The sequence below is a fragment of the Pelophylax lessonae genome, assembly GCF_965119305.1.
Source record: "Pelophylax lessonae genome assembly, chromosome: 1".
NCBI classification, from domain to species: Eukaryota; Metazoa; Chordata; class Amphibia; order Anura; family Ranidae; genus Pelophylax; species Pelophylax lessonae.
The window spans coordinates 573,941,210-574,013,298 of NC_138768.1; the positions used below are offsets into that span (position 1 = coordinate 573,941,210).

Sequence of the window (72,089 nt, forward strand, 5' to 3'; positions counted from 1 at the left end):
TACATTGTTTACATTCCTCTTGCTGATTCATTGGATGATCGGGTAATTCCAGGCTAAGGCAGAGGATTTCCTGTTCCAACTTACCTCATCAAAGATGGTGGAACGGACACTTCCGGTTATTGATTTAGCGCTCTTTTCTGCTTTAAATAGGTGGCGTCAGCACGCCGCCCGTACCTTTTGATAACGTCATCTCTGACGAAACGCGTCAGATCATGGCGTGCTGACGCGTCCAGGAAGTACGGGCGAGCGGAGCCATCCGGCCGACGGCTGCCACATTTCCTTTGGGATTTTACACTAAGGCGTCCCCTTCTTTATTTTATGGCTGATATCTTCCTACAACACCCTGTGTCAGTAGAGGCTGTATGAGGAGATCTGGCTATCGAGTATATACATCTGTATAACATCATCCCTGCTGTTCCTTTACCTTCATTTGGTAAGGGTATTTAGTGTTGCTTCTGATACACTTTGTTTGCATGGTCGGGACCCCCTGTGGTTATATGAGCTTTTTACACATCTTTCTGGTAAGCTGCTTTTCTATCGGGTGAGGTGCTTGAATCTTTCACTCAACTGCTAATTTTTTCCTAATTTCTGGTAAGAGATACCCCGGAGGTTTGCTTTGGTGGTTGAATTCTCATCTTATTCACCCATTTATTTTACCCCCATTTGAGCACGTTTTCACTTTGAGTTTGGGTGATTCTAAATTAGTTTGAGATTTTTTGCATTTGTTGTCTGGTTTTACTCTATGGCGATATATATTTTTTTACTTCCTATACAACCATCACATTGAGAGCATCGGTGTTGAGGCTGCTGAGTCCATCGTGTCCACGTCCTTGGGAACTTCAGGATTCATTGATATCTTTTGGCACGAATTTAGCTGGTTCTGGTAAGCGTCCAATCTACACGGTCACCTCCATTCACGTTGTTTATTTCTGGATCGATTTATGGACTTTTGATTGGACTATTTCAGTTTTATTTTATTTATTTATTTTTCACTGTTTTTGGCATATTTTATATATATGACCGATCACGTTTTAGCGCAACTTATATATATTATTGTTTTTTGGGGTGTCGTCACACTTGAAGTTGCTGCTTCTCACTTTGATTAGCGCAGTTGTTTTTCCTTTTTTATACTCTGTTTTTGACTTTCAATTGCTGCTTATCTAAAGTAACTAGGGGCATTTGAGTGACCATTTCATGTTTATATGTAAATCCCTCTGCAATAATAGGTAGGAAAAATGTCAATATTTGCAGCAGAGCTGAAACACCAAATAAAGATAAAAAATAAGGTAGACCTGGAGCTTGGAAACGATTGCTGACTTTTCAGTTGCTAGAGTTTAACAGTTGTATCCAGCAGAGATAATGGACCCTGCCGATGGATCTTTTGCACAGTTGTCTGGGGTGTAATAAATGATTGCATTCATGTGTGTGGGTATACGCAGGGCCGGCCCTACCATGGGTCACACTGGGTCCATTGGACCCAGGCAGCACTTGGAGAGGAAGCAAATTGACTCCCAAGTTTTTTTTTTTTACAGCAGTTTTGTATGTCATCAATTTGCGGCGTGTTACGGGTGGCATTTCCCCATCTCATACTTCCGCCCGTAGTGCAAACTGATGAGTATGAGGAGGCAGAGTGTCTCCTCCAGGGGACTTCCCTCACGTGATGGTGATGTCTGCAATGACCTCAGACATCAGCCCACTCCCTCTCAAGCATGGCAGGCTGTATCTTCTAGGACAGTGGGCACTGCAGACACAGGAGTGACAGGAGGACTGAGGACAGATAGTGGGTGTTTGGTGGACCGGTCTGGTGGTGAGTTATGGAAGAAAAGAGTATACATATTTTCTAAAGGTTATATTATAAAATAATGGATGTGGGGGCCTTTTGTTGGGCCTTATTTTTTTTTTTTTTGGGGGGGGGCAGCATTTCATTTTTGGACCCAGGCAGCACAATGTCTTGGGCCAGCCCTGGGTATATAGTCTTAGATACTTTACTATACAGTGATTTCTTCAATGCAAAATGTAAATAGAATAGGAGGGAAAGGCACGTTATTAGTCCAGGAAATGTCTTAAGTAGTACAGTATATAACTGGCATACAGTTTCTGAAGGGCAATATACTCCACATCTCTTCTGTTTTTTTTTTTCCAGCTAACCAGGTCATGTCTGCACTAAGTAACCTGTAATTTATAAAAAGCTGTGAACACCAGTAAAAATGGCAGTTACTTGTTTACTTTACTAGCATGATAACAGTCAAATAGTAACAATCTTGGGAAATAACCTTTAACCATATTCACTAGAACTATCTTTATCAGCAGCCAACATGTTTGGCAGTGTAATGTAAAGGTGAAAGTACACCAAGAAAAATAAAAAGCAATTTAGACATTATTAAAGAAGTATCAACAGGAGCGCTTTACATATATATTATGCATTCACATCAGCCTCTGCTCTCAAGGAGCTTACAATCTAAGGTTACATTCATACATACATATACTAAGGCCCTTTTAAACAGGAGCCAATTAAATTACCAGCATGTTTTTGGAGTGTGGAAGGAGAAACCTGCGCAGGCACAGAGAAAACAGGGACAGGGATCTGAAATTACACACTGCAGAGCTCAGAGGAGGGAAGGGACAACCCCCCCCCCCCCTCCTTCACACAACACACAGGAACAGAGCTGAGGCTGTCAATCACAGGCTGTGTGCTGGGAGTCCATTCTTTTGGTGTCAGGAAAACTTGTCAGGCGTTACTTGATGATGCTGATAGAGCTTTTAATTGAGACAAGTACACACTATAGAGGGATATGCTTTGTTCATATTTCACGTCTGAAGGATTAAAACCTCTTTAATCATTAAAAAACGAATTAGGTCTTTCAAGAGCAACTTTTTCCACTCTTCATAAAAACAGTAGTTAATGACATTTCAGTCTGAGCTTGAGGATTTTCTCAGCATCTTATAAGGAAAATGAATCAGAGAAACAGCTGTTGCTGTCTATAGAATGTTAGAGGCTCTAATCCAGGGATCTCCAAACTATGACCCTCCAGCTGTTGCAGAACTACACGTCCCATGAGGCATTGTAAAACTCACTTGACATTCACAGACAAGACTAGGCATGATGGAAATTGTGGTTCCTAAACAACTGGAGGGCCGTGGTTTGGAGACCCCTTCTCTAATGTAAACCTAGCATTCTACAATAGAATTTACAAAGGAACCCTGGGATTAACGACGAGCTCTAGAAGGTTTTACCTCCTTCCTGACCAGGCCATTTTTTGCGATACGGCACTGTCCTTTTTTTCCCCAAAAATAGAGCTTTCTTTTGGTGGTCTTTGATCATCTCTACAGTTTTTATTGTTTGCGCTATAAACAAAAAAAGACCGACATTTTTGAAAAAAAAAAAAATATATATTTTTTTCTTTCTGCTATAAAACATATCCAATAAGAAATTAAAAAAAAAATAAAGTTCTATATCAATTTAGGCCAAAATGTATTCTGCTACATATTTTGGTCTAAAAAAAAAAAAAAAAAAAAAAAAAAAAAGAAAAAAAAAAAATCCCAATAAGCATATATTGACTGGTTTGTGCAAAAGTTAGAGCGTCTACAAACTATGGGATATTTTTATTTATTTATTTTTTATTTTTACTAGTAATAGTGGTGATTAGCGACTTATAGCGGGACTGCCATATTGCGGTGGACAAATCGGACACCTAACTGACATTTTTGACACCGGGGACCAGTGACACTAATACAGTGATCAGTGCTAAAAAAATGCACTGTACTAATAACACTGGCAGGGAAGGGGTTAACATTAGGGGCGATCAAAGGGTTAACTGTGTGCCTAGGTTGTGCTTACTCACTCTGGGGGAGGTGCTTCGACTTTTTTTTAATTCCTGGTTTAAAAAATTATGTGATTTTATATATAATGTAATTGTACACTATTACTTACAACTTTTTGATACACAGTGATTGGCCATTAAAGTCCCGTTCAAGGGGGATTTTCTCTTTCCAAAGGTCTAATTGTCTGGGATGTAGGCCACTTATTTTAACCAATCCACCTGTACCTTTCTCTATCCTTTGACTAGGAAAAGGCAAAGATCAGTGTTCCTGCTCAGCAAAAACACAGGATCAGTGCCTTCCCTTCTAACAGAGCGATAATCTGCCTTGTCGGCAGCTGCTGCTGGCGGACATCGCTGCTAGGCTCCCGCTGTGATTCTACACCATAGATCACCCAGAGGGGTGGGTGATCTATGTTTTTCTTCTCAACAAAAATGGAGTTACGCTTTTGCAAACTACCTAGGCGTTGTGGTGGCACCATGGCCATCACCTAAAGATTAGAATGCATAATTATTTAGGTGATCAAATTTCATTGATACACCATTCAAAGTACACTCCGCCTTAATTAACTCCTATTTGATCCCTTTTTGCTCTCTTAAAAATATCATTAAAAGAGTTTTATTATTTTTGTAATGCATGTATAAATATACCTGCTGATCATGTTAGAAATACAGCTGTCCTATGCCAAACTTCCTGTGTTATCTGAGCCCAATTAACCCTCCTACTTCTTATATAGGTCAATAAAATAATGATTGTCTATGATGTAGAGATGAGAAGAGTAATAGGGTGTGAGCAGTTTAGCAAAAATACATTGGGAAGGGCTTAGGCTCGATTCACACCTATGCATGTTGCTTTGGAGCATTTCTGTAGTGCTTTTTGCTGTGCTTTCCACATTTTTTTTTACTGCGATTTGCATTCTTTTATGCTTTTTTTTGGAAAATTTGATGTTGGGAAGATATAAAAATGCAAGAAATAAATTGCGGTAAAAACGCAATACTTGCGTTTTGGATGCGGGTCCATTGAAGTCTATTATATGCAAAACCCTGCAGGGAAAAAAGTCCCCGATACTTTCCAAAAACGCAGAGGCACAAAAATGCATTGATGTGAGCGTGTTCTATAGGAACCCATGTTAAAAAATGAAACGCATTTCTGTAAAAAGCATGAAAAATCACATTAGGCCCCTTTCACATGGGCTTTCAGATCAGGTCCGCCTGTCAGTTTTTTAGGTGGACCTGATCAGATGCTCCATTCACTCCTCTGGAGCGGCAGATGTCAGCGGTGACATGTCCTTTGACACCTTCTGCCATCCGTTCCGATCCTGTCCGTAAAATGCAGACAATAGTAACCCTATTTTCTATCCGTCTGGCGGATTGGATCGGATGGAAGCGGACAGGTGATCCGTTTTCATCCGATCTCCCCATAGAGGAGAGTGGGACTCTGACAGGTCCGTCTCAGGACAGTGAGCGGAGACAGAGCTGTCATCCGCCGGCTCAGTGGGGATTGGCGGATCGATCCCCCATTGAGCAAAACTGAGTCCCCTGGGTGGAACGCCAATGTGAAAGGACCCTTAGTGTGAATGGAGCCTAACCCCTCTAAGCCCACAACAAATATGCTGTGTTACCAAAAGTATTGGAACACCTGCCTCAGAGGCGGCTGTAGACTTTTTGAGGCCTTAGGCGAAATTAAAATATGAGGCCCCCCTTGCGCGATAAAACCCCAGGCGCCAGGTCGCTAATTCTAGTCGCCAATGCGACCTGGCGCCCGGGGTTTGTCGAGCCCTGTGTTAATATTAGTATATTAACAATATATGAATATATATTATAATAATTAATATAATAATTATTATAATAAAAATAATATATCCACCATCCTAAAGTCTGTTTCTGATTGTTTAGTCAGACATTCACATCAGTGTCCTGCTGGAGGTCATTGTGTAGGGCTCTGGCAGAGCTCATCCTGTTCCTTCTTGCATAAAGGAGCAGATACCGGTCCTGCTGATGGGTTAAAGACCTTCTATGGCTCTGTCCAGCTTTTCTAAAATAACTACCGGTCTCCTGGTATCTCCTTCATACTCTTGAGACTGTGCTGGGAGACACAGCAAACCTTCTGGCAATGGTACATATTTATGTGTCATCCTGGAGGAGTTGGACTGCCTGTGCAACCTCTATAGGGTCCAGGTATGGCCTCATGCTACCAGTAGTGACACTGATCCTAACCAAATGCAAAACTAGTGAAAAACAGTCATAAAAGATGAGTAGGGGGAAAAAATTCAGTGTCCTCCACCTGTAAAACCATTCCTGTTTTGGAGGTCAACTGTTGCCCATCTAGTGCCCCTGTTGTTAATTTCATGAACACCAAAGCAGCTGAAACTGATAAACAACCCCCTCTGCCATTTTACTGACCAGATCAATATCCCAGGAATTTAATTGACTTGATTGCTATACTCTGATTAAAAAAGTGTTCCTTTATTTTTTTTGTGTATTTATCATAGTTTGTAGACCTGATAACTTTCACACAAATCAATCAATCTACACTTATTGGGATTTTTTTTTATCAAAAACATGTAGCAGAATACGTTTTGGCCCAATTTAATGAAGACATTCTATTTTTTTTTTCATTGGATAGGTTTTACAGCAGAAAGTAACACATATTTTTAACACCAAAAGAAAAGCTCTATTAGTGTGATAAATTGTATTTGAGTATAACGCTGCAACTGCAAGAGCTGCAATAGCCAGTTAAAGTAATGCAGTGCCGAAATAGCAAAAAATGGCCTGGTCATAAAGGGGGTAACATGTTCTGGAGCTGAAATGGTTAAAAGAGTTAGTGAATTGTTAATTTTTTAAAAAACCAATAAAAAAAGGCTGCAGAGACGTTATTAATCCAGTTTGGTGTGTCCAGTATTCTTTGTATATTTGGAGTATATGTGATGCCACCTACCGTCCCCTGTTACATCACTTCTGCTTTGAACGCAAAGCATGTCGTCACTTTGACACCTGCGATTCATGAAGTGTACCATATTTCTGACCAAACTCTGTGTGTGTGTGAGTGTCAATATATATATAAAAATAAAATATATCAGATGGGGTTTCTCTTTTCCCCCCTATCTTTTAGCACTTGCTGACCAGCCACCAAAACATATACTGCAGGTTGGCAGATTCCCGCAAAATGATGTGCCCATATGTCGCTTTGCAGGAGCGCACGCACCCATTTGCTAGAGCAGAGGGGAAGCTGATCTTTGAATAAAATAACTGGAAGGTTCCTCACTATGGAGATCTCCTTTTTTATACCCATGGGGGGAGCTATGTAAGAGGCACCGTGACCCAAGGACTTGACTGAGAGCCATGTTTATGCCACGGTCTTATCTTCAGCAGAAGTTCTGGTGTGCAGAAAAAAAAAAAGCGCAATCTAATAGAAATCTATAGACTGCAGCTATAACTGCGGTTAAAATGTAGGAAGACCCTCTTTACATTACACAGCCCCCGTACCTCTGGACCCCTTTACATTACACAGCCCCCGTACCTCTGGACCCCTTTACATTACACAGCCCCCGTACCTCTGGACCCCTTTACATTACACAGCCCCCGTACCTCTGGACCCCTTTACATTACACAGCCTCCATACCTCTGGACCCCTTTACATTACACAGCCCCCGTACCTCTGGACCCCTTTACATTACACAGCCCCCATACCTCTGGACCCCTTTACATTACACAGCCCCCGTACCTCTGGACCCCTTTACATTACACAGCCCCCGTACCTCTGGACCCCTTTACATTACACAGCCCCCGTACCTCTGGACCCCTTTACATTACACAGCCCCCGTACCTCTGGACCCCTTTACATTACACAGCCCCCATACCTCTGGACCCCTTTACATTACACAGCCCCCGTACCTCTGGACCCCTTTACATTACACAGCCCCCGTACCTCTGGACCCCTTTACATTACACAGCCCCCGTACCTCTGGACCCCTTTACATTACACAGCCCCCGTACCTCTGGACCCCTTTACATTACACAGCCCCCGTACCTCTGGACCCCTTTACATTACACAGCCCCTGTACCTCTGGACCCCTTTACATTACACAGCCCCTGTACCTCTGGACCCATTCACATTACACATCCCCCCGTACCTCTGGACCCCTTCACATTACACACCCCCCATACCTCTGGACCTCTTTACATTACACAGCCCCCGTAACACTGGACCCCTTCACATTACACAGCCACCCAAAACTCTTGACCCCTTTACATTACACATCCCCCCACACCTCTGGACCCCTTTACATTACACACCCCCCCACACCACCCCCCCCTCATGGAACCCTTTAGATTATACAGCCCCCCCCCCCCAAATGAACCATTTACATTATACAGCCTCCCCCCATGTAACCCTTTAGATTATATATATACAGTGTATATATATATATATATATATATATATATATATGCCCAGCCCACCCCCATGAACCATTTACATTACATTATACAACCCCCCCATGGAATCCTTTAGATGATATATACAGCCCCCCACTCCCCCCCCAAAGAACCATTTACATTATAAAGCAAAAGCCGCCCCCCCCCCCAATCCCCCAATCCTCCCATCCTACCTTATTAGGAGAGCATAGCAGGGAGCAGTGAGTGTAAAGCAGAACAGGGCAGGGAGAATCATCATCAGCGCTGAATATAGAGCGGGAATTACTGAAGTTAACCTTGCTAGTTAACAGCAGGTGATTGGTCCTAGCAACCAATCACCTGCTCATTAATCGGCAGTGTCCGCCCGGGACCGCCCCACTGTATATTCAGCGCTGATGATTCTCCCTGTGGCTGTGCTGTTCTACACTCGCTGCCTCTTGCTCCGCTCTCCTGGGTCAGTGAGCGGCAGAGGCAGTTTGGCGGCCGGCTCTGGGTGTCACCCTGGGGCTCCCTGGCACCCTCAATGTGTGGCACCCGGGGCGGACCGCCCCCGCCCCCCTGTTGGTACACCACTGGAGTGCGTGCACTGCTGCGGGGCCTGGCTGGCTGGAGACTGGAGAATTGCTATACAGACACAGACAGTCTACTAGTGTAGCGCTGCTGCGCCGGCGCCCGGCATTTGGCAATGTTGTGGATGTCAGGATGTGGAGTGTGCGGATGCGGCCGCCGCGGCCCCCGGCGACCTAGCGTGTCGCAAGGTGAAGGACAACTGTCTGTTACTGTAAAAAAAAACATGATGATGATCTATTCATTAAAAAAAAAAAAATGTTTGGGAAGTATCATGCGAGGCCCCTTTAAAGCGGAGTTCCAGCCATTTACTCACCTGTCCAACGGTCCAGCGATGCGGCCGCCGGAAGCCTCGATCCTCTCCCTCGGCGCCGGCATCACTGCTGTGGGCACCCGGCTGTTACAGTTTGCGGCTTCACAGCCGGGTAGCCACTGCGCATGCGCGAGTCGCGCTGCGCGCCGTGATTGGCCGGTAATCTTCTGGGACCTCTGACGTGTCCCAGAAGATTGCAGGGAGGGAGGGGGAGAGGAGAACATCCGCTCAGGGCGCCGCGGCGCTCCGAGCGGAAGTGGGAGCGGGTACCTGTCAAAACTAGGTACCCGCTCCCCCCCCCAAAAAATGACATGCCAAATGTGGCATGTCGGGGGGTCAGGACTCCCTAAAGCGGAAGTTCCACTTTTGGGTGGAACTCCGCTTTAAGTGCGAGGCCTTCGGCGGCCGCCTTACCGGCCTAATTAGAGAGCCGCCTCTGACCTGCCTTTACCAGACAAGCATGAACTTTAACCACTTAAGCCCCGGAGGATTTGGCTGCTAAAAGACCAGGGGTTTTTTTGCGATTTTTTACTGCGTGACTTTGACGGACAATTGCGCGGTCGTGCGACGCTGTACCTAAACTAATTTCACGTCCTTTTTTTCCCACAAACAGAGCTTTCTTTTGGTGGTATTTGATCACCTGTGCGATTTTTTGATCATGCGCTATAAACAAAAAAAGAGCGTAATTTTTGCAAAAATAACAATATTTTTCACATTTTTTTATATGAAATTCCCCCCAAAAAAAATGTAAAAATCAAAATTTTTTAACATTTTCGGCCAAATTGTTTTACACTACATATGTTTGGTAAAAAAAAAATCGCAAAAAGCGTATTTTGATTGGTTTACGCAAAAGTTATCGCGTTTACTAACAAAGGGAAAGATTTTTGTCATTTTTGGTGGTTTTTTTTAACGAGTAATGGCGGCGATCTGCGATTTTTTTGCGGTACTGCGACATTGCGGCCGACAGATCGGACCCTTGACTGACATTTTTGGGGGTACCAGTGACATTACTGCAGTAATCAGTGCTATACATATGCACTGTTACTGCAAAAATGAAACTGGCAGGGAAGGGGTTAACTTTATTGGACAGGGAGGGGTTAAGTGTGTCCTAGGGGCGTGTTTCTAACTGTGCAGGGACATTGCTATTGGTGTAAAAACAAAGATCAACAGTTCTACATAGTAGAACTGTCTGATCTTAATTTTTACACCAGGGAGAATGACGGGCGGCTTGTTTACATAAGCCGCTCCGCCTTTCTCCCTTCACAGGAGCGATCGTAGTGTGACCGGCAGACATCGAGACCGCCGGACACACGCACTGACTTGTCTGTGAACGAGCCGCGGCGGGCGCGCGCCCGCCCACAATAGGCTCGCAAGTCAGTGACAGGCGAGTGACGTATCCATACGTCACTCTGCCTGGCCGGGGCTGACCGCCGCAGTACATAGTCGTGCGGCGGTCGGCAACCGGTTAATGACATCCCAGTCTTATTCCATAGGGTTCAATATTGAGTTGGCCCACCCTTTGCAGCTATAAGGCCTGGCTTACACCTATGCATTTTCAGTTGTGCAGAAACACACTACAGTCCATTTAACATGGTTTCCAATAGCTCACATCTGTGCATTTCATGAAAAGGACCAAGGACCAGCAGGTTGTGTTTTTGGTTCTATAGACTTCAATGGATCAAAAACGTGTAATAACCACTTCTGGACCAGAAGGATTTGCCCCCTTAATGACCAGGCCATTTTTTGCGATTTGGCACTGCGTTACTTTAATGGAAAATTGCGCAGTCATGCGACGCTGTACCAAAATAAAATTGACAACTTTTTTTCCCCACAAATAGAGCTTTCTTTTGGTGGTATTTGATCACCTCTGCGATTTTTATTTTTTGCGCTATAAACAAAAAATGAGCGACAATTCTGAAAAATAAAAAAAAGTTTTTCACATTCTGCTATAAAACATTCCCCCCCAAAAAAAAAAATCTAATTTTTTTATCCTTTTAGGCCAATTTGTATTCTGCTACATATTATTGGTTAAAAAAAAAACCGCAATAAGCGTATTTTGATTGGTTTGCACAAAAGTTATTGCGTCTTCAAACTAGGGGAAATGTTTATGTCATTTTTATTTATTTCTTTTTTTGTACTAGTAATGGTGGCGCTGTGCGATTTTTAGCTGGACTGCGACATTGCGGCGGACAGATCGGACCCCTAACTGACATTTTTGACACTTTTGGGGGGGACCAGTGACATTACTACAGTAATCAGTGCTAAAAAATATGCACTGTTACTGTAAAAATGACATTGGCAGGGAAGGAGTTAACCCAGGGGAGATCAAAGTTAAGTGTGAGCCTAGGGGAGTGTTTTCTAACTGTATAGGGGGAGGGACTTGTGAAATTACTATAGAGACCTGTGATCCTATATAGAAGGATCACAGGTGCTCTGTGATCATTTCAGAGAAAACAACAGTCTGCTGCGTTTGCAACAGCTGACCGTCCTTCTCTCTCAGCGGGGAGCGATTGCCGGTGCCCGTAGGCAATCGCGGCCACTGGTCCCGTCTATCGGCATCCCTGCTGCCTAGTGGGGGCGAGAGCGTGCCACCAGCGGCGTGCACTTGCTCCCCAACACCACGCGCGCGACCGATGTAGGGCTACGTCGGTTCGTGCAGAAGAGCCAGCCTGCCGCAGTAAATGTTAAATTATTCAAAAGCAGTTAAATTATTCAAAAGGCACCTGGAATATGCAAACTGCAGCCTGCATAGGTGTGAACCAGGCCTAACAGCTTCAACTCTTCTGGGAAGACTGTCCACATGGTTTAGGAGTGTGTCTATGGGAATGTTTGACCATTCTTCCAGAAGCGCATTTGTGAGGTCAGGCACTGATGTTGGAGAGAAAGCCTGGCTCACAGTCTCCGCTCTAATTCATCCCAAAAGTGTTTTATTGGGTTGAGGTCAGGAGTCTGTGCAGGTCAGTCAAGTTCCTTCACCCCAAACTCACTCATCCATGTCTTTATAGACCTTGCTCAAGAATAACCCGACGGACTAAGACTGGGATGCCAATAAAGTTCATGTGCGTCTAAAGGCAGGCGTCCCAATACTTTTGGTAATATAGTGTACATTTCTCTACTTGCAGGGTCTTAGCTACTTCCAGACCACCTGCCGCATATGCCTGTACATGATTTTGTGCACGAGATTTCAGGGGCCAATCGGGGGAATATCAGAACGGTGGTCTGCCTATGTAAACAAGGCAGACCACTGCTCTGTCAGGGAGGAAAAGGGAGATCTTGCGTTTCAGCTAAGCTGAAACACAGATCTCTCTTTTCCCCTAGTGCATCCACTTCCCCCACAGTTAGAAAGCACTCCTTAGGAACACACCTAACCCCTTGATTGCCCCTAGTGTTAACACCTTCCCTGCCAGTGTCATTTACACAGTATAAGTGCATTCATTTAGCACTGACCCCTGTATTGGTGTCACTGGTCCCCAAAAAGTGTCAGATTTGTCGGCCGCAATGTCGCAGTCCCGCTAAAAATCCCTAATCACCGCCATTACTAGAAAAACAATAAGAAAAATAAAAAGTCCATAAATGTATCCTATAGTTTGTAGACACTATACCTTTTGCGCAAACCAATCAATATACACTTATTGGGATTTTGTTTACCAAAAATATGTGGCAGAATACATATTGACCTAAATTGATGAAAAAAATCATTGTTTTTTAAATTGTTTTATTGGGAATGGTTTATAGCAGAAAGTAAAAAATATAGTTTTTTTTTTTTCCAAAATTGGGGTTCTTTTTTTGTTTATAGCGCAAAAGATAAAAACCGTAGAGGTGATCAAATTCCCCCAAAATAAAATCTCTATTTGTGGTAAAAAAAGGACATCAATCTTATTTGGGTACAGTGTCGCATGATCGCGCAATTGTCAGTTGAAGTAATGCAGTGCCGAAACGCAAAAAATGGCCTGGTAATTACGGGGGTAATCTTTCCTAGGCTGAAGTGGTTAAAGGGATAAAACATAGTAAATATGCATGTACTGCATACCTTTTATTTTTTCCTGGCATACATTTTAACAACACTGTAAATGCTAATGCCTTTTTGGTAAAGTATATAAATCTGCCATCCAAGAACAGGCATAATTTGTGTGTTATGGAGACACAGTAATGGCCCATACACACTATAAGATTTTCTGAAGATTTATTCCTTTAGACTTCCCAAAACCATATAATATGAGGTCAAACCTAAACACTTTCAATTTGTATGCAATCTGGCAGGCCCCTGCACTACATAGAAAAGGTAAATCTGAAGGAAAAAGTCTTCAGAAAATCTTATAGTGTGTATGGCCCTTTAGATCAAAAGGTTGCATTCAGACAAACCTAAAGCTGGATACACACTATACAACTTTTGTTGGTAGATTTCCTTTAGATTTACCTTCAACTATGTAGTGCACGGGCCTGCCTGATTGCATACAAATTAAAAATGTTTAAGTCTGACCTCATATTATTTGGTTTTGGTAAATCTAAAAGGAAAAAATATAAAGACAATTGTATAGTGTGTATCCAGCTTAACCACTTGCCAACCGCCGCACGACTATTTACTATGGCGGTCAGCCCCTCACAGGCAAAGCGACGTAGGACTACGTCGCTAGCCTGTGAGGCTCTAGGGAGTGAGCGCGCGCCGCCGGAGGCGCGCTCCCGCTCGGTCACGGACCCCCCTGCACGTGTGCCTGGCGGACCCGATGTCCGCCGGGCACTCGCGATTGTCCGTTACACCGGGAGCAAGGCAGGCGGCTAATGTAAACAAAGCCGCCTGTCATCCTCCCCTGTGTAAGAATGGAGATCATACGGTTCTGCTATGTAGGACTGTTGATTTCTGTTCTTACACTAGTAGCCACATCCAATCACAGTTAGAAACACGCCTCTAGGGACACACTTAACCCCTCCCTCTCAAAAAAAGTTAACCCCTTCACTGCCAGTGTCATTTTTACAGTAACAGTGCATATGTATAGCACTGATTACTGCAGTAATGTCACTGGTAACCCCAAAAGTGTCAAAAATGTCAGTCAAGGGTCCGATCTGTCCGCCGCAATGTCGCAGTCCAGCAAAAAAAAAAAAAAAAAATCGCAGATCGCCGCCATTACTCGTTAACAAAAAAAAAAATGACAAAAATCTTTCCCTTAGTTAGTAAACGCAATAACTTTTGCGCAAACAAACCAAATACGCTTTTTGCAATTTTTTTTACCAAACATATGTAGCATAAAACAAATTGGCCTAAAATGTTAAAAATTTTGATTTTTACATTTTTTTGGGGGGAATTTCATATAAACAAAATGTGAAAAATATTGTTATTTTTGCAAAATTTACACTTTTTTTTGTTTATAGCGCATGATCAAAAATCGCACAGGTGATCAAATACCACCAAAAGAAAGCTCTGTTTGTGGGAAAAAAAGGACGTCAAATAAGTTTAGGTACAGCGTCGCACGACCGCACAATTGTCCGTTAAAGTCACGCAGTGCCGAATCGCAAAATACCCCCTGGTCAGGAAGGGGGTAAAATCTTCCGGGGCTTAAGTGGTTAAGGGATATCAAGAGTGTGGTGGCAGGAGTTATTTTGCATCCTCTAGTGAAATCAATAAATCCCCTATGAATATTTTACATGAGAATTCCTAGAAAAGATTTTCTCTGCTGGATGTTGCGCCTACATACAGCAATTAAAGCCTTGATTGGCAGCCACAGACCAAATTCTCACATTTAGGTCGGCTGCATTTACATTGAAATCCACAACTATAGAAAGCTTTTGCCCTTTGCAGATATGTATTTTGAATGGCCAGCTTCTAATCAGCCATCACCAGCTGTCAGTCAGAACCCAGCATACCTATCCTACCCATCCTGCCTTTAGAGGCATGTGTACTTTTGCATATAGAGAAGGCAACGTGCATGATCATCCACTCCAACATAATATACCAGTACACGTTTGGCAGATTATGATGCAGGATCTATACACAAACATCAAATGATAGATTAATCATACATTTAATTGTCTCCAACAATCCTTCACTGACAATCGATCAACTGATGCAACAAAACAAAATTCAATAGGATTTTCCACCAGGGCTGCTGAATGTTAGTTTTTAAGGGAAATGGTTGTTTAGTCTGAAAGCTACAATTATTTTTTTGTATAATTATATTGTGTTTTCACTGTTTTTTTTTTTTTTTTAAGATAGGTTTATTGAAATTTTCAAGTACTACACAATAAAACAAATTAGGCACAACACAACCCATCTATGTCTCCCGCGTCTCAATAAAAAATGGTAACAGTGCAGAGAGGGGTCATAACTCACATTGTCAAAGATGAACTCCACAACAGATTTTAAAAGCATAAATACCTGAATTTGATGTCGGTCTTTGCATGACCGTATTCATAATGGGAGTGGGAGGGGCAGCACCAGGATCCAATCAGGTGTGCTGCAGTGAACATGTGCTGCTGACAGTAGGAGGGAGGATCTAATCAGTCTTCTGCTGCCTCCAAACTGTCCAAATCACAGGTTAGGGGTAGAGGTCACCTAGCGATAACTGCATAAGGTCACCAGGCTAGTGGGATTTTGAAAAACTCAGGACTGGATGCAGAGAAGTGTAAATCCTTTGGCAAGTATAAGCTCCATTAAAAAAAAAAACACTATCTGATACTAAAAAAAGAAAAGTTTGGCTATATGTGTATGTTTTATATTTGTTGTCAATTTCTCAAGTGAGGAGATTAACCTCAGAACTGATTGAAACCATTGCGTCTGGTACAGATACAAAGTCCAACAATCCTGAGTTGTCACAGAAAGTAAGGGGAAATCTTCCAATGGGTAATTCTGCTCTAGTAATAACTGTCTAAGAGGGCATATCCCCTTGTTTTGGAGAAATCATTTACTTCCTGCTGTGTTTCTGGGATAGGAAGTAAAGGACAATTTACCAGATGGGACAGAAAGAAAAATTAAAAAAAAAGAAAGGTTCCAGAAATGGTTAAAAAAAAAAAAAGTTTTGGATCTATATTTACCTAAACGCTTACCTAACTTGCATATAGGTGGCCTAGTACGTGATCCTGCACTTCCAGGTCTAGGGCGCGTGCCGGCGACGACCCGCTCCGATTATACACAGGGGGAGCTGATTGGCTGGTACGACAGACTCAATGTCCACCTACACCCACCAATGCTTAGGTACAGAGGCAGAACGGTGGTGTACAGAAGGCATAGATCCTGTGTCTCTGCTAAGCAGGGGCACCGATCCATGCCTTCCCCTAGTTCAAGCACCTACCCACAGTAGTAAAAACACCAGCTAGGCACACAGTTACCTCTTTCATCGCCCCTGATGTTTACCCCTTCCCAGCCAGTGTCATTAGTACGACAGAGCATATTTTTAGCACTGATCACTGTATTAGTGTCACTGGTCCCCAAAAAGTGTCCGATTTGTTGTTCGCCGTAATATCACAGTCCCGCTGATCACCACCATTACTAGTAAAAAATATATATATATATATATATATATATATATATATATATATATATATATATATATAGATATAATCTCTCTCTCTCTCTCTCTCTCTCTCTCTCTCTCTCTCTCTCTCTCTCTCTCTCTCTCTCTCTCTCTCTCTCTCTCTATATATATATATATATATATATATATATATATATATATATATATATAAATAATATCACTCACATAAATATATATATATATATATATATATATATATATAAAATATCTCTCTCTATATAATACATCTCTCTATCTATATCACACAGTTTGAAGAAGAAAAGATTTTTATTACTATTTATTTTTTTTTTATTGGATGTTTTATAACAAAGATTAAAAAATGTGGTCAGCCTTTTTTTGTTTAAAGCGCAAGAAAAAAAAAAGAAGCAGGGGTTATCAAATACAACCAAAAGAAAGCTCTATTTGTGGAGGGAAAAACAAGGACAAGTTTTATTTGGGTAAAGCGTCGCATGACCGCACAATTGTCAGTTAAAATAACGCAGTGCAGAATCACAAAAAAGGGTCTGGTCATAAAGGGGGTAAATCTTCGCAAGGTCAAGTGGTTAAAGAATGTGAGTGAATCTCACATTCATCAAATATTTACTGCAGGTGAATCCTCCAGGTGCATTAGGTTAAATGAAAACAAATGACTTGCCACTGTTGATTGGCAAACATAGCATTCACTGCTTTATAATATATAGCCCTTAAAGCATACGGAAAGCATTGGACATTAAGAGGTTGGGGTGTGTTCTAGTCTTTACAACGGGCATCTTGAAGTTAGAATTGATAAATGTTTATGTAGCACCACCCTCCTAGTTTGGTTGCTAGGCAAATTTAGTTATTTTTTGCTTCTCTGTAGCCAGTGGAGCAGTTGATTGCTTTATTCTTACTTATTAGACATTTCTAGACCATAGTGGGCTGGAAAGTTAGATAAGCAGTCTGAATATTTATGGGACTCCAGCCAATCCCTGGGGAGGTGTGCCCAGTAGGTGGTTGAACATAAATAGTCTAAGGCCTGGAGTAGCCCTGCTGGAGAGGTCTGCATGTTCATTGAAGTCCACAGCTGTGGCATAGCCGAGGGTCCTACTTCTAAAATCCTTCTCTGAAACTAATCAAAGGAATTTCACTTAAGGATCTAGTCTGGAAAGCTCACTGAGAAGAGCCTGGTGGAGGTTAGAAAAGGTCTGGTTGTCCTATGGCATTGTGAGCATTAACCTCTCCCTCGTTGAAGTGTCTGGTGGAGACTAGAGGGAGGCATCTGGTGATCGGACATTGTGAATACTGGCCTGTGTTTAAGCTCCTAGTGACTGTGCTGTTTTTCTTTGGGTAGAAGAGCCAGTGGTAGTACTGTCTGGAATAGCTTTTAAAAAGGCAAGAAATAGGTCAACAACACATCAGGTATCTCCGTAGAGTTCAATGCTTTAAAGGATCACATCACAGAAGATAGCAATATTTCAGAGCCACGCAGGACCCCTTCATTAGGCATGTGACAACTGCAAACAGTGCAATATAACGAACCATCCACCAATCAAACTGAAGCAATACATTGGTTGGTAAATGGTTCTTTAGAGTATATTTTGTTATTGTCCCATCTGATGAATAGGTCCTGCATAGCTATGAAACATTGCGATCATCTGCTGTGATGCAATCATTCAGTAAAGCGTTTGACCCTTTTATGGAGTTCCCTGCTGTGCTGGTGACATATTTGCTTTGAAGTACTTTCTGGCTCCAGCTGATGGTTGCTACAGCATCTAATCACTCTTCAGCCATTTTTAGCAACATGTGCGTTGGGGATATTGCCTTGAGCTTTAAAAATTCATGTTAGACTTACCGCTAACTTGTTTTCCAAGAGTCTTTCAGAACAGCAACTTGAGAGATGGCTCCTCCCACTTGCCAACAGGAAACACCGCATCCACCAAACTTTAAAAGGAGGCTTCTCCCCACAGCTCATCAGTTGTAGTAGAGTACCTCCGGCCCATGCTGGCACACATAATCCCAATATGGTTAATAACAGCAAAGAACAAAAAAGGGCAAGTTGCTGCTGTCCTGAAAGACTCTTGGAAAACAAGTTACCGGTAAGTCTAACTTGAATTTTCCTTAAACGTCTTTCGGGACAGCACCTTGAAAGGATAAACAAGACTTACTAATTAGGGAGGGACAACAGCCTGAAGGACCTTTCTGCCAAAAGCTTGATCCCTTGATGACAGAAGGTCCAGTCTGTAATGACGTACAAACGTTAAATAGCTTGACCACATCCCTTCCCGGTTAAAACTGGTTGATATAGAGTTACCCATGCATAAGATTAGAAAAGATAAATTCGGATTCTGTGTTTTAAACCTGGGATCTTGCCAACATCCCTAATAAATATGGAACAAGAATAACCCCTGAGGATTGGGACTTTCAACGGCAAGAATCAGGACTTGAGTATGAAAATATATAAATTTTATTACACATATTATAAAGATAAGTCATACATAATCACACATAAAGTATATGATAAAAACAAGGTCATAGATACGTCTTGGAACCAGGAGGGTCTGAGGTGTCTGGATCGGACTAGACGCGTTTCGGTCCAAATGCCTTTCTCAATGGTCCACAAAACACCAGAGCTCAGACTAGGAGCATAAAAGGTAACAATGAGTATGATACAAATGGTAAGTATAAAGTTAGATTTAACATGTATTAAACAATGTTAAAAGCAATATAGCACATAATTCATTATACATAGTGTTTGTCGTATTTAGATGTGAAAAAGGGGGGGCAAAAATGCCTCTATGATTACATACCAGATATGTAAGACCTCTGTGGAATCCAGGACGTGAGACCAAAGGGATGGGCCTTGGTGGATGAGAAAAAGGCCTTCAATTGTCAATGGCCGCAAAGAGTATATGCCAGTTAAACTGGGTCTATGCAAGATAGGCTCAGAGCAATATGTTAATATTTGTATGGGCTTCCAAGGGAGATTTCAATAATTGTAAGCCAAATACACAGTGGTATGGCAAATGACAGTGAGAAGAGAGCTCCACGAACAGAGAATCCCGGGCAAGTTGCTGCTGTCCTGAAAGACTCTTGGAAAACAAGTTACCGGTAAGTCTAACTTGAATTTTCCTTAAACGTCTTTCAGGACAGCACCTTGAAAGGATAAACAAGACTTACTAATTAGGGAGGGACAACAGCCTGAAGGACCTTTCTGCCAAAAGCTTGATCCCTTGATGACAGAAGGTCCAGTCTGTAATGACGTACAAACGTTAAATAGCTTGACCACATCCCTTCCCGGTTAAAACTGGTTGATATAGAGTTACCCATGCATAAGATTATATGAGCAGGGGTTGCCCCTGGAAATATGACAAGGTGTGGGCTCCCTGGACTGCCGAGTAATCCCATGAGTCTTCTTTTCCCCCCTACTCTCTACCTGTTGAACCCCCCCCCCCCCCCCCGGCTTCCTGATGCTTGTTTTCTCACCCCCCTTCCCTTTCAACTCTCTTCCCTGTGGCTCCATCTCTTCTCTACTACTATCCCCCTCTCCCCTCTCTACCCCTCTTCGTCTTCCCTCCCTTTTTTTCTTCTTCTCTCCTACCTTTCTTCTTCCCATTGAGGGAGGTTAATCTGGGATATCCTATTGAATTGTTTCCTCATTAATAGCTTATGGTGATATTGTCTCTCTACTGTGCACCTCAGAAGTACTTCTTTTGTATACCATTGCTCTTTTGCACTGTCTTTTGTAGTGAAGTTCCCTCTCTTACTGTGATTTTTTTCTGTATAATTATTTCTTTTTCAATAAAGCACTCCTTGCTTGTTAAAAAAAAAAAAAAAAAAAAAAAAAAAAAAAAATAGCTTGACCACTTTGCCGCGTACAAATTTGATCTGGGGTGCCAGCAGCATTTTCTGCCAAGGTAGTGGTAAGAGCTCTAGTAGAGTGCGCTAGAATCTCCAGCGGGGGAGATAATTCCATCTGGGAGTAAGCCTCTAAAATAGCTGACCTAAGCCACCTAGCAATTGACCCTTTTGATGCCTGGTGGCCCTTTTTATTGCCTGAAAAAAAAAAGAAACAGAATACGAAGACCTAAAGTTCCTTGTTACCTACAGGTAGTGTAACTGGATTCTCCTCACATCTAGATTGTGAAAAAGTCTTTCCTTAACCTCTGAAGGGTTAGGACAAAATGTCGGCAGGACAATATCCTGAGACTGGTTTGGAACTGACGCCACCTTTGGAAAAAACTCAGATCTGTTTTGAGTATAATTCCATCAGGGTAGATGGACAAAAAACTGATACGCGTGCAGTTCACTGATTCTTCTTGCGAATGTAATTGCAATTAGAAATACCAACTTGAGGAAAAGATTCTTTAAAGAAATAAGACTCTAAAAGTTTAAAAAGGTTCCTTTGTGAAGGCCTGTAGAACCACTGACAAATCCCACTTAGGGAAAAATTTTGCTGGTGCTGGTCTGGCACCAGAAAGTGCCTTAAAAAATCTTGCAACCAAAGGTTCTGAAGCAATTGGTCTCTCCAGGAATACTCTTAAGGCGGCTACCTGTACCTTAAGGCTGCATTCACATGTCAGCGTTTGGATCGCGGGCAGAACCGCCGCGGTTCCGCCCGCGATCCAGAGATTATTGCAAATCGCGGGACGCCTAGCGTTGCCCGTTGATTTGCAATAGCCCCCCAAACGCCGAGCGATGTTGCCGCGATTTCCGCCTGCCGAATCGCGGCAACATCGCGCAAACAAAATCGCGGGACGCAATACGCTCCAAAGAAGTACAAGAGCTTCTTTGGAGCGTATTGCGTCCCGCGATTTTGTTTGCGCGATGTTGCCGCGATTCGGCAGGCGGAAATCGCGGCAACATCGCTCGGCGTTTGGGGGGCTATTGCAAATCAACGGGCAACGCTAGGCGTCCCGCGATTTGCAATAATCTCCGGATCGCAGGCGGAACCGCGGCGGTTCTGCCCGCGATCCAAACGCTGACATGTGAATGCAGCCTTAGAGTGCTAACCGCCAGACCCTTTTCTGCACCATTCTGCAGGAATTTCAAACACTGATACAATAGCTTCCAAGGTTCAATTCGTTGAATGACACCAAGTATTGTAGGTTTTCCAAACTTTAGCATAAGCCCTAGTTACTTTCATCTTACTAGAAAGCAAAATGGTCACTAGAGGGTCTGAGAGTCCTTTAATTCTCAATAGCTGCTCCTCAGATACCAGGCAGTGAGGTTTAGCCTGGCCACATCCGGGTGATGAACTGGGCCCTGAAGCAGCAAATCCTGTTGAAGAGGGAGCTGCCAAAATGGTTTGACTGCCATCTGTAGAATGGTTGAGAACCAAGCTCTCTTTGGCCAAAATGGGGCAATCACCGATGCGGTTTCTTTCTGTATTTTCTGTAACACCAGCGGAATGAGCTGGAAAGGGGGGAAAGCATAACCCAGAAGAAAGTTCCAAGGATGCGCAAAGGCATCTATCCCCAGGAAAACGTTGTCTCGATGGGAGAGAAAAGAATCAAGGGAGCTGTGTGTTTTCTCTTAAAGCAAATAAGTCTGCTTCTGAATGTCTCCAAGTCCTGGTGATTAAATCAAAGATTTCTAAATTTCAGGCTCTAATCTGCTTCCTGAATCTTCTGTCTGCTAAAAAAATCTGCCAGCTCGTTTAACGTGCCTTTGAGATGGACCGCTGATAAGGAAAGTAAGGAACTTTCTGCCTTCTCCAGTATTTCAGTCGACAGCAACTGAGGGTCCTGCTTCTCGTGCCCCCGTTTGTTTAAATAAGCCACAGCCGTGGCGTTGGTCTGATAAAATCTACACATGGGATCCCTGGAAGTTCGGAGAGAAGGCAACCAAAGTAACTGCTTTAAAACTTTCTCCAGTTTGAGGACTTCATTGCCTCAGCTTGGGACCAAACACCTTGTGCCAGATTCTGATCCCAGTGGGCTCCCCATCCCCACATGCCGGCATCTGTTGTCACTCTTCTTTCGACCGGAAAGGTCCAAAGTAAGCCCCTTGACAAAGTTGCTTGATTCCTCCACCGCCAGAGGGTCCTTTTAACTTTGGTGGGGATTTTTACTTTTGCTTCTAGGGTCTTTGGACTGTGATCCCAAACCTTCAGCAGGAAATTTTGGAATTTTGCCTGAAATGGAGTCTTGTCCATTGAATGGCTGGCATAGTCGAGGTTAGGGTTCCCAGGGCTGACAAAACTCTTCTGACCGACACCTCCTGGTTTGTTTGTAGCATAGCTACTAGATTCTGGATTTTATTTTTCTTCTGGAAGGAAGATTCTATGTTCTATAGAATTTATCTTTAACCCAGAAACTGTACCAGCTGAGCTGGAGTGAAGCTTGACTTCTGAAGGTTCACAATCCAACTCAAGGTTTGTAAGTGACTGCGGGCCCTGCTCAGGTCTTCTTGCAATTTTTCTCTTGAAGGAGGTAGTCCAGATATGGGATTACTGAGACTCCTTGGAGGCGGAGAGGAGCAAGGCCTTCTGCCATTACCTTTGTAAAGATCCATGGGGCAGATGAAAGGCCAAAAGGGGAGGGCTCTGACTTGCAGATGCAGGAATTCTTTTCCCATATCCACGGCCAACCTCAGGAACTTTTGGGATTGAGTGGCTATGGGAATATGCAGATAAGCATCTCTTAAATCGATCGATGCCATGAAGCATCCTTTGGTCAACAGATTCCTGACAGTAAAGATTGAATCCATACAAAATCTTTTGTACAGGACTGACCTGTTTAACAGTTTTAGGTTGAGAATGAGATGAAAACTCCCGGAAGGCTTCCTTATCAGAAAGATATGGGAATAAAATCCCAGATGTCGTTCTTCTGGTGATACTTGACTCACAACTCAAGTCCTTTCATTGCCAGGGATTTTGTTGTGTCTTTTGGAAGGTTCGTGACAAAATATCTTTCTGGAGGAGGATCCGTAGATTCTATTTGCTAACCCTGGAGCGGTAATGGCTAAAATATGTTGATTTTTTGTCATAGCTGCCCAGTGGGGGAGGAATTTTTGCAGTCTTCCTCCCACAGGCAGCAAATTGTCATAGTAACTTGTTGGTTGACGTAGAAGGATGGAAAAGGACGTTTCCTTTTCCTCTAGACCTTTGCACTGACCACTTCTTCCTTTTCCCTTAGGGCTTGCTCTCTTACTCCTGAGCCCTTTGAGGTTTAAAAAGACATTTAGCTGGCTGTTTTCTCTTTTTAACAGGAAATTATCTCTTTTTGTCAGCTGTCCTGTCCAAAACTGAGTTGTCCTGTCCAAAACTGAGTCTAAATCAGGACCAAAACAGTGGATCCCCCATAAACGGAATACCGCAAAGTTTGCTTTTGGATGCCGCATCCCTGGGCCAAGTCTTCAAACATAGAGTTCTTTTGGATGAGTTAGCTAGAGCTGCCGGCCTTGCTGTCATCCTTACAGATTCTGCTGATGCATCCGCAAGTAGGCTATAGCCATAAACAGAGTGGATAAAGAATCAAGGATGTCGTTTGGGCGAATATGCGATAATATGCGCATTGAGGGGATTAATCCAGTACTCCTGGTTTCTGGATACACAAGTGGTCACCATAGCTGGTTTGAGAATGCACATGATGGATTGCCAAGCTTTCTTAAATTGCTGATCCATTCTTTTGTCCATGGGATCTTTTAGTATTCCCATGTCCTCAAATGCAAGGTCAGTCGAACTGGAAACTTAGGAGAAGGCTGCATCAAGCTTGGGTACTTTATTCCAAAGTGCCTCTGGGTCTTCATCAAAAGTAAAACGCCTAAAGTAATATAAACTGCCTTTAACAAACCATCCACTTGTACTAAAGACAGCTTGTATTTTGAGGGTATATTTTCTACCCCTTCCTCCTCTTCATCTTCTTTGGAATGAGAGGGAGAAAATCTCTCTTTGGTAGGAGGGCCTATCTCCACTGCTACTGAAGGGATTAACTGTGAGCCCTGAGAGGATTGTGAGGTAGATGGTTGACTTAACCACTTCTGGACCACCCGCCACAATTTTACATTAGTACTTTGACGTTAAATACTGCGGTTATGGCAGCAGATGACTGCCATAACCCCTGTACTTTTTGGAAACTACAGGCAGTCTGCTTTAACATAAGGGTGGTCCCAGCGGCAGATTCTGCAGCTAGCGGCGAAAACGAACCGGTCTGCTGTACCTCCAGGCAGGAAGTCGAGTGAGGGGAAGATGGCCCTCACTCGACTTTGGCCTTGGAGGACCTGCAACTTGCTTTCTAGCAACCGATTTAAAGAGCCCATTTTTTTCAAAAAGAAAAAAAAAGGATTTTTTTTTTTTTTTTAGTGTAGATGTGAGATCTGAGGTCTTTTTGACCCCAGATCTCACATTAAAGAGGTCCTGTCCTGCTTATTTCTATTACAAGGGATGTTTACGTTCCTTGTAATAGGAATAAAAGTGATTCAAAAAAAGTGTAAAAATAAAAGATAAAATAAATAGAAAAAAAAAAAATTAAAGCGCCCTGTCCCCGTTAGTTCATGTGCAGAAGCGAACGCATATGCAAGTCACGCCCACATATGTAATCGGTGTTCAAACCACATGTGAGGTATTTCCACGATCAAAAGAGCAAGAGCAACAATTGGAGCCCTAGACCGCCTCTGTAAGTCTAAACTGGTAACCAGTAGAAATTTTTAAAGTGTCGCCTATGGGGCTTTTTAAGTACCAAGGTTTGTCACCATTCCGCGAGCGTGCGCAATTTTGAAGCAGGACATGTTGGGTATCTATTTACTTGGCGTCACATTATCTTTCACATTATAGAAAAAAATTGGGCTAACTTAACCGTTTTCTTATTTAATTCAAAAAAGTGATTTTTTTCCCCAAAAAAACTTGTGTTTGTAAGACCGCTGCGCAAATACGGTGTGAAAAAATATTGCCACAATCTCCATTTTATTTTCTAGGGTCTCTGCTAAAGAAAAAAAAAAAAAAAAAAAATATATATATATATATTATAGCAAAAAAAAAAAAAAAAAAAAAATGATTTTTAACTTGTAAACAACAAGTGTAAGAAAAAGGCCTGGTCCAGAAGTGGTTAAGGATGAAACTGTTAGTAAAGATCGAAAGGACTGGATGGTAGCTCCTTTCTAACCAATGCGATTAAATCACTGCATGCCGTGGACGCTTCCTCTTTAACCAGGGAGTCAACGCATGTCTGACAGTGTTTTCTTCCAACCTTCAGGCAGCTTTGCTTTGCATGAAGGACATCTCTTTTTAGCCATCAGGTCAGAGCTCTTAGCCTGCCATGATGAGAGAAAACACAGACAAAAACCCCCTAGTAAGTCAACCGGATACTCATCAGGGACACCCAGGTGCAAAGGAAGCATACATAAAGACTCCATGGGCCCAGACAGGCCCCCAGCTACCAGGGAAGGGAGAGAGACCCCACAGGCAAGAAGCACAATTCAAACCTTACCTGGGTCTTTCTGGTACCTGTGTCTGTCCCACTTGCTGCAGAGCCCACCTCCATAGCCGTGTTTTGCAGCGTTGCCGATGGCTAGGAAAGCCGGTTCGGGACTCCAATAGTGCCGTTGCGCCAGAGCAGAACTGGTATTATTTACCAGCCTGGCCATGAGCGTTGCCCCTCGCCGAATACCTCACTTCCGGCCGGGTGAGTCACTACCCACATCCGGAAAAAAATGGCAGCGGTTTTCAAATACAACGGCGAGAATAAACGAAAAAGATGTCCACCGCCGCCAAGGGGCTGCGCTCTCAAAACAGTACAGGCTCTCCCCGAGCACCGAAGGAGAGGGAGCCCATCCAAGCATCCAGTGGCGAGGTATGGGAGGAACTGACTCTCCAAAGAAAAAAAGGGTATGGTGGAGCAGGAAACCTGGCCTCTCAGGACAGTACCTTAAGAGTTCCTGACTTCCCACTAGGTGCTCCTCAGCCAAAGGAAACACAAAAACTGGATGAGCTGTGGGGAGAAGCCTCCTTTTAAAGTTTGGTGGATGTGGCGTTTCCTGTTGGCAAGTGGGAGGAGCCATCTCTCAAGGTGCTGTCCTGAAAGACGTTTAGGGAAAAAAGGGACTCCATTCTACCATCTGTACTTGCTCCTGCATAGAGACTGTCATGGAGGCTTAGGAAAGTGGAGTGTCCTGCAAAATATTCTGTAAATCTGGAGTAGTATCCAATAGCACCTTACACCTTAGCCACAATTCTTTCACAATAAAAATCTTTAGAAAATCCCTAGACCGATCCATGAGCTGAAGTGAATGAACTGTTGCTGTGTGCCTGGCTGCATCAGCACTAATCTTGGGAAAGAACCAGTTAAATTACAGCGGCTCCTTCGGGGATAGCGCTACATATAGAAATGTGAAACCACAAGCTTATATATCAATGTATATATATATATATATATATATATATATATATATATATATATATCAGATATAAAATAAACACTGCCTAAGAAATACAGAAAACACTAAAAACAAGGTTTGTTTGTTTTTTTTACATTTTATTAAAACACATTTTTTCACAATTTTTTATAAACACACTGAAAGTCACATACACATAACAGTTTAGACCATTTAAAGGGAACCTGTCAGTACAGACATGAAAGACACCCCTGCTGTACAGTTTTTAAAGTACACCTGCCACAAAAGAGCTGTTGGCTGCCATCCTGACCACTCCCCCTCTTCAAAGTTTTGGCTTCAATATTTTCTTTGGAAAGTTATTCCAACTTAACTCTCACTTTCTTTTATTGTATGCCTATTGTGGTGGGTGACGGTCATACTGAAAGACATCTCAACCAGTCAGACATAACCAGGTGATGAGCATTCTTAAAGGAAGACCAGCAATGGGAGTTCCAAATATTTCTCCAGATAGGTGTTTTTTTTAAGGCCCCTTTCACACCAGCGGACCAATCGGACCACTCATTGATCTCTATGGGGCAGCAAATGTCATCGGCTATGTGTCAGCTGACACCCGCCAGGCATTCAATCAATCCCATAAAATTAGCTAAAAACAGATGTATGGCGATACGTCCGCCATCCATCCAGTGGATCGGATGACAATTGGATGGAAACTGACCTGTCATTCGCTTGCTTAGCGGGGATCAGGGAAGAGATCCCCCTGCTGAGCAGGCGGATTCCGCTTGGACAGATCTGCTCCATCTGAAAGGGGCCTAAAGGTTTACACGCTAGGGGCCGTCATCCTCATCCTTGCCTCACCATCTACTGAAAGTCACATCGAACAAGTTTGCAGCCTGTCACTAAGCATTAAAGCATAATGCAATGACAACTCTGGCAGTTGCCGTATTCCCTTTAAAAGTCTTTGAGTTGGTTTAATTCCATTCCTTTCTGCATCTATACACACACACACACACACACACACAAACGTGGTTCCATTGATTTAAGATAAAAAAGTAATGAAAATATACAAAACATTCATTAACAACATCAGTGCAGTGTAAGGCCTCATTCACACTAGCATTCCTAAATGATCTGGGGTATACATACTGTCCTTTTATGCCACCCAGATCACTTTCCTACGTTTAGATGTTCCTGCTTTACAGCAAGTTTACTCCCCTTTAGTGTCCAACTGAATTCTGGAAGCACAGAATTCTATTTTCTGTAAACGCAGCTAAATGTTCAGTGTGAATGGCACTACTGGGAAATGTATGTTTTAGGTGTTAGGAATGCCCTCTAAAAGAATATAAATGCAGGTTTGACAATGCCCATGTGAACGAAGCCTATAGTTCAAAGAAATTCATCATACCTATGCAGGAATATACATCGTCCTAGAAATGCATGTTGCTTAGATGTATATTCAGTATAGATGGAGGCGGCTTACTTCAAGGGAATAGTGGTTACACCACTGACGTTTTAGGGGAAGGATGAACATTCCTACATTTTGCAGGAAATTAGGCAACTATGACATGCCAAGTAGAGTAAGCCATATTCAATATCAGTTTTCTGTACAGATCCCCAAAGTAGGATCCGGATTGGCAACTATGGAATATTGTACTGACTTATTAAATAAGCCGTTTGACTTTTTTGTTCATCTTACCGAGTGAAAATAATTTCTGTGTGTTTGCATGTGCTTTATATACAGACTACATTTAATAATGTAATTATGTTTTCATGCATTATCAAGTTTGGGTAACAGGTATATTAAATATAAAAAAAGTTCCTACCAACATTTTATACTCGATAGCGCTTTTGCTACAGAGTGTATTACATTAAAATTTAGAATATATATTTTTTTTAAATTAACATTAAACTTATAGGAATAATTACAATTTTAAGGAGTGTTTTCTCATTCAGACAAACATAAATTTGTATATTGCAGATGAAGTACAATGCACTGCCAATATACAGTTAGATGGCTTTTCCACCACATAATTACCACTGAATTTGAATCTCTGAATGTATCAAGCTTTATGAAAAAACAGAAGACTGCTACTAATGACCTCTCTTGAAAATATTAGCTTCCCGATTGTCCTTCTGACTCTTAAGCTGTCCATAGATGGATCGAAACTGGGTAAGTTCAGCAGGGAATGGCTGAATTTCGATTTATTTTTTGCCATTCCAGCTCAGCAGAAGTCAAACGTGAAAGTTGGAAAACCTTTCTTAATTGCCCTCTGATTAATGTATTCAGACAGAGGAGGAGTCCCACTGTCCGAATACAATAGCACAGCAGGGAAGATTCCTCCATCCAACTTATATGTTTGGACGGCGAAATCCATTTGGTGTTTTTTTTTTTCAATCAGTCCTGATTGGAAGGAAAAAAAAAAAAAAAAAAAAAAAACACACAAAGCATATACTGTATGGCCAGCCTCACTTCAATGATCCAGAACAAATAGGCAGATAAGGAGCTATGTGACTTTTCCAATCAGCATCATTGTTCCGGGTCAGCGACTCACTATACTGAAACCAGTAGGTCAGTATTATCAGCCAGACAGCTAGCCTTTCCAGAATGTGGTAAACAACAGCAGCTTCTCTATTTTCTCAAGAAGAATTGATATAAATTTACTGCTTTCTGCTCAACAGTGGGATCCTAAAAGTGCGCATGAATCCTAGCCCACCCAGGAGTTGTCCATTCTCTGCCTTATTCCAAATTCACTTTCCCATGGTTGAGAAGTAATCTATGCTTTTTCCAGCATCCCTGACTTCCTACATAAAGTAATAGACTGCTCTCAGGAAGATAATTGCCAAATTAATAGAAATCTTGATGTATATTGTACAAAAATAAAATAAAAGCACAAGCACCTTGTATACAGAGATTCACAAGGAAAGCTAGTAAGATAGAATTAAAAACATTTGCCATTACAATCCCCTGCATGTTTCTGGGAATATGCTTCCTTGTCAGCCAATCCCAGCACACACATGGGTTTTGTACACTGGTATTGTTTAAAGCCATTTGTTGAAGACTCCAGCCTTATCAGTTTTGCAAGACATGTGTACAGATTTAAATAACTGATAAAAACAAAAGGTCAATTAAGGAACACCTGTTTTAAATTAAAATATATACCAATCACCAAATGTACCTAAACTGACTGTTAAAAAAAAAAAAAAAAAAAAAAAAGAAGCATAATGTGATGAGGGGAACTTCTTAAAGCTGGCCATTCATGTTACAATCTGATTGTACAACCTTTTTAAATGTGAGGGACTACCTAAAGTTCATATCAACTTCGGAAGACACCACATCATTGCTGGTATATCTAAAGGAGATTGTAAGGTGTGTGGTCAGCTTAAAAATAGTCTTCAAATTGTAAAAAAGCATGGAACGTATTCTAATACTCTTATTATCACATTCTTCTACTATGGAAAGTAACAGCGTCTGCGAAACACACAGGTCTTCACAAGGTTATAACGTGCTTAAAAACTCTTTAACCTGTAAGAAACACAAAACACTTTTGTTATTTAAAGTTGCAAGAGAAAAAAAACAAAAAACAGACCAGTAGCATACAGCAATTATTGTATATTATTTAGGTAAAACTCAACTTTAGTTTTCGATAAAGTGTGAAAGGATTATTACTGTAAAGCTGAACAGCCTTGCAAAGTTGTACAGACTTCTCTCCTGTAATTAAAGTTACCTACTGATTTTCACTTTTAAAGCTTCTCACAGTGTGCATTAGAAGCTGCAGTTAGAGCGCTGGCCTCATTTCCAGGCTTTAGGATATCCAGCATGCATCAACATCATCTAGCTCAAGGGTCTCCAAACTTTATACACATAGGGCCAGTTTACTGTCCTTCAGACTTTAGGGGGGCCGAACTGTGGCCAGTGGGAGTAAACCATGTCTCAGTCTTGGTGGGAGTAAAAAAACAATGACTTGGCACCTCTGATCAGTAAGAGGAGCAATAGTGTTTAATCACTGGTGTCAATGGAATGCCCCATCGTTGTCTTCATCGGAATCAGAAGAAGAAAAAAAAAAAAAAAAGTTGCCGAAGTACAGCATCAAACTGTTTTTTTACGTAAAAATGGTTGAACACACTTAATAGTGGGAGTCAGGCATATTAGTGAGGTAATCCTCATAAGGTCTGTGAAGTCCTACGCCCCTGTGTGGTTAGAGAGCCGGCCGGCCGGCCACTGTCATCATCCCAGGAGGAGACCGTGGGGGGTGGAGGAGCGAGGAAGAAAAGAGGCGGCTGTCATACAGAACCACGCTGGAACGCACGCGGCCGGTAGTAATGTTGGGCAGTGGTGGCAGGCAGTAACGCGTTTCAGAGCATGCGCGGCTCCTTCGTCAGACGGACCTTACGAGGATTACCACACTGGTATGCCCGACTCCCACTATTATTCTTGTAAGTGTTTTTAACCATTTTTATGCAATAAACTGTTTGACGTTGTACTTCGAGGCACCTTTTTTTTTCCCCCTTCTACTGATCTAGCCCTTTCCTTCCCAGACTTACTGTCCCTGTCCTGCCTTTTTCATTCATTGGATTTTAGTTATTTTAATCATGGAGGCTCAGCACCACGTCATCATTACTTAGGGAGGTATGTATGCAAATGCAGTCCACCTAAGATCCCCCACTCCTCCAGACTAAAATCTAGCTAAACATCAGGGAACTTTGATATTTGCAATCAGATTGCTTAAAAAAAAAAAAAAAAAAAAAAAAGACCTGGATTATTTCCTTAATGTACATAATATAACTGGATACTAACATTTATAGGTAAAGTCAATTCAGGGAATATCCGATTGTGTCTTGGGGGATCAGAAAGGAATTTTCTGGAGCAAATTGGATCATGCTATGCCTTCTCTGTCCCTTTTTTGCCTTCCTCTGGATCAACTGTGAGAATGGGATTGTGAATATAGGATTGTAAAAAAAAATAAAAATAAATAATGTTTGTTTTCCCTTTTTTATTGGTTTAACTAGATGGGCTTGTGTCTTTTCAACCTGACTAACCATGTAACTATGCATAACTCCTCCCAAGAGCCAAGCCCCTGTTTGTATTAGGGGTAAGGCTTGAAAATTCAGGGGCAGAACGCAGTGATATTTTCAGGAAGATACATACAGCACCTGCTGTCCCCTCACACTAGCCATGGTCTACCTGCATTGCATAGAGAAGCACAGAGATGATACACAGAGGTTATGACATCACCAAGTCTAAAGTAAGTTATGAAATGAAAATGGAAAGGATTTAGGTAAACGTTTCATTATCATACTGGTGAATGAGAAAATATAAGAAGAATAAACTTCACCTTGTTCACAAGGAACAAGGGCAAAAAAAAAAAAAAAAACACAACACATTTATCAGTTCTGTTGCACAGCAAGCAATGATAAACAGGGGCAAGTAGACAGACTTTACAACAGATTTACTACAAGGTTCCTACTTCTGATACCTAAAAATCAATCAGTGGTGGTCAACTAACTGGATAATTGGGGTGGGGGTCTCAAGGACATGCTACTACTCACAAAAAGGTGGGGGAAAAAAATCCTCATATCTAAATAACATTTAAAGGTGAAGGTTATGCTCTTATGGAAAGAATTAAATGTCAAGATTGCTGTGTAAGGAAACAAAACCTATAAAATGTGCTGGTTAAAAAAAAAATAAATAGCAGAGGAATTTTCCATTATAAAGTCCTCTGAGAAAATCCATCACATTGCTTAATAGACTAGATGGTATAGAAAGATCAGAAGAGGACGTCTGATAACAGGAAAAGCATTGATGTAAGAAAACCTTTGCAGACTTTGAAACCAATAAATAAGAATTACTTTAAGATGTCGGTGTGGCTCAGAGGAAGACAGGCATCATCAGCTAAAACATGCAGTATATATATATATATATATATATATATATATATATATATATATATAAGAACAAAAACACGAGTTGTAACACACCTTTTCAATCATGCAGGCTTGTTTCTGCTTATCATGCTTGAAATCTTCATTCACATCAAGTGTCAAGATGGGTACTTCTTGCAGATATTTGAAATCCGTCCTAAAAGAAAACAACACAGACTGATCAGATGAGAGTTTAGGATAAGGTATCTTTGTTAAGTTAAGTGGTATGAAACAATTACAGAACAACTTATGGTAGCCTACAATTAATGAAGGATTACTTGCACATTGTCATATCATTCTATGTTTGTACACACTTGACGAAAATCGGACGAAATATCCTCCGATTTTTTTCTCTCATGCTCAGCGGTCATAACTGTTTTTAGTTGACAGTGCATAATGTTCACAAAATTTCTCGTCCTTTTTTTTTTTTGGGACATTTGTTCCTAGACTTCCGGGTCGTCAGCAACTTCAGATCATGCGTGGTCTTTCGTGTCCGATTTTTCGCGGACGTACTGCATACACTAAACGAAAATTGGTCGTCTGGGGACAGACGATAAAAATTTTGGGGTTTATCCATCCGTTTTTTTTCGTTGAAAATGTCTCTGCTGCTGAAAGTTGTGTACACACTAGCTGAAAATCGTACGATTTTACCTCGGACGGGAATTTTCGGCAGATTTTCTACTAGTGTGTACCCCACTTAACCGGGAAAAAAAAAAAAAAAAAAAAAAAAAAACGGACTCAATTCCCTCATCCACACACTATGAGGATGGGGGAATCCTCCCTGCCTTGTAGGTGTACTCTGACAGTGGGGAGACTTCCCCGCTATCAGAATACACTGATCAGCATTGTAGGCTATAGCCTACAGCCCTGACTGAACAAATGTTTTTCAACAGGGTGGTTGATGAGAAGTCAATTGATACAATGACTTCTGTTCAACCACAGAGCCATGCATGAATTGAAATTTGGCCATTCCTTACTGAACCAGTTGAATTTCGATCTATGTATGGTCAGCTGTAGAAAATGATACAGGGCAGGAAAAATCAAAGGGAAACTTAGTGCAAAACTGTTTAGGTTTTGGATATAGTAGGTAAAAAGACACAGTTTCTATAGGGTATCAATGTGCCCAGTGGGGAGATTTCACCTCACCTCTGGTGTGGTCCATGGGGTAGAAAAGTAACCAGAATTGTTCCAATAAGGGAAAATGAACAAAAGCAATAAAAACCTGACAGAGGATCTAACCTCCTCCCCACCCTGTCCAAAATAATAATAAAAAAAAAGAAGAGCAAAAAGGAAGAGGAATTCAGACATTAATCTCAACTTTGGTAAACCAGGAATTGTCCCTTTTAGTGGGGCTGCAAAGGTTACCTTCTTGTTTAGGTCTAGGAGAGAGTAAAAGCACTCTGCTTCCCTATGCTCCAGCAGTGGGCTGTCCCTCTGCACCCTCACATCTTTTGCAGTACTATGGATCCTGCATCGATCTTGATGACGTCACAACCTTAGATCGCTGGGGGAAGAAGAGGCTGCGGGGTCAATGGGCGTCTTTGATTTACTGCAGGTATACCGGGATGATGCCTGCACCTACAGGCATCATCCCGGTATTACATTTATCAGCCAGCGATTAAAATTGTAGCAAAAGTAACTTGAATGGCTAAATAGCTACTCAAGCACTTCTGTGGGCGGTGGAAGGGGGCCCCACACCCTCCTTCCGCTGCCTCTCTCAGGCTCTGCTGTCCAATCGCGGAGCCTGGGAGCGTTGTTCCTCTTGCTCTGTTACCCAGACTATACGACTATGTCTTCACTTCCCGTTCCGCCTCTTTGTTTACCTGGCTGTTAGCGGCCAGGAAAGCAGCTGATCAGACCAATTTGTGTCTGATCGCCTGCATTGGAGGCCAGAGGGCCAGGATTAACATCATCCCTCAATTAAGTTAATCCAGAAAAAAAAAAATTGTATAAAATAAAAAATTAAAGCACCCCCCCCGTCCCCCTGTGCAAATGGGAGAGCATATGTTACCCCCGCATGAATATCCAAATGGTGATTGGACCATATGTGAGATATTGTCACAAATGCAAGAGCGAGAGCAATAATTCTAGCACCAGACCTCCTGTGTAACTCTAAACTAATAACCTGTAAAGGCGTTTAAAGCGACACCTATGGAGAATTTTAAGCACCATAGTTTACCGCCCTTCCATGGTAAACTTATAATTTTACAACATGATATGGCAATTTTACAACATGACATGTTAGATGTCTAGCTGACTAATATTGTGATTTGCTTTTTTTAAATTCATTAAAGTGTTTTGGGGTTTTTCTTCTAAAAACAGTGCAAATACAGTGGGACATAAAACATTGCAACACCCATCATATTATTCTATAGGGCCTCTGCTTAAAAAAAAAAAAAAAAAAAAAAAACTATTTATAATGTTTGAAGCTTCTAGCTTCCAAGTAATTTTCGAGCAAAAAAAAAAAAAAAATGAAAAAAAAAAAAAAAAAAAAAAAAAAGTAGTAGACTTTCACATGTAGGAGCAAAGTATCAGAATCGGCCAGGATACGAAGTGGTTAATTAGAGGATATTACTGTTTATGTAAATGTACAGTATTATCCCACAGCAATGAGGTCCATGAGTCTATCAGCAGTAAGGATACTGCATAAGTTGTTACCATATTTGTCTGGTTTGCTTACACAAGACAAAAACATGATGGTACACCGGCTGGCCTTTCTGTATGTTCATACGTATGTAATTTACTATGATATGGTTATCAGATTGTAACTTGCTTAAAGGGCAAGACTTGGAGTGAAAGGTTTTCACAAAATACATTGGTACTATTCAGAGGAATACTATTCAGAAGTAATATTTTGGCCAGTGTAACCCAGCAGCCAACAGAGATCCGTAATTAGATTGAGATTACATGCGTTCACTAATATCAATGGCTACCTGGTTCACCTTTTTAAGTGTACTGCATACTTGTCTCCTAGGATTGGTCTACTTGTGCCCCAATGCCAGGATGTGCAATCAAAAATCACAGTTTAGCAGTAACTAAAATACGTATGCTAACCACATGGTCAGGTCTGATAACATGTAAAGAAATGACAACAAATAATTGTAAAGTTTTGGGAGAATGGATGGAACTAACTTCATGTTCCTGTGATGAAGCCAGCTCTCATGCTTGTAATGAAGTTTTTCTAAGTATTCCATGGGAATTCCTTGTTCTTCATCCCTTCCACGGGTATGAATCCTGCCCATACATTTCTGTGTAAAAAAAAAAAAAAAAAAAAAAAAAGTAAATAAATAAATGGAAGAAAACAGGTTATAAATATATTGTAAATTTACCCTAAAGTAAAACTAAAAAGGCAAATTTTATATATATATATATATATATATATATATATATATATATATATATATATTTGGATAGAGTGGAGAGGGATTAGAACCTCTGTCAGTTTTTATTGCTGTCTGTGCCTCCATTAGGGAGATTCACCCTCTCTATTTTTCCTGTTTAGCATTATCATTGAACGTGGAAGTAAAAGTAATAGAGGGGAAATCTTCCAGTGTGTACACTAGTTCTTGTGACCTGGGGGTCCCCAAGGAATTCCCTTTATTTGTAGGGATTTCCTCTCACATCCCATTTGTCTATGAAACAGGAAGTGAAGGTAAAACACTGTAATTGGACACAGATGGCAATAAAAAAAAAAAAAAACCTTACAGGGGTTATAACTAGGGATCAACCCATTGTCAGTGGGGCCAATATTTACTTTTTTTGAAGTATCGGTCACAAAACTTACCGATGTGACTGATATTGTGCGTGGAGCACACACCGTCATTACGTATGTTTCACCACGCGCCTCCGCGCACTTGGCCTGCAAGTTCTGACTTCTACCCGGATAGGCTGCCCCCTCGCCTCGGACAGTGCACGCCACAGAATGGCAGGACCGGAGAGGACACACCAGCCACCCACCCACAGCAGGGTGCCAGCCAGCCACCCACAGCAGGGTGCAAGCCAGCCAGCCACAGCAGGGTGCAAGCCAGCCAGCCAGCGTCCCTGTGCAAGCCAGCCAGCAACAGCAGGGTGCCAGCCAGCCAGCCACAACAGGGTGCCAGCCAGCCACCTACCCACCTCAGGGTGCCAATTGCTTTTAAATTGCAATGGAGATGGATGCAGACAGAAAAAAGTGCGGTCTGGGACTATTTCTCGCCTCAACCATCCCCAGGAAAAGCAGCAGTGTGCAACACATGCACAATGTGAGCATGGAATCAGCAACTGCAAAAACCATTAATACGTCAAATCTTTGGGCCCATCTAAGAGTCCAGAATGCTGAATTATATAATGCGGCACAGAAAAAAACTGAATCACAAAGTGAAAAACCACTATCCCAGACAAACAAAAAAAGGTGGCTAAATTCAGATGGAAGATCCCAACTGCTGGACAGAGTAATCACAGAGATGATGGTCACTGATAACCAGCCATTTAAATTGGTGTCTGACCCAGGGTTTAAGCGGTTGATGTCCATAGCTGAGCCAAGGTACACACTGAAGAGTGAAAAGTATTATCGAACCGAAAATGCTAGGAAAGATTCACCAAAAGATAGTTAAAAAAGTAAAGACTATGCTGCAACCAGAGAAAGCTGGCAACTCACTCTCATACATGACTGACTGTTGGTCAGGACAAACAAGCAAACAGTCACTGAGTCTTATATGCCACTTCATTAACAGCAGATGGACAAAAAGGCAATTGGAATTGAACACAAAAGTGATGCAAGGATCCCACACTGAGGAGTACATTAGAGAAACGATTCTAGGCATGCTTGAAGCCTGGGGAATAAACAAAGACTGAGTGATGCTTGTGCTTCGAGACAGCGGAGCAAACATGGTGAAAGGAATGAGAGGCTTGCTGAAGTGTCAGACCTCAGTTGCATGGCACACACCCTGCAACTTGTGGTAAATGATGGTCTCTCAAGCCACAGAGCTTTGATTGATATAATTGGGCTGCTAGAGAGGTGACCAGGCCATCGCCACCATTCAATCCTTGCCGAGCAGCAACTGAGGTGCATTCAGGAAGACCTTGGCCTACCCAAAAACAACTTGAGTCCATCATGTTGGAACAGCCTGGATCAACACTTCACATGCTGCAAAGAATGCAGGAATAGAAGTGAGCTCTTATATATTCAGGTGAATATGAAGGAAATCTGTGCTGTTTTCATATCAGTTTTCATGTAGGTATGGTGTGAAGAACAAGCCCTTAATGTTAAAGATGTTAATAAACATTACCATGTCCAGTACCAGATTTGTGTTGAAAATTGTGTTGATTTTTCAAGACTTTTAATGTACAGAATATTGGCTATCGGCCTGAAGGGTGACCGGAAATCTGGTATCTGTTTCGGCCCTGAAAAAACGATATTGGTCCATGTACACATAGGTGTTTATAGGCCCTTATAGGCAGGAGCAATTAGAGGCAGGAAAAAAAAAACACCACTTGCACATTCAGGAGGAGAGCATTTCAAAGGAATAAACGCTCATTGAAGCTAGACTCGTTTATGAGCATGCATGCATTTAAATGGCCAATGGTGCTATTTTTTTAGACAGTTGTCCTCCCCTAGCGCAGTCGTCCAAGGGAAAAAAAAAAAACATCCTGTGTGCATGAGGCCTAAACAGCAACAGATACTTGAGCTATGTGATAACTGCTGTAGGATTAGGAAGGCTCCTAAATAGCAATTTAAGCGATTACACATAAATCCTCTTAAACCAGCCAACCTTTCAGTCATATGGGAATGGTGGTCATGTTCAAGCAGAGTAGTCACATCCTTGCATATCTCACTCCTGGTGGTCATGTTCAAGCAGAGTAGTCACATCCTTGCATATCTCACACCTGGTGGTCATGTTCTAGCAGAGTAGTCACATCCTTGCATATCCCTCACCTGGTTGTCATGTTCTAGCAGAGTAGTCACATCCTTGCATATCTCACTCCTGGTGGTCATGTTCAAGCAGAGTAGTCACATCCTTGCATATCTCACACCTGGTGGTCATGTTCTAGCAGAGTAGTCACATCCTTGCATATCCCTCACCTGGTTGTCATGTTCTAGCAGAGTAGTCACATCCTTGCATATCCCACACCTGGTGGTCATGTTCTAGCAGAGTAGTCACATCCTTGCATATCTTACACCTGGTGGTCATGTTCTAGCAGAGTAGTCACATCCTTGCATATCTCACACCTGGTGGTCATGTTCTAGCAGAGTAGTCACATCCTTGCATATCTCACACCTGGTGGTCATGTTCTAGCAGAGTAGTCACATCCTTGCAGTCATGTTCTAGCAGAGTAGTCACATCCTTGTATATCCCACACCTGGTGGTCATGTTCTAGCAGAGTAGTCATATCCTTGCAGTCATGTTCTAGCAGAGTAGTCACATCCTTGCAGTCATGTTCTAGCAGAGTAGTCACATCCTTGCATATCCCACACCTGGTGGTCATGTTCTAGCAGAGTAGTCACATCCTTGCATATCTCACCCCTGGTGGTCATGTTCTAGCAGAGTAGTCACATCCTTGCATATCCCACACCTGGTGGTCATGTTCTAGCAGAGTAGTCACATCCTTGCAGTCATGTTCTAGCAGAGTAGTCATATCCTTGCATATCCCACACCTGGTGGTCATGTTCTAGCAGAGTATTCACATCCTTGCATATCTCACCCCTGGTGGTCATGTTCTAGCAGAGTAGTCACATCCTTGCATATCTCACCCCTGGTGGTCATGTTCTAGCAGAGTAGTCACATCCTTGCATATCCCACACCTGGTGGTCATGTTCTAGCAGAGTAGTCACATCCTTGCATATCTCACACCTGGTGGTCATGTTCTAGCAGAGTAGTCACATCCTTGCATATCCCACACCTGGTGGTCATGTTCTAGCAGAGTAGTCACATCCTTGCAGTCATGTTCTAGCAGAGTAGTCACATCCTTGCATATCTCACACCTGGTGGTCATGTTCTAGCAGAGTAGTCACATCCTTGCATATCCCACACCTGGTGGTCATGTTCTAGCAGAGTAATCACATCCTTGCATATCCCACACACAGAAGTCAAGTCCATTATATGGCAGCCATGACCCAAAATTATTCAGTTTGACTTTATTCATTTTTCCTAAGCTCACAGGGTGGGAACCAATATAATGGTAGTAAAGCTGCACTTATTTAACTACCCTGCAAGACAGGTCATGACTATCAAGTGAACTATTTGGCTTTGTGAACGGTCTTCTTTAAATGCCTAGTGTAGTTTGTTCTCCCACCCAAATTCCTGTGAACCTAGCCACCGTTTACCTCAGGATCAGCTCGTAGATAAATAATTCCATCCAATTCAAGATCAACGCAGAACTGAGAATTCATCCAGTCATGCCAGTCCTGATATACTGTCCATTCTGTCTCATTCAGACATTCTGCCTCATACAGATTGGAAGCAAAGATGTACCTGAAAAGAAAGTTTGAGGGTATTTAGAGAGTGGGGACTACCACGCAAGAAATTAGATACCACACATTATTCATGGTCTATAGAGGGACCTGTCATATGCACTCATCCAGAGTGCCAACTATGCCTGCCCACCTCATCCATTCTTAGAAGCTGCATATAGCTTCTATAAATGAAAAACATCTATGAATGGAGGAGGCAGACCTTTCAATTATCCATCTGTCCTCTATTCATGGAAGCTATAGTATAGCTTCTATGCATGGAGGAAGTGGGCAGAAAAGGTAGGCACTTTTTTGAAGAGAGTCTGCCACAGCTCCTTCGAATCTGTTAACCACCACTGCTATAATGTTCCAGTACAGTGGGGGTTAATAGATGAGTGAGCTCTGACAGGCAATTAGGAGTGCCGACTATGTCTGCCCTTTTCCCCCACCTGCTCCATTTCATTTTGTTCGTAGGGTGGGGAATCGGAGGATGAAGGAATACAGGAGATAGCAGCACAAGAGGCACTTTGGATTATAGTAAGTAATAACCCTTTTGATTACTTTTTTCCCCCCAAACTAAACTTAGACTAGGGCTGGGCGATTTTGCCTAAAAAAAAAATCTTCGATTTTTAAAGAAAAATTTGAGTTTCGATTCGATTTTCGATTTTTTTTTCCAATGCACTTAAAAAATGACTGCAGAGTCTGGAGGGAGGACTGAGGAGAAGAAGCGCTGTATGTGTGTATGTGCGGGCGGTGCGTCTGTACAGGGGCTGTGCTGTGATAGGTACAGTCCAGAGAGCGGACAGCTGATTGAGAGGAGGCGGGGCTGAGGTGCGACGGAGGACACCGCCGCGTCATCGAGACATTAGGGACGGAGGCACATATGCAGAGCTGGCGGAGGAGGCGGGATGGAGGTGCGGCCGTGTAATAAATGCAGGGCTTAAGCGACTCCTTCTGTTTTATTATCTTTAGTACTTATCGTATTATTTATCCTTAGGATTTCATTACATTTAGTATTTCTTATTTTGTATTATATAAATACTAAATGTTATGAAATCCTAAGGATAAATAATACGATAATTGCTAAAGATAATAAAACAAGGAGTCGCTAAAGTCCTGCATTTATTACACGGCCGCACCTCCGTCCCGCCTCCTCTATTCAGCTCTGCAGATGACGCGGCGGTGTCTTCCGTCCAACCTCAGCCCCGCCTCCTCTCATTCAACTGCCCGCTATGTGTTATAAATTTACCAAACCAAGATAATGTCTTGTGCGCATGCGCACTTGAGACTCCCATCACCGGAAGCGCGCTGTGATAGGTAAAGTCTCCCCGGCCTGGATGTGACGTCAGCTGCCGGGAGAGGACGCGGGCGGTGCGTCTGTACAGGCCAGGGGCTGTGATAGGATAGGCACCTATCCTATCACAGCCCCTGGCCTGTACAGACGCACCGCCCGCTTCCTCTCCCGGCAGCTGACGTCACATCCAGGCCGGGGAGACTTTATCTATTACAGCGCGCCGCAGCCCCGGCCTGTACAGACGCACCGCCCGCCCCGCAGGTCCGTTACTGGGGAGTTCGGTGGCTGCACAAGGAAAAAAATATTGTAAAAAAAACTCGAGTTTAAAAAAAAAAAAAAATCGTTTCCAACTAAAAAAAATCGATTTATCGCCCAGCCCTAACTTAGACTTTAAAGTGATTCAAAAGGTTATCTTTATTTTTTTTTTTTTTTTTTTAAATAACAAACATGTTATACTTACCTGCTCTGTGCAATGGTTTTGCACAGAGCAGCCCTGATCCTCTTTTTGGGTCCTCTGCCGGCGATCCTGGCTCCTCCCCCCTGCAGAGTGCCCCCAATAGCAAGCCTCTTGCTTTCTGGACACTCAAGAAGACTTGCTCCAGAGTTGCGCTCCTGTTAATGTACATTGTCCATTCACACACAGAGCGCAACTTGGCCCTGCTTCCTCCTCACTGGCAGTGATTGACAGCAGCAAGAGCCAAATGGCTCCCGCTACTGGGAGCCAATGAGTAGAGAGAGAGAGAGACCAGGGAGAGCCGCTGCACTCATGCACATTGCTGGATCAAGAGGGGATTCAGGTACATATACATGATGTAAAAGAAAATGTGCTTCATTAGGACCAGGCCACTGTCTTCTATTGCTCCGTGGTCCAGTTCTGATGCTCAGGTGCCCATTGTAGGCACTTTTGGCAGTGGACACGTGTCAATATTGGTCTCTAGCAATTACAATTTGGCCCTTGTCAAAGTCACCTAAATCCTTATGCTTGCCCATTTTTTTTTTGCTTTCAACACAACTTTATGAACAACATGTTTACTTGCTACCCAATAAATCCCACCCACTTTCAGATGCTATTGTTATGAGTTAACCAATGTTATTCACTTTACCTGTCAGTGGTCAAATTGTTAGGGCTGATCAGCGAATGTCTTAAGGACTCTGGCAGTTCTATATCCTGTTTCTATTTCTGCTCCTCAAAGTTTGGGTGTTCTCACCTACTGCCCCTGCTGCATTCCTCCTAATAGAATAAGAGTTCAATATTGAGATGAGACCCCCTGTTGGTGGCCCTGGCAGTTATGCATACCAGGAAAACTGAGCGCAGTGATTTTAGGCTGAGGTCCCAAAGGGCATAAAAAAAACATTACATCGCCAGCAGCTACTGAATACTGAAATATCGGATTTGGATGGAGTAACCGTTTGATCAATATGTTTTCTGTACCTGTCACTGTAGACAGAACGCTCAAAAAACAGCACAGGATTTTCTGCTTCTTTTAATTTCCCACGAAAAGCTTTTAGTTGGGCACGTATGCGGCTGAGACAAGCATAGGACTGAAACGTAAAGGACCAGCGTTCCGGCTTTTCATACATCATCTGAAGAAGATTTCCACCACTTTTCTGAGACGTCGTTAGCTCCTGTTCAGAAATACACGGTCAAGAAAGAAAAAATTATACACGAGTGCCCTCTACTGGTCATCAGAGTGAATTAAAACTCTTGTCAAAAATTGGCCTCTTTCACATTTTTAAATCAAAATATGACCAAAAATACTTTAAAAATATATTTAAAAAAAAAAAAACTTTTTAAAACGGAATTGAATGTAAAATTTTCAATTGCAGATCTCATTTAGAAAATACTATTCCCATTGCTGTCTGGTTTTTATAATTTCTCAGACATTGAAAAAAAAAAAAAAGCATGTCAGAGATTCTAATCTGTATACTTGTTCTACATATGTGACTCAAAGAGCTGATGCCACTGGATTATGAGGACGGTCAGAGAATCATTACCCAGAGGCTACACCTTTGCCAAACTAATTTAGTAACAGCAGCTTCCATATCCCTGTTCTTCCAGATTTTCTTCAAAATCTCAGTGTATCAATGAAGCATGAGTGGTACAAAAGCACATGGTGATAATGTACACACACAAAGTGCGTCCAGCAGCAGTCACTACTGTAGGTAATTGCTAGTTGGGCAGAGAGCCACAAATAGATGCAGGCGCCAGCGATCTGTCATTATATGGAAGAGGGCTGGCAGCCGCACCTAGCATGAACCAAAAGATTCCTACCACTACAATTTGCACCGGCCTAAATCACCATTGTGAATGTAGCCCAAGATTACATTGATTTGGTAAAGCTAAAGCAATTTGTACAATAAGAATTTAAGTGTACTGTATATAGCTGACTTAAAGCGGAACTTCACCCAAACAGAGAAGTTCCGCTTGTTTGCATCATGCGCCCCCTCCACTGGCAGATTTGGCACTTGGTTTTAACAGGTGCTCGCTCCCACTTCTGCTCAGATTGTCACAGCGATATGAGCCTATGTTCGGCCCTCCTTCTTCCCCTGCAGCCTTCTGGGACACATCACAAGTCCCAAAAGACTGTGGGACTACTCACAGCACAGCACAACGCAGCTCGTGCATGCGCAGTAGGAAACCGGCAGTGAAGCTGGAAGGCTTCACTGCTGGTTTTTCTTAAGATGCCGGCGCCTGAACCCAAAGTGGATTAAAGAATCTGCTCGGGTGAGGACGCCAATGTATCCCAGGACAGGCGAGTGTCCTTATATTAAAAGACAGCAGCTACAGCAGACGTTTAATTATTGTTTTTGGGGGGGGAAGGGCACTTTGTGTGTGATTGTACAATTGTTTTCGCAGGCATCTGAGGTGTGCAGTGTTTCTTTTTTTTTTTTTAATCCAAATGGAAAGTTAGTTACTAGGAGGGGGGGGAGGAAAAAAAAAAAAAAAAAGTTTGGTTACTTTTCAGGTGCAACCCATCAGGGCCAAAAATACTTGTGGCCAAAAAGAATCTCATGTACTTAAAGCTACAAGCGACACTACGCTAAGGTGTGAACAGGCAAAATGAAAAACCATGGGATTTTTGATGTTTTGGAGCTTTGAGCTACAAAGCACTCTGGATGAATGGAGCTTTATAGCAAATGGGTATGTGTGACAGAAGGCTGCTGTCTTTTTTATGCCTCTTTCACGCTGGCAGACTCAGCCAGTGGATCTGCCTGATCAGCAGAAAATCTCTTCGCTGAGCAGGGGAATGACAGCTCTGAGTCCACAATGCTGATGCAGAGCAGACACAGGCACAGCCCGTTGTCCTCTATGGGCTGTCGGAAGGAAACGCCTGTCTGTTGCAATCCAATCCGATTGACTGATGGGAACTGATCTCTATCTGTTTGTTTTTAGTAGACTGGATAGGATGTTGGCGGGTGTCAACGGATACATCTCCATTGAGAGCAATGGATGCTCCGATCGGGTTCGACTGAAAAACTGACCGGCAGACCCAGTCAGTCTGTCCATGTGAAAGGGACCTTAGTCTATTTATTTATCTCCTTTTTTTTCTGTTTTTTTGAATGTACGTTATTTGTACAACCTATGAAACTTTCAATAAAAACTCTGATCAAAAATAGGAATGTGTGTATGTGCACATTAAAATACTAAACACACGGCATACCTGGAACTCATCTTGAGTGCTCTGAATGTTGCACCATCTTGCTATAGGTTCAGGAACAACCTCCCAGTCCTCGTTGCATTTATTGAGAAGGCAGACAAAAGTGGATTTCCCAGCCGCTTGTAAAAGAAAAGAAAGTCAATTAAAAAAAGTATTTATCATGTACGCACAACTACAGCATGTGTAGGCACCAGAAAGAAAATATAAGTAACCAAATCTAGCTACTTTCAATATGTATGCAGTTAAAAAGGGAAATCTAAAGGAAATTAAATAAGAAAATTGTATAATGAATGAGTGCTATTAGCGAGATACAATAGCGTGGGAAAAGAAGAACTGCTCTGGCCTCCAGTGCGAGCAACATGGACATTCCCACTGAACACCAACAAATGTTACTGAATACATTTTTTTCCCTGAAAACCAATGCCACCAGCATGTTTAAGTACAGCATGGCTGCCCTGTGTACGTATATAGTTACAATTTAAACACAGAAACAAAGGGCTTTTAATATAGGATATAAATTTAAGTGCCGGTTTACACATATGCTATGTGAGACATTGCATGTGATTCACACCGCACTGCTGTGCAAATCACACGCGATCTCTGTGCAATGCGAATTTAGCCATACAGATTGTATGGCTCAATCCACATTGCATTCAGACAAAGTCGTGCAGGACCCTTTTTCGGTCCGCACCAGAATCGGATCACATTGGGTTTTCACACCTACGCGATACGTTTCCTGTCTGAACTGACAGTTCATGCTGCGATATGCAAACTGATCTGGGGGTGTCGTTAACTTTGTATTGCCACTCCCAGCAGTTTGCATATGGCAGTGTGAACTGCCTGCGAGTTGGATGCAATGCAGGAACCCGCAGTGGATTTGCAGGGTTCCCGCATCGCACCAGTGTGAACCGGCACTGAAAGAGACCAGCTTGATATACAATAAAGACTGCATAACTCATTTCGATTAGGGAAAAAAAAATAGAATTTTTGTAAGAACTTACCGTAAAATTATTTTCGCTGAGTCCTCCGACGGACGCAGCTCTAGAAGTTTCTATACTAATGGGTTACGTGCGTCCTATTCAGGAGTAGCTAGGCAGTGAAAGAAGCTTTCACTAGGCACGCCTTTTTTCCTATCCACATGACCCCAGACACACCTGCTCATAGAATCAGTTTCGTAGCAAAGCAGTGAAGGAGAACACAACCAACCCCGAACATAGAGGGGCGGGAGCTGCGTCTGTCAGAGGACTTAGAGAAAATAATTTTACAGTAAGTTCTTACAGAAATTCAATTTTCTCTTACGTCCTCAGACAGACGCAGCTCTGGAAGTTTCTTCACTAATGGGACATCCCATAGCAGTATAGGCATGAGGGGTGGGAAGAACGCAACCAACAACTGTTAACGTTTCAACACGGCTAATAAACGTAGCCAATAGGGCAACAGAAGCTCAACCAACAACAACAGGAGCTTACCTCAAAATAAAAATTCACCCCTGAAAGAGAACATTCAGTCTCTTCAGCAAACAGCAGCCTGCAAAAATTTGCAGCCAAAGAAAGGAATAGATAGCCGATAACAGCTCCAAGGCACCATCAGTGCGTCTCAAAGAAAATAAAAACTGAGACCAGAGTCCCAGCAGGAACCTAGGTCCTACTCCTAAGCTAGGCAGCAAGAAACTAATTCTATGAGCAGGTGTGTCTGGGGTCATGTGGATAGGACAGCCCCTAAAGGCGTGCCTAGTGAAAGCTTTCACTGTCTAGCTACTCCTGAAGAGGGCGCACATAACCCATTAGTGAAGAAACTTCCAGAGCTGCATCCGTCAGATGACGTAAGAGAAAATAACTTTAAAGCAGTAAGAAACTCAAAACCAAAAATGTAATGCACTACTGAAAAAAAGTAAACTTTTTAATCAGAGTATTGCATCAAGTCAAGTAAACTCCTGGGATACTGATCTGTTCAGTTAAGTAGCAGAGGGGTGGTTAATCAGTTTCAGCTGCTTTGGTGTTAATGAGATTAAAAACATGTGCACTAGATAGGCAACAATGAGACGACCACAAAACACAAGAATGGTTTTACAGGTGGAGGCCACTAACATTTTTTGTCCTTGCTTATCTTTTTTTACCCTTTTTGAGTCACTACTTTTTCATTTGGCTAGGGTCAATGTCACTATGAGTAGTATGAGGGGATTCCTGGACCCTATAGAGGTTGCACAGGCAGTCCAACTCCTCCAGGATGGCACATCAATATGTGCCATTGCCAGAAGATTTCCTGTGTCTCCCACCAGTCTCAAGAGCATGGAGGAGAGTCCAGGAGACATGCAGTTACTCTAGAAGAGCTGAATAGGGTCGTAGAAGGTCCTTAACCCATCAGCAGGGTTGGTATTATTTGTGTAAGGAGGAACAGGATGAGCACTGCCAGAGCCCTACAAAATGACCTCGGCAGGCTATTCATGTGAATAAACAATCAGAAACAGACTTCATGAGGGTGGCTAGTGGGCCCTGTGCTCACTGCCCAGCACCATGGAGCTCGATTGGCATTTGCCATTGAACACCAGAATTGACAGGTCCACCACTGGCGCCCTGTGCTTTTCACAGATGAGAGCTGGTTCACCCTGAGCACATGTGACAGATGTGAAAGGGTCTGGAAAAGCCATGGAGAACATTTTTCTGTTTGTAACATCATTCAGCATGACCGGTTTGATGGTGGGTCAGTGATGGTTTGATGACGCAAATCCATGGAGGGGCACACAGACCTGTTCAGGCTAGTCAATGGCACCCTGACTGCCATTAGGTATCGGGATGAAATCCTTGGACCCATTGTCAGACCTTACACTGGTACAGTGGGTCCTGGGTTCCTCCTGGTCCATGACAATGCCCAGGCTCATGTGGCGAGAGTATGCAGCCAGTTCCTGGAGGATGAAAGAACTGATATCTTTGAATGGCCTCCACGCTCACATCCGATGCCGCCAGGTTGCACCTCTGTCTGTTCAGGAGCTCAGTGATGTCCTGGTCCAGATCTGGGAGGAAAAACCCCAAGATGCCATTCGTCATCTCATTAGGAGCATGACCCGACATCGTCAGGCATGCATAAAAGCATGTGGGGGCCATACAGACTACCGAGTACCATTTTGAGTTGCTGCAATGAAATTTCACCAAAATGGACTATCCTGCTGCATTATTTTTTCACTTTGATTTTCAGGGTGTCTTTGAATTCAGCCCTCTGTAGGTTGAGAATTTTAATTTCCATCAAAAACTGTGGCATCCTTTCATTCCTAACATTACCCAGTCCATATCAGTATAGAGATTTTTCCCCATTGAGATCTGAGGTGTTTTCAAAGTGTTCCTTTAATTATTTTTTAGTATAATGATCTAACAATCATTAGATGTGGTGGCTGCATTCATTTTCACCTGGTGATTTGGCCAGTAACACTTCCTGTATTAGAGTGCCCCACTCTGGATGAAGGAGCACAGGGGGCACAACATACAACAGCATTGTCAGTCTGGGGGAATGGGTGTGTTAGTCATACTAGCAGATTTGAATACACTGACAAAACTGAAGGATATTATTACCTGCTGTTTATCTTTTTTTCTGCACTTGCCTGCATTGGGTGTGACTGAAACAAGTGACAGTACATGTATACATCTATGGGTGGACCCACTTTACTTATTCACAAGGGAGGAAATCTTTTCCTGGTTCAGGTCAATTATTAAAACCAGTTCTACTACTGATCCCCTGCACCAGAGACTGACTGCAATCATCTCAGCCACACACACCTAACTTAATCTGTGGCGTATTTATTAAAGTGCCTGAAAATAGAATTGCTTCCATAGCAACTAGATTCTTCTTCTTCTCATTCCTCCATTGCAGTGTGCTGGGTAACAAAAACTCAAAAACACTTTTAGCCTAGGTTCACACTAATGTGGTGCAGGAAATACCTTGGCCTGTGCACGTTTACCACGCCACATTCCAATCACAGTGCCCTTAGAGGTTACCACAGTGCAGTGGTGTGAGTAGGCCCTTAGAGTGATATTAAAGGCTTATCTTTTTATTTTTTTCAAATAAACCTGTTATACTTACCTGCTCTGTGCAGTGGTTTTGCACAGAGCAGCCCAGATCCTCTTCTTCAGGCCCCCCTCCAGCGCTCCTGGCCATTCCCCTTAGCGGAGTGCCCCTATTGCAAACCGCATGCTATCAGGTTATACGTACGCACTTGCTCCTGAGCCACCTCTGTGTTTCAATAAGAAACACATGATGGGGCTCAGCCCAGCTCCCGCTCCCCCCTACTGGCTGTAATTCATCGCAGCAGGAGCTATTGAGGATGAAGAGACCCTAGTGAGCCTCGGCTCTCATGCACATCGCTGGATCAAGATGGGGCTCAGGTAAGTAGGGATGCACCGAAATTTCGGCCACCGAAATTATCGGCCGAAAATGAGCCTATCCCATTTCGGCCGATAATGGGTTAACATTGCCGAAATGAATATGGCTGCCGTGAGGAAGGAGGAGGGCGCAGCGCAGGTTTTAAAAGTCCCGCCTCTGGTCAGCCGGCCGCCTCTCAGTGACGTCCCTACTACGATCTGTGCATTAATGAAGTGACATACCAGGCGGGAGGGCGGGGCGAGCGGCCGCTAATAGATAGAACTATGTGATCCTTCCCTGTCAGCTCAGCGGGACTGTGTGTGAATGAGAACTGAACTGAACTGACACCGAGCGGGGGGCGGGGCGAGCGGCCGCTAATAACTAGAACTAAGTGAGAGCTTCACTTCCCTGTCAGGCATGTATCTCCTCTGACAGGGAAGTGAAGCTCTCACATAGTTCTAGTTATTAGCGGCCGCTCGCCCCGCCCGCCCGGAGTGTCAGTTATTTCATGTACATCGTGCCGCTGACAGGGAATTGAAGAGAAGTGAAGGCTCACATAGTGACAGCTATTAGCGGCCGCTCGCCCGCCCTCCCGCCCGGTGTGTCACTTCATTCATGTACAGATCGTAGTAGTAGTGACATCACCGGGAGGCGGGCGGCCGGCCAGAGGCGGGACTTTTGAATAATGGACATGAGGGGGTTAATGTATTAGTTAATTAACCCCTTTGTGCTGCATTAGTGCAACCAGTATCAGTGTTAATTAACACTGGTTGCACTGATACTGGTTGCACTAATGCAGCACAAAGGGGTTAATTAACTGCCACTGGTTGGTCAGTAATGCAGCAGTGACAATACATTAACCCCCTCATGCTGCATAATACAAATACCATTGGTAATTAAATTAACCTCTTGCCAACCCGTCACAGTACATATACTGTGACAGGGTGGCAGCAACAGGTGTACGTCGCTGCCTGTTTTTGGTGTATGCCCCTGTTCCATCTATTTTAAAATTATTTGGGGGAAAAAGTCATTTTCGGTTTTCGGCCAAGGGCATAATGCATTTTTGGCCCAAAATTTTCATTTCAGTGCATCCCTACAGGTAAGTATTGGGGGAGCTGAACACAGAAGTGTTTTTTACCTTCATGCATAGAATGCAGTAAAGTTAAAAAAAAAAAAAAAAAACCCCCTTCGGTCTTTTCAACCACTTTAATGATCAAAACACAATTTCAATGCAATAAATCTCAACTCCTGCATTCCCTTCAATCTTACATAGTACCGACTCCTATCCTATACTGAAATTACATACCCTGATTTCACTGCATACTATAAACTTCTCAGTGTGCATTAGAAGCTGCATTAAGTCAGATAGAGCCCGTCTCATTTCTGGTTGCAGGACATCCAGTATCATCCAGCTCTTTCCTCTACGGCCCGACTGACTAGCCTTGATCTATCCCTTTTATTCACTAGATTTTAGATCTATCAGTCATGGAGACTAATGCTGGCCATAAACGTATAGATTTTCATCCGGAAATTTTCGTTTCAAGAAAATTCGTTTGATTTTATAATCGTTAGTGGGGTTAAATCGATGTCCCTTTTCGACTGCAGCGACGGGAAAATTCATAGGGGCAGAAGGGAAAACTTTTCTCGACCAACGAATGTTCGGGCAGTGTATGCGGTTATCGTTCAGAAATGACATTCATTTTAAAAAAGCAAAAGACAATTTTCGAACGACATTCGTCTATTCAAGGAATGTTCAAAGAATTTTCGTACGAATGTTCCACGAATATTCTCGTCCAAAAATCAATATGTGTATGGCTAGCATTAGCCTTCACATATTGCTATATTTTGCTATTTGCATAACTCCTCCCACAAGCCAACTCACAACTTGCATTGAGACGAATGACTTTGGAAAGAAGTACTGAGTTAGGATGTTGTGATGTTTTCAGAAAGCGATGTACAGCACACTGCCAGCCCTTCCTACCAGCCGTGATCTATCTGTATTGCAAAGACAAGCACAGAGACCTAGTGAAGACATCACCGTGTCCTAAATAACTTTGTAATGAAAATAGAAGAAGAGGATTAACACAGAAGAGCAGGGATCAGCAGGCATAGAGAAGGGTGGAGGGAAGAGTAGGGATCAGCAGATATAGATTAGGATGGAGGGAAGAGCAGGGATCAGCAGGCATAGAGAAGGGTGGAGGGAGGAGCAGGGATCAGCAGGCATAGAGAAGGGTGGAGGGAGGAGCAGGGATCAGCAGGCATAGAGAAGGGTGGAGGGAAGAGTAGGGACCAGCAGATATAGATTAGGATGGAGGGAAGAGTAGGGATCAGCAGATATAGATTAGGATGGAGGGAAGAGTAGGAATCAGCAGATATAGATTAGGATGGAGGGAAGAGTAGGGACCAGCAGATATAGATTAGGATGGAGGGAAGAGTAGGAATCAGCAGATATAGATTAGGATGGAGGGAAGAAGAGTAGGGACCAGCAGATATAGATTAGGATGGAGGGAAGAGTAGGAATCAGCAGATATAGATTAGGATGGAGGGAAGAGTAGGGACCAGCAGATATAGATTAGGATGGAGGGAAGAGTAGGAATCAGCAGATATAGATTAGGATGGAGGGAAGAAGAGTAGGGACCAGCAGATATAGATTAGGATGGAGGGAAGAGTAGGAATCAGCAGATATAGATTAGGATGGAGGGAAGAGTAGGGACCAGCAGATATAGATTAGGATGGAGGGAAGAGTAGGAATCAGCAGATATAGATTAGGATGGAGGGAAGAGTAGGGATCAGCAGATATAGATTAGGATGGAGGGAAGAGTAGGAATCAGCAGATATAGATTAGGATGGAGGGAAGAGTAGGGATCAGCAGATATAGATTAGGATGGAGGGAAGAGTAGGAATCAGCAGATATAGATTAGGATGGAGGGAAGAATAGGGATGAGCAGATATAGATTAGGATGGAGGGAAGAGTAGGGATCAGCAGATATAGATTAGGATGGAGGGAAGAGTAGGGATCAGCAGATATAGATTAGAATGGAGGGAAGAGTAGGGACCAGCAGATATAGATTAGGATGGAGGGAAGAGTAGGGATCAGCAGATATAGATTAGGATGGAGGGAAGAGTAGGGATCAGCAGATATAGATTAGAATGGAGGGAAGAGTAGGGACCAGCAGATATAGATTAGGATGGAGGGAAGAGTAGGGATCAGCAGATATAGATTAGGATGGAGGGAAGAGTAGGAATCAGCAGATATAGATTAGGATGGAGGGAAGAATAGGGATCAGCAGATATAGATTAGGATGGAGGGAAGAGTAGGGATCAGCAGATATAGATTAGAATGGAGGGAAGAGTAGGGACCAGCAGATATAGATTAGGATGGAGGGAAGAGTAGGGATCAGCAGATATAGATTAGGATGGAGGGAAGAGTAGGGATGAGCAGATATAGATTAGGGTGGAGGGAAGAATAGGGATCAGCAGATATAGATTAGGATGGAGGGAAGAGTAGGGATCAGCAGATATAAATTAGGATGGAGGGAAGAATAGGGATCAGCAGACACAGAGAAAGTCTCCAGTGTTCTAGCAGGGAGGACACCTGCCATTACCCTGCAGAATGCTGATGACATCCTATTGGCGGGAAAGTCCCCGGGTGACAAGGAGCTGTATGGCGCTGATAGCAGCACACTATAACACATGGAATTGTATTGTCTAGCAGTGTTAGCAGCACAATATGACACATGTCATTGTATAGACTGTCTAGCAGGTGAACACTGCGCTCCTCTTACCGATATTGCCCTCTATGGAGATCCTCTTGACCTTGGTCTTGTTGCCCGGAGAGGAGGTGGATGAGTTGGGTGAAGGTGGGGAGTCGGTGCACATTCTCTTGGGTGGGGTGGCCATGGTCTCCGTAGAACACACAATACCCGCTCACACAGCTCACACAGCGCGCCTTCTATGTCTCCTTCTCCCGCTCGTTATAAATTTGAGTTTTGGCGCTAGGAAGACAGCTGGGTGGCACTGAGGGACGTCACTTCTCCGTATACCGAGCCCAACACAGCAACACCCTCCGAGGACACGGACCGACCAATCAGCGCTGAGAGGCGGGGAACAGGGGTCATATACGGGCGGGATTGTGGTAGCTGCTGGAAGGAGATCCCATATACTGTACACCCATTCTACTGTATACATGTAGATATGTGTCTGTGTATTCATACTCGGTCACACACTGCGTCCTCATCATTACATACTTACCATTCAATTACATCTTTATTTATATGGAAGAGTATATATATATATATATATACACACTATATTCAGTGGTTGGATTCAAAAATTTGAGTAACCAGTTCCGACTTTCCCAGCAGAATGATCAGCGTGCCCCCTTTCAAAGTTTCAATGCACAGTGTCCAGTGTGCCCCCTTTCAATGCACAGTGACCAGCGTGCCCCCTTTCAATGCACAGTGACCAGCGTGCCCCCTTTTAATGCACAGTGACCAGCGTGCCCCCTTTCAATGCACAGTGACCAGCGTGCCCCCTTTTAATGCACAGTGACCAGCGTGCCCCCTTTCAATGCACAGTGACCAGCGTGCCCCCTTTTAATGCAGAATGATCAGCGTGCCCCCTTTTAATGCACAGTGACCAGCGTGCCCCCTTTCATTGCACAGTGACCAGTGTGCCCCCTTTCAATGCACAGTGACCAGCGTGCCCCCTTTTAATGCAGAATGATCAGCGTGCCCCCTTTCAATGCACAGTGACCAGCGTGCCCCCTTTCAATGCACACTGACCAGTGTGCCCCCTTTTAATGCAGAATGACCAGCGTGCCCCCTTTCAATGCACAGTGACCAGCGTGCCCCCTTTCATTGCACAGTGACCAGCGTGCCCCCTTTCAATGCACAGTGACCAGCGTGCCCCCTTTTAATGCACAGTGACCAGCGTGCCCCCTTTCAATGCACAGTGACCAGCGTGCCCCCTTTCAATGCACACTGACCAGTGTGCCCCCTTTTAATGCAGAATGATCAGCGTGCCCCCTTTTAATGCACAGTGACCAGCGTGCCCCCTTTCATTGCACAGTGACCAGCGTGCCCCCTTTCAATGCACAGTGACCAGCGTGCCCCCTTTTAATGCACAGTGACCAGCGTGCCCCCTTTCAATGCACAGTGACCAGCGTGCCCCCTTTTAATGCAGAATGATCAGCGTCCCCCCTTTTAATGCACAGTGACCAGCGTGCCCCCTTTCATTGCACAGTGACCAGTGTGCCCCCTTTCAATGCACAGTGACCAGCGTGCCCCCTTTTAATGCAGAATGATCAGCGTGCCCCCTTTCAATGCACAGTGACCAGCGTGCCCCCTTTCAATGCACACTGACCAGTGTGCCCCCTTTTAATGCAGAATGACCAGCGTGCCCCCTTTCAATGCACAGTGACCAGCGTGCCCCCTTTCAATGCACACTGACCAGTGTGCCCCCTTTTAATGCAGAATGACCAGCGTGCCCCCTTTCAATGTACAGTGACCAGCGTGCCCCCTTTCAATGCACAGTGACCAGCGTGCCCCCTTTCAATGCACAGTGACCAGTGTGCCCCCTTTCAATGCACAGTGTCCAGTGTGCCCCCTTTCAATGCACAGTGACCAGTGTGCCCCCTTTCAATGCAGAGAGACCAGCGTGCCCCCTTTCAATGTACAGTGACCAGCGTGCCCCCTTTCAATGCACACTGACCAGTGTGCCCCCCTTTCAATGCAGAGTGCCACAGCATTGCCCCCAATCATTGCAGAGTGCCACAGCATTGCCCCCATTCATTGCAGAGTGCCCACAGCATTGTCCCCAATCATTGCAGAGTGCCCACAGCATTGCCCCCAATAATTGCAGAGTGCCACAGCATTGCCCCCAATCATCGCAAAGTGCTGACAGCATTGCCCCCAATGATCATTGCAGAGTGCCACAGCATTGCCCCCAATCATTGCAGAGTGTCACAGCATTGCCCCCAATCATTGCAGAGTACCCCAGCATTGCGCTCAATCATTGCAGAGTGCCCACAGCATTGTCCCCAATCATTGCAGAGTGCCCCAGCATTGTCCCCAATCATTGCAGAGTGCCCACAGCATTGTCCCCAATCATTGCAGAGTGCCCCAGCATTGCGCTCAATCATTGCAGAGGGAATGTTTGACCATTCTTCCAGAAGTGCATTTGTGAGGTCAGGCACTGATGTTGGAGGAGAATGCCTGGCTCACAGTCTCCGCTCTAATTCATCCTAAAGCTGTTCTATCAAGTTGCAGGCCAATCAGATTCCTCCACCCCAAACTCGCTCATCCATGTCTTTATGGACCTTGCTTTGTGCACTGGAGTGCAGTCATGTAGGAACAGGAAGGGGCCATCCCCAAACTGTTCTCACAAAGTTGGGAGTAGGGCTGAACGGTATTCGATTTTCACATCGATATCGTGCTGTGAGCTTGGGCGATAGTCACATCGCCGAACATGCGATGGAAGACACTAGTGTGGAATGTGGAAGGCAGAGACGTCGGGACTCACAGTGAGTAGAACACAGCCTGACATCTGTCCCACATGTTCAGTCTTCCCTGGAGCTAGTTCTCCTGACTGAGGGGTGAGCAGCGCACCATGAGCAGCGGCACAGAGAACCAATCACGGGTGCCTGCACATGTGATTGGTTTGCTGTGCCGCTGCTCACGACGTGATTGGTTCACTGTGCCGCTGCTCACGGCGCTCACTGCTCAGTCAGGAGAACTAGGTCCAGGGAAGACTGAACATGTGGGACAGATGTCAGGCTGTGTTCTACTCACTGCGAGTCCCGACTTCTCTGCCTTCCACCACACTGTCTTCTTAACCTCTTTGTGATATACCATTTATTATCATTATACTTTTGGGGTCCCAGTTTTATACAAAATTTCATATGAATGACGTATATTTTCTGAGAGAAACCCATATTCACACACCTCTCTGTATTTTTGGAAGGTATCTATTTTAATACAATATATATCAGAAATCAATATAAGTCTATACACACGATAAAGACATCTGATAGCATACCACCAAAAAATAAAAAGATCAAAACGCCCACCTAAATAGATCTAAACGCCCACTTATACCAGCGCCTACTTCATCTTTTTGTCTTCTTAACCTGCTGTGATACTTCCAGTCAGTGGCGGTTTTAGGCACGGGCGAACGGGGCAGCCGTCCGGGGCGGCATTTTTTCATGACACGTGGGGGGCGGCGTGACAGTGTTCCCCAACCCCCGGGCCGCGGACCGGTACCGGTCCGTGGATCAAATGGTACCGGGCCGCCCGAGGAACTTTAAATAATTTCACTGTGGCAGCCGAGCCGAGGCGCAGAGCATTGCTCCCCCCCCCCCCCCGAGCCCGGCCATTGTGTGACAATAGCGAATGAAAATTCGCTATTGTCACACTGATCCTCCTCCTGGCCAATCAGGGAGCGGGTCCCCCCGCTTCCTGATTGGCCGAAAGGCAAACCCCACGCCATTGGCCGAGGAGGAGGCGCCACGGGAGGACTGAGGAGACGCAGGGAATCCGGGGACTGAACTGAAGAGAAGTGAGGTAAGTGCACGGACGGGTCTCGCGGGGGGGAACGCTGGCGCTCTGCATTGAAAGGTGGCACGCTGGCATCTCTACATTGAAAGGGGGCAATGCTGTGGCACTCTGCATTTATTGGGGGCATTGCTGTGGCACTCTGCATTTATTGGGGGCATTGCTGTGGCACTCTGCATTTATTGGGGGCAATGCTGTGGCACTCTGCATTTATTGGGGACATTGCTGTGGCACTCTGCATTTATTGGGGACATTGCTGTGGCACTCTGCATTTATTGGGGGCATTGCTGTGGCACTCTGCATTTATTGGGGGCAATGCTGTGGCACTCTGCATTTATTGGGGACATTGCTGTGGCACTCTGCATTTATTGGGGGCATTGCTGTGGCACTCTGCATTTATTGGGGGCATTGCTTTGGCACTCTGCATTTATTGGGGGCAATGCTGTGGCACTCTGCATTTATTGGGGGCATTGCTGTGGCACTCTGCATTTATTGGGGGCAATGCTGGGCACTCTGCATTTATTGTTATGTTGTCATGTTATTTTTTTTTTTGGAGGGGGGGGGGCGCCGGGAGGGAGTCTTGCCCGGGGAGAAATTTAATGTAGAACCGCCACTGCTTCCAGTTCCCTACATTAACATTAACCCTGGCCTGTATGGTACAATCAGAAGGCTGCACTAATATCGCAATATATATCGTTGGGAAAAAAAGTATCGCAATGTAATTTTTTTCCAATATCGTGCAGCCCTAGTTGGGAGCATGAAATTGTTCAAAATATCTTGGTATGCTGACACCTTAAGAATTCCCTTCTCTGGAACTAAGGGGCCAAGCCCAACTCCTGAAAAACAACCCTAACCCCCCTTCACCAAATAATGGAAAAGACATTCATGAGCGAGTTTGGGGTGGAGGAACTTGACTGGCCTGCACAGAGTCCTGACCTCAACCTGATAGAACACCATTGGAAGGAATTAGAGCGGAGACTGCGAGCCAGGCCTTCTTCTACAACATCAGTACCTGACCTCACAATTGTGCTTCTGGAAGAATGGTCAAACATTCCCATAGACACACTCCTAAACCTTGTGGACAGACTTCTTAGAAGAGCTGAAGCTGTTATAGCTGCAAAGGGTGGGCTAACTCAGTATTGAACCCTACAGACGAATGCCTCGTACACACGATCAGATAATCGTACGAAAATAATTGCTTTCGAATTGATTGCACAATAATCTGATCATTAGTACACAGCTCTCAACAGGCGATCGCGCCGAAATCCGAAGGGACAACGCGAAAACTTTTGTCGTACGATAGTTTAGCGAACGACAATCGTTTAATCAGTACAGTATGCGTCTGCTAAAAGTCGATAGACAAAGGCCGCGCATGATCAGAAACACGAAAATAACCCGGAAAAAGCCTGGCTGTCATTGCTTTTGTTTTGCACTACCTGATACGTAGCTACGCAACCAGGAAGCTTTTCCCGAATCGTACGAAAAAAATCATACGTATTGTACGCATTGTTGAATTCAATACATATATATATATATACACAGTATCTCACAAATGTGAGTACACCCCTCACATTTTTGTAAATATTTTATTATATCTTTTCATGTGACAACACTGAAGAAATTACACTTTGCTACAATGTAAAGTAGTGAGTGTACAGCTTGTATAACAGTATAAATTTGCTGTCCCCTCAAAATAACTCAACACACAGCCATTATTGTATAAACTGCTGGCAGTTTAGTGAGTGACTGAGTACACCCCTAATGCTGGCCATACAAAATACAAAAAATCTTTTTTCGAAAAAAAAAAAAACAATTGGCCGTGCGAGCAGGCGATCGTACCATCATGTAATGACCGAATTTTGAACGATAAATCATTCAATGGACATAAATGAATCCATTTTTTGTTCATTTGGTCACATATGCCTAGTGCAAACAGTTCAGGAGAGAACCACATTAACCTTTCAATTTATCATTAGTTTTGCAGAATTTTCCAAACTGTTCCTTCCATTTTTCGGCTCTGAAAAGTTAAAACCGCTTTTCTATCTGTTCCCATTAACTGGATGAAAAACGAATGAACGGACCAAATGACAGATTTTCAAATGATTTTTCAGCTAGTGTATCACCAGCATAATTGGGCCCAATTAGCCATTTTCCCTCCCTGGTGTCATGTGACTCGTTAGTCTTACAAGGTCTCAGGTGTGAATGGGGAGAAGGTGTGTTAAATTTGGTGTTATTGCTCTCACTCTCTCATATTGGTCACTGGAAGTTCAACATGGCACCTCATGGAAAAGAACTCACTGAGGATCTGAAAAAAAAGAATTGTTGCTCTACATAAAGATGGTCTAGGCCAGGGATCCTCAAACTACGGCCCTCCAGCTGTTGCAGAACTACACATCCCATGAGGCATTGTAAAACTCTGACATTCACAGACACGATTAGGCATGATGGGAATTGTAGTTCCTGAACAGCTGGAGGGCCGTAGTTTGAAGACTCCTGGTCTAGGCTATAGAAAGACTGCCAAGACCCTGAAACCATGAATGCCAACATGTACTGTGACATACTGAAGCAGATCATGATCCCCTCCCTTCGGAGACTGGGCTGCAGGGCAGTATTCCCACATGATAACAACCCCAAACACACCTTCAAGATAACCACTGCCTTGCTAAAGAAGCTGAGGGTAAAGGTGATGAACTGGCCAAGCATGTCTCTAGACCTAAACCCTATTCAGCATCTGTGGGGCATCCCCAAACGGAAGGTGGAGGAGCGCAAGGTCTCTAACATCCACCAGCTCTGTGATGTTGTCATGGAGGAGTGGAAGAAGACTCCAGTGGCAACCTGTGAAGCTCTGTTGAACTCCATACCAAAGAGGGTTAAGGCAGTGCTGGAAAATAATGGTGGCCACACAAAATATTAAAACAATTTGGACATTTTGACTTAGGGGTGTACTCACTTTTGTTACCAGCGGTTTAGACATTAATGACTGTGTGTTGAGTTATTTTGAGGGGACGGCAAATTTACACTGTTATACAAGCTGTACACTCACTACTTTACATTGTAGCAAAGTGTAATTTCTTCAGTGTTGTCACATGAAAAGATATGATAAAATATTTAGTCCCCGTTCACACTGGGGCGACCTGTGAGGCGACCTGGTCGCCTCACAGGTCGCCGTAGGTCGCCTTCCATAGGGAAGCTGCGGATCCGTTCTAATAGGAGCGACACAAGTCGTTCCGACTTAGAAAAAGGGTCCGGAGCTTCTTTGGGGCGACCTGGAGCGACCGTCATAGACTTCAATGTTATGAAGTCCATGCCGGCCGCTCCGAGGTCGCGGCGCGCTGCTCGCACCGCGACCTCGGAGGTCGCCCCGGGAAGTCGGATCGCCCCAATGTGAACGGGGCCTTACAAAAATGTGAGGGATGTACTCATTTCTGTGAGATACTGTATATACATATATATATATATATATATATATATATATATATATATATATATTTATACATACATACATACACAAATCAGCTATAACGTTATGATCACACACTTAATAGTAGTTTCCCCCTTTTCCACCAAGACATCCCTGACCTTTGGAGGCATGGACTCCATAGACCTCTGAAGGTATGCAGTGGTATCTGGCACCAAGTTGTCAGTTGCAGATCACTGCCTCCCCCTGCTTTCCTTCTTCCCAAAGTGCATCCTGCTGCCATCTCTTCCCCAGGTGAGGGACACAAATGCATTCGGCCATCCACATGAAGGAAAAGAAAAGGATTCATTAGACCAGGCCACCAACTTCCATTGCTCTGTGGTTCAGTTCTGATGCTCACGTGCCTATTGTAGGGGCTTTTGACTGTGGACACAGGTCAGCATGGGCACCCTGTCCAATCTGCAACTTCTCAGCCCCATACACATCAAGCTGAGATGCACTGTGTGTTTTGACACCTTTCTATCTGAATCAGCATTAACTTTTTCAGCAGTTTGAGCTACAGGAGCTCTTCTATGCAGTGGCGTAGCGTGGGTTGTCAGCACCCAGGGCAAGGCAAGTAATTTGTGCCCCCTAACCTGCGGGATTTTAGCACTCAAGTCTCTTCCACTAGATTAGTTAAATAAACCCTTACCCCCTAAGCACATGTATTGTTTGTTATGAAAATACTGATGTAATTAAAGTAAAATGCATCTAAATAAAAGTTTGAATGACCAGTGTGCCCCCTTTCAATGCAGAGAGACCAGCGTTCCCCTCTTTCAATGCAGAATGACCAGCGTGCCCCCTTTCAATGCAGAATGACCAGCGTGCCCCCTTTCAATGCAGAGAGACCAGCGTGCCCCCTTTCAATGCAGAATGACCAGCATGCCCCCTTTCAATGCAGAATGACCAGAGTGCCCCCTTTCAATGCAGAATGACCAGCGTGCCCCCTTTCAATGCAGAGAGACCAGCGTGCCCCCTTTCATTGCAGAGAGATCAGCGTGCCCCCTTTATATTCAGAATTACCAGCGTGCCCCCTTTCAATGCAGAGAGACCAGCGTGCCCCCTTTTAATGCAGAATGACCAGCGTGCCCCCTTTCAATGCAGAGAGACCAGCGTGCCCCCTTTCAATGCAGAATGACCAGCATGCCCCCTTTCAATGCAGAATGACCAGCGTGCCCCCTTTCAATGCAGAGAGACCAGCGTGCCCCCTTTCAATGCAGAGTGACCAGCGTGCCCCCATTCAATGCAGAGAGTCCAGCATGCCCCCTTTCAATGCAGAGAGACCAGCATGCCCCCTTTCAATGCAGAATGACCAGCATGCCCCCTTTCAATGCAGAGAGACCAACGAGCCCCCTTTCAATGCAGAATGACCAGCGTGCCCCCTTTTAATGCAGAGATTACCACTTTCAATGCAGAATTACCAGCGCGCCCCCTTTCAAAGCAGAGAGACCAGCGTGCCCTCTTCCAATGCAGAATGACCAGCGTGCCCCTTTTCAATGCAGAGAGACCAGCGTGCCCCCTTTCAATGCAGAATGACCACCTTCCCCCCTTTCAATGCAGAGAGACCAGCGTGCCCCCCTTCAATGCAGAGAGACCAGCGTGCCCCCTTTCAATGCAGAGTGACCAGCGTGCCCCCTTTCAATGCAGAATGACCAGCGTGTCCCCTTTCAATGCAGAATGACCAGCGTGCCCCCTTTCAATGCAGAGAGACCAGCATGCCCCCTTTCAATGCAGAATGACCAGCATGCCCCCTTTCAATGCCGAATGACCAGCGTGCCCCCTTCAATGCAGAGAGATCATTGTGCCCCCTTTTGATGCAGACAGACCAGCATGCCCCCATTCAATGCAGAGAGACTTGCCTGCAGCGGCGGCTTCTCCTTAGTTCCCCACGTCTCCTCGAGTCCTCCCGCCTCCTCCTTGGCCAATTGCATGCATTCGCCTTTTGGCCAATCAGGAAGCAGGTCTCAGACACGCTTCCTAATTGGCCAGGAGGAGGATCCGTGTGACAATAGCAAATTTTCATTTGCTATTGTCCCACAATGGGTGGGCTCAGGGTGCACTGCTCTGCGCCCCTGGTCCACCCTTTTTTGAAGCCTAATAGAGCCACCCCGCCCTACACCAATGGACAGGTGAGGCACAGTCCAGCCCCGCCCGACCTGCCATTTTCAGCCATAGGGCGCCCGCACTGGACATCTCCCAGCCTAAAGATGGAAGCAGCCGCAGACACTGTGTGAACTGTGTATGTCAGAGTCAGACAGACAGAGTGACACTGTGGATGCGCCCCCCCCCCCCCCCAGATGTTGCGCCCGGTGCGGCTGCCCCCCCCCACCCCTGCACCCCCACGCTACGCCATTGCTTCTATGGATCGGACTACATGAGCCAGCCTTGATACTCCACGTACATCAATCAGTCTTGGCTGCCCGTGACTCTGTCACTGGTTCGCTGGTTTTCCCTCCTTAAACCACTTGACCCCTGCACACTGGAAACATCCCAAAGGAGCTGCAGTATTGGAGATGCTCTGACTTAGTTGTCTAGCAATTACAATCTGGCCCTTGTCAAAGTAACTCTAATCTTTACGCTTGCCCATTTTTTTCCGCTTTTAACACACTTACTTCAGGGACAAAATGTTCACTTGCTGCCTAATATATTTCCCCCACTTTCAGGTACAATTGTCATAAGATAATCAATGTTATTCATTGTATCTGTCAGTGGTCATAATGCTTTGGCTGATGCCTGGGTATATACACTTGCCCTGACTATTTCATGTTTGTGAACATTCTTCCAGATCTATGTGAATGGTTTGTAATTGTCCTCACTCCTCCATACATATGTCACTGGTCAGTTCCCCTTGCTCGTCATCCAACAGTTCTCCCTTCTCTCCTCCTTAAAAGTCTTTCAGTTGTCCTCTGAACCTGCGCCACTTGTCAGTCATCCTCCTACCTTTTTTTATACACCTCAGGAATCTGCCAGTCATGTTCCTGACCATTCCTTTAAACCATAATTCCTTGTCACTTGTCCGCACCATGGTGTCTATTTATGAAACTCAGCTAAGCTGTGATAGTGATTATCGCAGCTTGTCTCCACTGTGCAGAAATGTATGTAGCTGTGATGAGGAGCAGAGATGCTGTTCTGTAAAGGGCTATTGCTAAAATGTGACTGTGAGCCTGTCAGATTTATCCTACAGTGATTCAGCTGGAGCAAGCAAGTATGTGCTGGGGGCAAGTAAAGGAGACTGTATATAGACTGTATATAGGAAGATGTCCCTGAAGTTGTTGGGGTTTTACTAAAGTCAAGTGGGCATCCCATAACCTCCTATCCCTATCCAAATTATTAAACCTCTAACAAATAACCAAAAAAAGTCTCAAACTGTTCTCTGACTCTGGGGTGCTTGTGAAAATTCGGTGTGCCTGGCTGTGTAGGGTTGGGGGATACAAATTCATCTGCAGCTCCTGTTGTGGTGCACTACACACATAAACCTAGGTAAAAGTCAATTCAATAAAAAAAAAGTAAACAAAAGTATTTGTTAAATAATGATCTAGCCACGCGCTATTTAACCCTCCTCTTATGTTAGAATTCCGTTACTATCCATGATGTTAGGGTCAGTTTTGACCCGTGTTTTAAATCAGCCATAAAATACCCTCTGAATAATTATTTATCATCAAATTTGTTTCTTACCTCTTGGTTACCTTGTTAGGCTTCTTTATCCTTGAAAAGATTGGTTTTAATATTTTTGGTGTGACCCCTAGACCTTTCTTTTGATAGCATACCTCTCATTGTCAAATTTAAAAAATGGTAAAATAAAGTCAGCAACTCTGAAATGAATTTGTCCTATGTTTCTTCACTTTATTTAGAGAAGCAGACAAGCAGGAAAAGAGATAGGCCCCTCCCTAACTACAGCTCACAGGGTTGAGAGGGGATTGGCTGTCACTGTTACTAAGCAGAGAGAGTGTTTATGATTTCAGTTTTGGAACTTATTAGTGTCCTAAAATCCTATATTATAACTGGGTCAGAATTGACCCTAACACCATGAACGTCTTAATTTTCACCACAGTATTTTATAATTTAGTGAAAAGGATTATTTTTCTATTACATTGTTTAAATAGAGGTTCCTGAGAAAGTAAAAAAATCTTGATGCAATAAACAAATTTATGTGATACTTATAGACATTCAAAACCTGAAAACGGGTCAGTCATCAGCTCTCTGCTCTGCCCCTCTAGCGCTCACTGGAGCTGTTGAGAGGGTGGGAGTGACTGGCTCAGTCTCCCAGCGGCTCACAGAGAGGCTGAGCCATTTGCTGGGCAAGTAGGTGGATCCGGATTGTATGAGTGGGATCTTTTCAGAGCCTGGACCGGCTCTTTGACGTCAGCTGACAGCGGGATTTAGCCCACTGTCAGCTGAAAATGGGTCACAGGAGTGTAGGATTGAACTGCACTCCTGTGATCCCCAGAAGGAGTACAGCCAAAATAGCTTCGGGTATACTTCTCCTTTAAAAAATCAGGTTCATTGCATTGTATGGGCTGAAGGTATTTATTATCATGTGTTCTCGATGTCACAGGATGTAACTGTAGCGCCACCCTCTAGTTAAGCTGTTAAGCTAGTACCACCCTTTTTGTGCCGGTAACCAGTGCGGTACCAGAAAGAGGGGCCTATTCAAACCCTCAGAAAGGGGCATTCCACCCAGAGCCTAATTCAACCCACAGAAAGGGGTTCTATTCCACCCTCAGAAAGGGGTGCAATACTAGCCTCAGACAGGGGTCTAATTCCACCCACAGAAAGTTGACACGTGGCATCACGAGTACACAAGTATTTTTTTTTTATTTATTAAATCATAAAGGCATGACGTGCAGTGCAAATTAAATGCTAACATTGGCTGAAATTTAACATCAAGAACTTAAAAAAAAAAAAAATTAAAGTAGACGTTTACAAAAGTGCAGAAATGGAGTATGTCAACCATGACAAATACTCCATCTAGAAGTGACCTCTTGAAGTGGCCACTGTAATACTTTTGGTTATATACACCATTACAACAAGTTAAACTTTGGTAGGAACATGAAATTCAAATAAAAATGTTTAAAAAAATTATTAAAAAAATATAGTCCAGTTTTCTTTAGTTTCCACAATATAAACATAGGCAACAGCACAGAATTATGCCAAAAACATAGAAAAGCGCACTTTCAACAACTTTAGTAGGCCATACATTTTCAAGGAAACACATTTCATGATGGATTTAGTAAGGCTGCATTCACATGTCAGCGTTTGGATCGCAGGCAGAACCGCCGCGGTTCCGCTTGCGATCCGGAGATTATTGCAAATCGTGGGACGCCTAGCGTTGCCCGTTGATTTGCAATAGCCCCCCAAACACCGAGCGATGTTGCCGCGATTTCCGCCTGCCGAATCGCGGCAACATCGCGCAAACAAAATCGCGGGACGCAATACGCTCCAAAGAAGCTCTTGTACTTCTTTGGAGCGTATTGCGTCCCGCGATTTTGTTTGCGCGATGTTGCCGCGATTCGGCAGGCGGAAATTGCGGCAACATCGCTCGGCGTTTGGGGGGCTATTGCAAATCAACGGGCAACGCTAGGCGTCCCGCGATTTGCAATAAATCTCCGGATCGCGGGCGGAACCGCGGCGGTTCTGCCCGCGATCCATACGCTCACATGTGAACGGAGCCTTAAGGAGCTTGGATTACCAAACATCAGGAGAGATTTAGTAAGTAAGTCGTTCTGCCATTAAATAGAGATTACTGTAAAAAATGTTAGATTAAAAAATTGTTTTTTGCAAAAAAAAATAACAAACATGTTAAAAAGTTAAATATTATAAGGAAACCCTTAACCACTGACACGTGCGATAAATTACCGCATAAGAAAATGCAGTAGTTACCGAACAAACAAAAAAAAAAAAAAAAAAATACCGCATTCGTTATTTAATGCTAAATTCTTAGTGAATTTAACTTTCACAACTGATTTGTCGCATACGTTATTATACCGCATTTTATTTTCTGTTTTTTTAACTCTTAATGAATTGAACCTATAGACTTGAATGGTGACTGAAGTGTGTGTGCCTGCTCTTAGGCCCTGTTCACACCTGAGCATATTGCAGCTCATAAAACGCTCATCTCTGAAGTCTCAAAACGCCCAACAAGCAAAATCCCATTCATTTCAATGGCCCCTGTTCACATCTGAGCGTTTTGTCGCCTGAAGCAAAACGCCTGCAGCTCAAAAAAGTACATGAGCTTTTTTTTTTTTTGGCAGATTACAAGCGTTTTTGTTGGATGTCAATGCCTGCCTCCAAACACCTGCAAAAACGCATGAAAAAAAGCCTGAAAAACCCCTAAAAAAGCCTAAAAAAATGCCTGAAAACGATACGCTCAGGTGTGAATGAAACCTTATAGAATTTTTCACTAAGACGTTTGTCCTCCCATTGATTGGTAATTCTGTTTTAGAGTATCCTGTGACCCTAATCCCTTCTCCTGTTTCAAGTTCTTCAGCAATAAATAGTAAAAAGACATCCCCTAGACCAGTGATGGCGAACCTTGGCACCCCAGATGTTTTGGAACTACATTTCTCATGATACTTATGCTCTCTGCAGTGTAATTGAGCATCATGGGAAATGTAGTTCCAAAACATCTGGGGTGCCAAGGTTCGCCATCACTGCCCTAGACTGAAGCCTGAATTGTTGGCGTGCATGGAACTGTACTCCTGACTGGCAGTCTCTGTACAATTGTGGGAGACCTGGGTATAATCTCAGCAGCCCCTCCAGAGTTAAGCGCTACATAACGATGACAGGGACTAAACAAGACCATCTATTTTGAATCCTGTTTCTTTACAGTTATGCCTCATACAAACGCAACGATTGTTGGCCGTGAATTTTCGGCCAACGTCCGATCGGCCGATTTTCGGCTTGTTAGTATGATGCTTCCGACAACCGACTCCAACTTTTCGGCCGAACAAAATCTGGTGTGCATGCTATAAAATTTTTGTTGGCCGTCACCAGAACGGCCGATTGTTCGTCAGTCAGTACAGAATTCGGCAGACAAAAATCAGATGAGCAAGACTAGGCATGCTCAGAGAAGAAAAAACACACGGAAAGTAAACCAGAACATGACATCACTTCTGAAGTTGGTTTTTGTTGGCCAATAAAATTCGTGTGCAGTCTAGAGCACATTTCAACCAACACAACAACACTGGACAAAAGACGGCCGATCGGTCGGCCGATAATCGTTGCGTGTGTACGAGGCTTTACATTCTACTGAAATTTTAATATTAGAGTTAAAACAGCCCTTAAGTCACAATTAAGACGTTATATAATCCTAACCCTCCCCTTCTCCCTAATAATCATTTGGATTTTTTTGCCTACTTTAGCATGAACTTGCTCCCACTTCTTTGACAAAGCAAAGATGGTGTAGCCCTCAGTCTGCCCTGCCTACACATCCCGGGAGGCTTTAGGACACTCTTCCCCACTCAGCAGATCTCATGCATGTGCAGTAAGGGGGTGAGAAAGTGATGAGAAAGTCACAGTTGACTCCTAAATCCAAGATGGCGGCACAAAAAAAAAAAGCTGTAGAAGATTTCAAACTCTTGGAAGAAAGAATTGGACGCAATGGGTTTGTGTTTTTTTTTTTTTAAGTCATTAGCTGCAGTACATGTAATGACTCTCTTTTGTATTGGATAGCTGGGTAAAGTTCCTATTTAAGAAAAAGCCTGTTGCTAGAAATCATTGGCAAAACAAATATTTTATATCTAGGCGTGGTGCTCTCAACTTTGATGATTACCACCTCAAATAAAGTACAATCAATTTTCATTAACTTCCTGGTTAGGGTAGGGCCAAATCAGACTCCTTTTTTTAACCCTGAAAGTGATGTGCTAAAAACACAGGTTCATCACTCTCCTTAGAACGTCATTGCGTTTTCAGAAGAAACCAGGGGTATTTTGTTTACAGCATAAAGTTATGTCAGGTAAATGTGCATAGAAGGTAACATTTTTAATTAAGGTGACTGTTATTATAAACACTTTATTGGGGTACACATTATAAGAAAATCGGGCAAACAATTGTCAGATTTTTCTCGTTGCAAATCGGAACTGCTGAACGAAAATTCTTAAGAAAATTCGTACGGAAATTCTCGTGCGACAAAGGCTTTTTTGTTGTCTATTGTTTCTGATCATGCCCAGTCTTTCTTTTCTGATTTTTCCTGTACAAAAATCGTATGAAAACAGTACACATTAAACGAAAATTGTTTGTTTTTTCCCGTACGAGAAAAATTTTGGAGTTTGTCCCTTCGAGAATTTTCGTACAAACATTCTGCATCATCTGTAAAAAGTTCTGTACACACTATACGAAAATCGTACGAAAATTCTTTGGACGAAAATGTTCGCCCAATTTTCTTATAATGTGTATGAGGCTTTTCTCCTACTGAAGAACGAGTGTTGCAAAATATTAAAGAATGTCATTTTTTTCTAAGTAAATGTGTGGTGAATGTCAGATAAATTAACCAGTTCTGGACCGGAAGGATTTGCCCCCTTAATGACCAGGCCATTTTTTGTGATTCGGCACTGCGTTACTTTAACGGAAAATTGCGTAGTTGTGCGATGCTGTACCGAAATAAAATTGATGTCCTTTTTTTCCCACAACCAGAGCTTTTTTTGGTGGTATTTGATCACCTGTGCAATTTTTATTTTTTGCGCTATAAACAAATAAAGAGCAAAAATTCTGAAAAAACCCCTATATTTTTCACATTCTGCTATATAACATTCCCCCCCAAAAAAAAAATTAAAAAAATCAATTTTTTCACCTTTTTAGGCCAATTTGTATTCGGCTACATATTTTTGGTAAAAAAAAAAATCGCTATAGGCGTATTTTGATTGGTGTGCGCAAAAGTTATTGCGTCTATAAACTATGAGAAAGGTTTATGTCATTTTTATTTATTTATTTATTTATTTTTACTAGTAATTGGAGCGATCTGCAATTTTTAGCGGGACTGTGACATTGCGGCGGACAGCTCGGACCACTAACTGACTTTTTTGACACTTTTGGGGGGACCAGTGACATTACTACAGTAATCAGTGCTAACAATATGCACTGTTACTGTAATATTGACACTGGCAGGGAAGGGATTAACCTAGTGGGTGATCAAAGGGTTAAATGTGAGCCTAGGGGAGTGTTTACTAACTGTGGGGGGAAGGGCTTGTGAAATAACCATAGCGACCTGTGATCCTATATAGAAGGATCGCAGGCACTCTGTGATAATTTCAGAGAGAAGAACGATCGGCTTTGTTTACAACAGCTGACCGTCCTTCTCCCCCAGCGGGCAGTGATCGCGGGTGGCCGGCAGCCCCGTGCATCGGCATCCCCGCTGCCTAGTGGGGGCGCTGGCCCCCCAGCACCACTCCCATGAACCGACGTACCCCTACGTTGATTTGCGAAACCGAGCCAGCCTGCCGCAGTATATATGTGGCGGGTGGTCGGCAAGTGGTTAATTTACGTAGCACTGTACCCATAGAGCTTGCTGTATGATGACTTGTTGGGTCTCCTCTGATTATCTGCACACAGTTACTTAGGGTACAATTCACACATTCATCCTTACTCCCAATGGCTCGTCGCTCAATAAACAGTCCAGGGGTGTTGATTTTTGGTGTTTATTTTGGAACTTGGATGGGAGAAGGGATTCAAGGGAATAGTGGGATACTCCAATTGAAACTATGTACATTGGATAAGGACAACTTTCACTTGGCCTCACCAGGTTGCTTGTGGAAGCAGCTGCACTGCTTGAACCATACTGCCACATATATGGAAAGGGTTAAGTCTCCTTGTTCTTTGTCTCTAGCAATAGACTTGATGATCTACATTTTCTTCAGGACACTCTCTAGCATCCCCTTTACTGACACCCATCCACCTACTCTTCTAGCTGCAGAGGTGGCCCCCCTCAGATCAGGCCCCTTGACACAGATCTGTACTCACTGTATGCAGAATCAGATATTTCAGTGTCTCCCCTCTCAGTCAGCTACACAGGACCTCTGGGTTCAGTTCCTCTCTAGCTCTTTAGGCCCTCAGGTCGACTACCTGAGGCCTCATGGCACCGCTACAGAGGAGGAGGAGGCAGCCGCCCCCTCCCTCCGGGACTTCGCTATCCAGACAAAAAGACCCCGAGCACATGTGTTCCTGGCTTCTATACAGTATCCCAGCATGCACCGAGGCACTTTCCTCTGCCAAATCACCAGGGCTGTATCAAACACCTGTGCACTCATTCGTCAGGTTTCCTCCCACACCACTGCCCAACATGCCTCCCTATTGGACCAGTGTGAGTTGCACCTGAGCACATTGAGCAGTCCTCGCTAACAGATCCTGCTCTTTGGTAGGCAGAGAACAATATAGATTTACCTGCAATCCCTTTGGTAAGCAGACAGGATTCAAAACTATACTCTCTCTCTAGCACCTACATAGGAGGGCGCTACATGTAGGAAAAAAAAATATCTCCTTGTTAATAAATGTCCTTGTAGTCAGTAACACAATAAAGCTATACAGTAAAACAAATTTGTATAAATGTGTTGTATGATAAACATGTTGCAGCAATAGTGAAATTAAAATTATACATGATATAAAATACAGTAGATACACAATAAAAAAGCATCATGCAAACCATGCTTCTTGAAAAGTAGCTGGGTTTTAATTTTCCAGATAACAATTACTCTTTTTTCTATTTTTTATTTAAAGGTGTGCAACAGATAACAATAAAGTATTGACTTCAAAATGCTTATAAAACAATCATTCCAAGGATTTACAGAACATTCTCAAAAAACTTCAGGTTGTGAATGCAGCCATGCATATAAAATACACTAGCCTGGTTGGGTCACCTGAAATGGTGTCGTACAGGCAGTAGAGATATGTGGAAGTTAGTAGCAGATTATCTGAACTGGCTTGATGTGCACCAGGTTTATGATTTCCTTAAAGTGCTCTGCCCAGCCCATGAACATGCACTCAGGCAAAACAATTAGGTGATGCAATCTGACATGCCTACGTCCTTGGTCAACATTGATCAAAGATGATTGAGAAAAGGGTTCTTACCCCTAAACTTTTTCACATCCACCTCCACCTGCTTCTGGGTGTCCACACACCAGCGTTATTTTTGTACTTAATGTGGAGCTCCATCCCAAAAGGGGAAGCTCGACTTGTTCGCCTCCTCTCCCCCTCGGCTGCCACATTTGGCACCTCTTGGGTAGAAGCGGGAACCTGGTTTCGCCGAGGTAAACTGAGCCGGAAGTTCGGCCCCCCTTCTTCACCTGCAGCCTTATGGGACACTTCACATGTCCCAGAAGACTGAGGCCCATGCCCAAATCGCAGTAAGAAACCGGCTGTGAAGTTGCAAAGCTTCACTGCCGGTTTCCCTTAGTCAAGATGGCGCAGCCAGCACCCAATAGCCAATCGGCTAGGGTGAGGACACTGCTTGATGCCTAGACAGATAAGTGCCCTGATATTATAATTCAGCAGCTACAGTATTTATAGCTGCTGAC

General features: G+C 43.6%; 1 protein-coding gene across 1 annotated transcript; it reads right to left on the reverse strand.

Moving 5' to 3' along the window:
- Positions 1-30,364: 30,364 nt before the first annotated feature.
- Positions 30,365-53,564, reverse strand: DCK (deoxycytidine kinase). The gene is made up of 7 exons (XM_082243810.1): positions 53,361-53,564; positions 45,229-45,344; positions 42,999-43,192; positions 40,147-40,294; positions 35,976-36,091; positions 32,901-33,000; positions 30,365-30,447 (listed from the first exon to the last, which is right to left on the reverse strand). The coding sequence occupies exons 1-7, from the start codon at positions 53,473-53,475 to the stop codon at positions 30,421-30,423; spliced, it is 816 nt and encodes a 271-aa protein (XP_082099936.1). The 5' UTR covers positions 53,476-53,564; the 3' UTR covers positions 30,365-30,420.
- Between the last annotated feature and the right edge of the window lie 18,525 nt (positions 53,565-72,089).

What these genes read in the sequence shown, in the direction of transcription:
- DCK (XM_082243810.1), bottom strand. Translation starts at nt 53,475, where the DNA reads ATGGCCACCCCACCCAAGAGAATGTGCACCGACTCCCCACCTTCACCC. An exon ending in CTTCATCACAGGAACATGAA is followed by an intron (nt 33,001 to 35,975) that starts GTTAGTTCCATC and finishes GTTTTCTTTTAG; the next exon opens with GACGGATTTCAAATATCTGC. An exon ending in AAGCCTGCATGATTGAAAAG is followed by an intron (nt 30,448 to 32,900) that starts GTGTGTTACAAC and finishes TGTTTCTTACAG; the next exon opens with GTTAAAGAGTTTTTAAGCAC.